The sequence below is a fragment of the Tinamus guttatus genome, unplaced genomic scaffold, assembly GCF_059628265.1.
Source record: "Tinamus guttatus ecotype Peru unplaced genomic scaffold, ASM5962826v1 Tinamus_guttatus_pri_ptg000347l, whole genome shotgun sequence".
NCBI lineage: Eukaryota > Metazoa > Chordata > Aves > Tinamiformes > Tinamidae > Tinamus > Tinamus guttatus.
The window spans coordinates 2,285,960-2,358,048 of NW_028288881.1; the positions used below are offsets into that span (position 1 = coordinate 2,285,960).

General features: G+C 39.6%; 1 protein-coding gene across 1 annotated transcript; it reads right to left on the reverse strand.

Moving 5' to 3' along the window:
- Positions 1–13,315: 13,315 nt before the first annotated feature.
- Positions 13,316–53,120, reverse strand: ADAMTS5 (ADAM metallopeptidase with thrombospondin type 1 motif 5). Its single transcript, XM_010215509.2, has 8 exons — positions 52,146–53,120; positions 41,327–41,459; positions 26,756–26,923; positions 21,110–21,393; positions 19,817–20,000; positions 19,186–19,361; positions 18,035–18,210; positions 13,316–15,015 (listed from the first exon to the last, which is right to left on the reverse strand). The coding sequence occupies exons 1-8, from the start codon at positions 53,097–53,099 to the stop codon at positions 14,445–14,447; spliced, it is 2,646 nt and encodes an 881-aa protein (XP_010213811.2). The 5' UTR covers positions 53,100–53,120; the 3' UTR covers positions 13,316–14,444.
- Between the last annotated feature and the right edge of the window lie 18,969 nt (positions 53,121–72,089).

Below are 72,089 nucleotides of genomic sequence, written 5' to 3' on the forward strand. Positions count from 1 at the left end.
CAGGAGGTAAACTTCAGCATTGTAGACATATGCATTGCCTTTTCTTCACATTCCTTTTAACTCACCTGTCATACATTGTTGAAATGCATACTGGCTCAAGTATGTGAATTAGAGACAAAAGCAGTGAGCAGACATCACTGCTGGTATACATTTTCATAGTTTTTGGAACTACTCCAGAGAGGGGCCTTGTGTAACTCCACCATTAGGCATCTGTCCTCCTGGGAATTACAGCTCATGTGCTAAGAACATTAATGATGTGGCCCCTTGATGATTCCTATCCATTAAACTAACCGGTATAAAGAGATTTTTAAATTCTTGGAAGTTCTACTGCAATAGCTCAGAAGGTTTATTGTATAAAAGAAGCTAAACTACCTATATAATAGCTCACTTTAGTACTACTTTTACTCTCTCTGTTAGAGTCAAAAATCTCAGTAAGATGGATAACCCAAAAAGTGGAGAAAAACGGTCCTAATTAGTGAAAACTACATTATTACAGAATAGGAGGAAATGCATTTCAGTTGCTGAATTTGGAAGCAAAACCTTAGTAACACCAGCATCGCAATTTCACATTAGGCACTTGCCTGCAGTTACTTTTCCTTGCTCTCCATTTTTAATTATTTCAGTCCTGAGTACTAGTTAAACACTATTCTATGTGCTTTTGCATGTTTACACTGCAATTTATTTACACAATATCTTGCAAACTGAAGCTTCTGTGACTGAAGTTACTAATAGAATGTAATGCCTAGTTGGTGTCAGACATAAACATCTTGTTCCTTACACTCAGATTAAAAAAAAAAAAAAAGGATTCTTGTAATGTCACTTACTGCGTATTGGTTATGCTGCACTTTAATAAAACTTACAGATTCAGTCTATAGCAAAATTTCCGCAATGTAAATGGCTATTCATCTCGTTGTCCCTATTATTGGTTTATTTCTTAATTTGACATTCTTATATACTTGGATTCATTTACTATACGTGAGTTTGTATGATTGGTACATTAGAGTATTTGCTGACATAATCTGTTACAATGTTTTCTCATAATAAGACAGCATGAAATCATCCAACTATCTGTTAAAAATGTGCTAATTATTTTCTTTCTGAGGGAAAAGGATGTGTGCAATGGAGGAATGGAAGGGCAAGCAATCTACAGTCTGGTAAAATGAAGGATACAGAGGGAAAATTATAATTCTAGCCAATAAAAATAATTTCAAAGCTTTTCTACATTGTTAAACAGAAAAATTAAGAATATTTCATTGTCAAGATCAGAAAGTCCAGCTCACAGAAGCAGAGTTTCTGTACTAGCAAAGAATAGGAACATTTTATTTTCAAATTGATAAAGCAAATTTTGATCATTAAGCATGAAATACACCAGACAAAGAGTCTTGCCACTGACCCGTATGGTAGAATAAAACTAAGATAGAATGGGAAATCCCCCACTATTTTAAAAATTATTATTATGCCAAAACTTTTTTTTTTTCTTCCAATCCCACATATGTACTTTAGGAAAGGAAAACATTTTCTCTCACTGGACAGCCTTGGAGGATGGGATACTTTTTTTTTTTCTTCCCCTGAGAAGGTTTCTTGTATGCACGTGTAAATATACAAAGTAAGTCATTTGTTAAAAGTTCACTTAATTCCTCACTTAGCTCACGTTTGTTACAGATTTTGTTTGGCTTCCAGTTTGCCAGAAGAGAATGGAAGAGCATGCTCCAGCCAGGGATTGCTGCTGTCCCTTGAAATATGTATTTGGATGGAGAAGCTCTTTTTCATGGATGGATTGTGGCTTTTGGCAGGAGAGATCGGAGGAAGCAGTTGCCATAACTACTATACAGTTAAAAAAGAAGAAAAAAAAGTCTTTAAGTAAGGCAACATTTTTGAAATTATACTTTTACAGTCCTGGTAGAATTAATCAGTTCAATATGATGGGTGACAGCATACTGAATGTGGTCCCTTGGGTGTAAGGATATTCTTTTAAGGCTATATTGAAGCACTAGCTTGGATGGTACATTGGGGAGGAAAATTTGTAGACAGCCAGAGAACTAAACATAAGCTGCCTTGCATGGGATTTCAGGGCTTGGCTGGAACACAATTGACACAATAAAGATGGGATTTACAAATTCTCTGAAATAATTTAGAAGCACAAGTTACCTTTTAAGTTAACCCTAAAGACTCTGCCTTAAGTATAGACATAATTATTTATCTATAATTAAGTGACAGGTAAGACACAGGGATATAGTTGATTAATACTTATATTATTATTACTGTAGACTAGAGGATTTTCTACAAGGGTGTTTTGGGTGAAACCTAGAAGAGATTTTTTTTTTCACCCTCACACTTATACCACATATTATTGTCACTTGACAAACCGCTTTGGTGCTTTTATTTTATTTTTGCTGGTGGAATCAGAAGTTATATCACAGTGCTAAAATAATCTCTTATCTATTGCCACAGGCATACAAATGCCATTTTTGTGGTCCTCTGGCTGCTTTCATACAGTGCTTCAAGACTTTTCTTGAACAACCAGGCTATTTATTTATTTATGGAACCTCTACAGAACTCGTCAGGTGAACTGGACACCCACACCTGCTGAAACACTTGTTCCCCAACAGGCTTTATCCTTTTGCTTACAAAAGATTTCTGGGTCAACCCCTATAGGAGTGTCACTCTGTGAGCCTTGGCTACGCTCAGCTCAAATGTTACTCAAGCCCCAAGAAGAGGCGCTTCAGTGGTGGTGGTTCCATTTTGTTCAGGTAGATGTTTTGTCTCCTAGAAGGACAGGAAGAGTACAAGACCATTTGTTGGCAAGCTTGTCTATACCTCCTATCTGTGATTGATAGGCTATGACCTTACAGCCTATCTGCTAACAGTTTTCATTAAAAGTGCATCTACTTTAGGATGAATTTATTCATTCTCATCCCTTGGTGAGTTGCAGTATAAATTTACAATTACATTTGCGTCAATCCAAGAGTAGGAACCTCCTGGTATATCTGATTAAATACATCAACTATGATTCTAAACTAACTAACGATTAAAAACTTTAAAAAGACTTAAACCTATTAACACACCTGGGTTGTCATCTTCAGACTTTTAGTCACAATAGCCTCATTACATATGAGTGTGGGCATCTGAAGTCTTCACCTCACATTTCCCCTCCTCTATAGCTACTCCATTCCCTTATTTTTCATTGTTTCATGCATTTTATGGTTTTATCCCATATAGGAAATTCCAGGAAATTCATTTAACTCCCCCAATTTTCCAAAGTTTTCTGGTTATGGCCTTCATCCAGATTCAAATAATTTATCAAAGGTATTGTTCTTTCTAGCAGCTTTCTTTCTCTTTCATAGTTGAAAATAAGGAACAACAACTTCTCGTTTTCTTGCCAATATCTTTTCTTTATAATTTCTGATCTAGTTGGTCTTTATGTTTACTCTTAGATGTTGCTAGAAATCTTAATAGGACTAAAAAAACAAACCAGGTGGTGATTTAAATAAGTATAGTGGATGCAGCCAAAGGAAACTGCTCTTGGGGCAGAACAGGCGAGCTCTGGGAAAAGGAGCCTCAGACTGGAGATGTATTGGGAAGGCCCAGAGCAAGCCGTAGCAGGCAGAAAACTTTTGGAGGAGAAGTTGTTCCACAGAAACCTCAGAACTTGTCTTTGGTTCTGGCTCTGGCTCTCCCTTGCCTTAAGAAATTATTTTCGAGAAAAAAACAAGCCAAAAATACATAATGAACTCATCCCAAAATAATAATTATTTTGATGGAGAGAGAAGTAAAACATCCTTTGATTCTTTCTGCTCTCCTCCATAGGAAAAGTTCTTCATATATAATACTTAGTTTACTGCTTCCTTTTAACCCGATTAATGGCTAGCATTTTGATGATTTCCTGCATACATTAAGAGACTGAGGTTTACACAGAAAAGTTCTGCAATTTCCCTTCACCCTTTGAAGTGAAGCTGAAGAGCATTACAGCTTGCCTGTACAGCCAAGATTCAACTGTGTATTTTGGCATTTACATACCAGACTGGTTGGTAATTTCCCCTTAAATCCTTTCATAGCTCAAATTCCTACCAAAAGAACCTACATCCATAACCACTGATTTACTGTGCAAAGTCTATCTTGCCTATCTGCGGCCACTCTGCCGTTTGGTTTACCTCTGAGGAGCATGCCACTTCACATACTTCTTTTTTTTTTTTTTTTTTTTCCTACGGACTTTTACACAGCATGTACTTAAACCAAAACATTGGCTAAAACCCCTCTGGATGGCTGTTAGATCTTAGCATGCCACATAAATATTAGCGTGAAAGCATTCCTCCCAGCCCACACAGAATGCATGTAACCCTGTTTTTTCTGGACAAAAACACTTGCTAGTACAGCAAGCCCTTCAGCAAGGACCACTTCCAGTGGGCAGGGCCCTCTGTTAAATCAACCACTTGAAAGCACTCTTGAAGTTTCCAGTGTAATTTTCATTACTCTTTAGTTATAGACCACCTTTACTAGGTAACAGAGGTTGTTTGCCAATCCCTTGGGTAGCTGCCATTTAAGCAATTGCCTTGGTGGCCTTTTGCCAGTTTTCAACTGTTTCAAGACATGAGTTACCTGGTGCTGTCAGAGAAAGGCACTGAAGCAATGGTCCCTTCCCATGCACCTTTCCACTTACTGAGCAGATGCCCTTGGCTACTTAAGGGCTATATGGGGTAGATTTCCCAATGGGCCTCTGTTGGATTACCAACTGAGGACAATTTGCACATTTTTTGCAAGTACGGGCACTTTAACAATTCCAACACATGTGCATGCCCTTAAGAAGTTATCTGCATAGCTAGAGCAGAATTTACATCTGCGAAACTCGTTAAGGCATAATGGCCTTTGGTTATTATAGCAAATCACCAAAATTATCCTTTGGACTCATGCTGAACACTTGCTACCAGAGCAATCACTTTACTCTCTGATATTGATTTTCTGCTCGAAACAGGAAAGTTTCACTTTCACGTGACCAATAGGCAAGCCTGGGGGACGGAGCTACTTCAATATCATGTTGGCAAATGAGAAGATCTGGGTAGAAAATCTTAAAAAGGAGTAAATGTTTCAGTTTCTCCAGAGCAAAACTGTACAATACGTTTTGACTGAGCCCCCTCAAATGTTAATGGGAGGGAACTAAGTAGTAAAGCTTCAGCTATAAAAAGAATTAATTTATGATGCACACCTGTGTGATGCATTCAGATAAGCTAGAGACAGGCATGCCCTTGCACATGAGCTGGTTTTGAAAGTTCAGCCTGTTTCATCCAGGCAGTATTACAGGTCATGCCAGCAGGCTCTTGTGCAGTGTTGTTGAGCTATCCTCATATTTTTCTGGCAGTCACAAGACCTTTAGTAGCCATCCAGCAGTATTCAAGAATTACTTGGAAGTTCTGCTGCTCGTATGAGCCTGTTTAGCAAAATTTAGGCCTTTGCAATCAAAGATGTGCAGGAGGTTTTTTATTTTTATTTTTTTTTTCCTACAGCTGCAGGTCTTTTATGTAAACTCTTACTAAGAAGAAGGAATAGCAAGATGAAAGACAGCAAAGAAACAGCAGTGAACCAAATTACAGGTAGACAAAGATATGCACTTATGAGCTTCCTGTGGCAAAATACATTGAAGCTCAAAATTACAAAATACAGCGCTTCTTCTCCTTTAGACCGTCTGAGGCTGGCTTCCTCCTCTCATACCTTAATACATATGAATTCTCTAGCACTTATACAGCTATTCTGTCTTGCTGCATTTGTTTAGCAAAACTTGGAGTAGTCAGATTATGGTGGCAATGGCCACAGGGTCATTTTAACAAGATGATCCTTACTTTGCACATAACCACTCCAACAAAGCTTCATTGAGCAGCTGCTTCAGTCCATGCGTTTTCACTTACACATACTTTGCCCAGGATAATCAGCGGAAAGCAAAGAGCTTGCCGCCCTGTTCCTGGAAGCATGGAAAATAATTCTTTTTCCTTGGCTTTTGTCGATTTTTTAATTTTTTTTTCTCCACACATTCTCTTCATCCCTATCCTTGGATCAGTTTAGGCTGCTGAGTGGTCTAAGTATGATGAATTTTTTGCTTTAAATTTCAGAGAGCATATACCAAGAAGAGCAAGATAACAGTGTAAGCAATATAGAAAGACTCAAACATTCTCTAGTTTAATTATTTGATATACTTTGAGGTTTCCAAAACATGCATATTTTTTTCAGAAAGGATCAGTTTGGCTATAACACTGAACCGGGATAAAATTCATCTTGCATCACAAACTAAAATGAGATTTGGTTCTACAAGTTCAGGCTCTTGAGAATGAAATTCTCCCTCATCATATGTAATTATGTATAGTTTCTACAGAGGTGAAATGTTGCATTATGAAGAGATGGAAAACACATTAAGAGAGAATGAGTTCATCTTCCTGATACAGAACAGTCCCTTCACAGTAATGGAATTATGAGAGAGTTGGACATTTCAGAAAGTCTGTGCTGCTGTCCTGGCTGTATTTGATTTGTATATGAATGGATTTCTGTTTCCAGTAATAGCTTTCTCCGAGCTACTGCAAACTATAAAATGGAAATAAAAATGGAATTTTGGGAACACACGATCTGCTTCTGTGATGCTGTAGTTTGTTACATAGACAAAAAAATGAAGAGGTATTGAAGTATCACCGAAGTGCTAAAGCCTCTGGAATTTCTTTAATGGATGAAAATACGAGTAGATGGAAGACCAAGCTGCAGCATGATCAGTCTGACTACCATTTCTACCTGCACCAGGGCAGGAGGAGACAGAGTGCGCGTGGAGGTTTAGCTCTGCCCAAGAGACTGCCTGAGGAAAGATGCAGAAAGCAAGCTGACAATAATCTGTAACCAAGGAGAGCGTATAATGAATTTTTCAAGTCTCCAAACCTTTTAAGCAAGTTAAATGGTAAAACTGTATTCTAGCACAGGTATTTCCCTGTACTCTTTACTGATTTTGAAAACATAGTTCCTATTCTTTCCTATGTGCAATGACCTGCCTTATAAATATCTAGTGTATAAGCATGACATTCTGAAACAATTTTATGTATGTAGAGAATATATAAAAATATGTAATATTGCCTGTATATCTGCATATTGATAGACAGACAGAGAGACAGATAGATTACCAATTCCTGGCAGGCTAGTTCTCTTGTAATGTTGCTCAAATAGATTTATATGGATTTATATGTTGTGTAACAGATTATTAACCACATTTTTCTAAAGACCTTGGGCTAGTCTATATAGGTAGTGGCAGCTCCATAAAGCTTCACTGCCATTGTGCAAAGAAGCTGGGAAGAAAAATTATTCCTGAACATAAATAAATAATTCCTGTAAATAAGAACCAGGTTCACTTAGATCTGTAAAACAAAATAAAATAAAAAAGCTAAATAAACCTTGCTATAAATTTGACAAAACCCAAAATGCATAAAAATGTCATCAGTCAATAGATTAAACACACACATGAGATAAAATATGTAAACTGACAGAGATCCTTTCACTTTTAGTAAAAGTATACCATTTTGGGGACAATTAAGAATTTCAACTTAGTGTCACTGAATGAGAAGGCATAAGTTAGAAAAGGGCATGAAAATTGAACTTTAACAAATTACAATACTGTTGTATTAAAAAGTAAGTCTTGGCAATAATGCGTTGTAAGGGCCACCTTTCATTTAGAGCATGTAATTCTATCTCTCCAGCACAACGCTCCAATTAGTGTTTTAATTTCCTAAGCTACATATGCAATACTGCCACTTCTACACTCATCACACAGTTCTATCACCCATTCTGGCATTTTTTTTTTTCCTACTCTTAGATTGGTTTATATTGCTCATTATGAACACTGTTTGCAACTCTCAGGACAATGCTTTTAGACATGGCTTTCATTCATGGAGGCTTTGCCCAGGCTCAAGAGACATGCAGTACACCATGTTTCTGGACTGCAGCAAATGGGAGCTTTGCCTAAGACTCCAAAAGCCACTGAAGTTTGTTTTCTGCTTACTTTTCTGCTACACTTCATAATTAAAACAAAAACAAAAGCCAAACACTTGCATTTTGACAGAACTCCATCCTACCATAACAAAAGTGAAGTATACCTTAATATATATCATACCAAAAGTGAAGTTTGCCTTAATTTAGGGATCACCTCAGTCTCTTGCAGCTCCTGCATCTTTAGTGGGACACAAATGGTAAATGGCAGTCCACAAATATACCATATGAAACAAGCATTTGGACCTATGATACAGGTTATATTTATTACTTTTACTGAAATCACAGAATCATTTCTTTTATGATTACAACTGGTAAATTATACATATGTAATAGTTTACAAAACAAAATATTGGCCTTCAATGTTTCATAGTACAGTGTAGACCTTGTACAGTTCAGTTCAAATGAATTTATTTTTAGCATAACATATTTATGATGTAAACTGTCTGACATAGTAGTGCTCTAAAAATGTTAATTCTCTTTGATTAGATAGTTATCAAAACAAAAATAAGTTTTGTGAGGCATCTTAGTTTTTCAAAGGTTATTGGTACTTCAGCCAAGTTATCTCTAATGCACAAAAAGTGACACTTTCCAGAATATGCTGATACCAACAGAGTGTATAAAGAGGCACGTGAAATAAACTAAGTAAAACCAAATGTTGTGCTTTCCCTTTAGTCTTCCCTACAATACCTCTCTTGTTTTTATCCTACCTGATGGTAGGCAGATGAGTTGGCAATAGAAATTAAATGGATTTATTGCCATACAGGGGTACATGCTGTCTCCATCTCACTTGAATTCAGTACATGATTTCCTGTATCTGATGTAGCAATAGATATACACTTTACTGTTAACAAATGTGTGTCATACGATAAACTGTTTCACTGAAAATTTCACAGTTTGTGTGATAAATCATGTAAACCTGTTCTTATAAACTAAAGAACAAACTATGCCGTCACTTAGAGTGGTATAAGTCTGAAGCAGCTCCTACAAAGTCAAATGATGAAATGAAGTTACTCTGAATTTACACAGGTGTAACTAAAACCAGTGTGACTACTTTGCCCTGTGGGTAAGAGTAACAGAGTCCCTGTCTTCATGTCTATGTATAAAATAGCCACAGTTAAGTTCTTCATGTCTACGTATACACTTCAATATTGACTCTGCAAGATTTTAGATGATGTATGCAGAAAGGACCTTAGGGTCCTCACAGCTACCATGAGGCTCTGTTCATGGCTTGGAGAGCAATCGACCTTGCGAGTTTTATTTTTGACCTGTAGCTCTGATGTGCAGAGAGCAGCTGGACAGTATCTAGATGTTTGGTGCTGCCTATCTGAAGGTAAGTTCTCATATCATTCCCTTGAAAGACTACAAATCTGTTCGGAGTTTTTTAAACCGAACACTTGCACTACTATTAAAATGGTTTAAACCACAGAGGTACATTTTGTGATGCCAGCTGGGAACTTGACAATTTCTCTCATGCTGTGAGTCATTATATAGGTGGACATACTAAAATGTGCATTTACAATGTTATCTGAAACAAGAACGTAGAACTGGTTTTAATCTGCAAGCTAATATGCAATGTATACATAGTTAAAAAAAAAAATCCCTTTGAAAACAAATTAGCAACTCTGTATTTTTTTCCTGAAAGGTGCAATCTATGCTAAGAGGATGTGATTTTGGCTAGTGCCGATTGCTCCCTCTTCTTCAGTGACACAGAACAGCACAGCATTCGTTAACATGAGGAGAAACACATACCTAAATATATTGCTGAAAGACCGTAATAATTAATGTTACATCCTCACAAATCCTATTTAGAGCCTGCCCTAAGGCTCACCAGAGTCAAGGCTCACAGCAATTTCCTCGATTCTGGCATGGGTCTCGCATCCTAAGTGAGAAAGCATTAGCCACCAGATGCTCTAATTTCATCTCAAGCCTCATGGCTGGATTGGGGGCTCAGGGAGCCTAGCGAGCAGCAAACACAGGAGTATCCAACTGATAGGACTGTGGCCACCTTTCACTAGTAAGAAATAGGTTGTTTGCTCTCAGGAATACTGCCCTTCAGGTGGAACGGTCAGAGGAATAATCACTATGGTTAAATACACTGACTAGAAATACTGCTGTAGGTTTGTCTCTTTGGCATTTTTCTTCCCTCTCATGGAGCCTAAGATGAGCTCCTTTGCGTTCAACAGAAGTCAGACTGGGTGAGAAGGAGAAACAACTAGATACTGTGATTTTTTTAGGAGACTCTGGGAGCACACACTTGAATGGCTTTTGTTGTTGTTTAGCTTGCCTGACAGGGTGCAAAGAGCTAGAACTGAGCAAAGTAGAACACTAAAAAACCTTCCAAATGAGGCTTTTGATTTATATGTATAACAGATGGAAAGACTGAAAAAAAAACCCTTAAAAAAAAACCCCTTTAATAAGGGTTCAGTCATCATGAATTAAATCAGGTAACATTTCAGGTATATTTTCAAAGAAACACACAAAAAGAGTTTCTTTATCACGTTTCACTTAAATATAAAGCTGCATGAGAGAGTATTCAGCACCCTGACAACTCAGAGAAACTTCATTCACATATAGAGGTCTCACTACAAGCCTGAACTTGCTCCCATTGAAGCAAATGAAAGGACTCCTATTGACTTCGATGTAAGAACAGCAAGGCACGTAGTATGAACTGTATGCACCTATGTGAAAAGAGTTTGTTGTTTGATTTCCTTAGGAGCTAGTATGTTAGTCCACAGACCTCTGTGATTTGCTGGTTGAGAGACTTTAGAAGGAAAGTGTAACATGGAGCTTTGAGCATGAGGTTTCACAAAGTTAAAAAAATCCACAACTTCTCTCAAAAAAGGTGGTAGCAGAAGAAAGAATATATATCTATACAGTGTGTACACATGTATACACATATACTCCTGTTCCATGCAAAAAGCTTTCTAAACAAAAACATATAAAAATAACCAGTGCCATACATTATGTAAACTCACAAGGCATACTTTCAACACAAGTTTGAAGCATAAATTAAAAGAGAGAGAGAGAAAGAGAGAAACAGATGATAGCAAAACATTTTAAATATAGAATTTGCACAATTGGTATTTTTGTTAAATAAGAATAAATAAATTCATTACATCCATTCACATACCAGTTGTAAAAACAATAAATTATTTTATTTTTTTCAGTGCTATGTTGCTTTTTTTTTTTTTAAACATTTGTGATTAATCCACAAGATTACTCCCTCTCCCCCTTGTGATAAAACTGTTTCCACAGGAGGACAGCTAAATTTGCTTGTCTACAGCCAAGCCGAAAAGGATAAGCTTTCTCCGAGCAAGAACATCTTATCCAAAAGGCAGATGCTCTGCAAAACACCAATGCTAGTGGGTCCAAATCCACCCAAGACATTGGAGATGTCACCCAGAGTCCAAGCAGTGCATTTAATGCCACAGAGGACTTACTTCCACGCAAAGCGCAATCCCGTGGGCTGCTTAAATAGTGTTTCTATCCTCTTGGAAGTGTTTTATGAATCCTGCCTGGCAGCCCGAAGTGCTAATGTAAACAGTTCCGTGAACAGTGTGAGTTAGGAGGAACCCAGCTCAGAGCACAAGCTGCAGGGACAAAGTCACATGCAGTGCACCAACTTCGTGTTCAGCAGTTACACGAAATGGCTCTGAACAGCCTGGGACTGGAGTCTTTGCACAAAGAACATCTGAAGAGCAAGTGTGAAAGAAGAGCACACTGACCTAATTTACCATCTACTTTCATGGCTGCTTTCTTTGCTCTGCCCCTTTTGCCCTCTGACCAAATAAACTTCTTTATGCTCATGTTAACATGCTTCATAACCACATGGGTGAAAAGAGAAAAATCACTGTAGTGATTTGGTTTCATATTTCTTTACTTCTTATAAATAAACTCTTTCTATGAAAAAAGATACTCTTCACCTAAGAAAGCTTTAAATTCATACCCGTTATGGCATTACTCTTCTGGAGCTCGAATAACATCCAAAATACTCATTCTTTTGAATATATAATAAATTATTACTATGATTCGAACACAAATACTCACATTTTGTCTCTATAATGCTAAAATGTAGGAAAAATAAATGCCACAATACAGCAGTATTGAGACAAACATTAAGTCCATGAGTAAACGTTGAGTCTCCTTATTTTTCCTCTCATGATACATCTTCTATGTACTCTGAAATTGAGAGGTTTGAAAACGTGTGGAATATAAGGAAAATAAGACTCTAAAAATGAAACACCTAGATTAATAGCTAGATAAGGGATGAATCCTAACTTTCTAAAACTCCACAAATATTCAGAGCCTTGATCTAAGTTGTGAGGGTGGGATCAGTGACTAACTGGGGAAATTCCCTCAAGATCCACAGTTTTGCATAGGACTATGCCTGACAAGAAGGCATACTGTTGTGAAAGCTTAAGATGACAAGTAACATTCCTTTGAAGCTCATTTTGACAAGCTAGGAGGACTTGTCCCTATTATTGTTTACTTAGAATACAGTACAAAAATAGATCCTTCTCCAGGTTTCACTCTTGAAGATGGAGAAATGCTCGGCTATTTTGAAATCATCACATGCTTTCTAGAGTTCATAAAAACACACCCCAGTTGCAAAAACATGTTTGCATCAGCCTGGAGTGAAATCTGCCCTTTTTGGCTACACAATCCAACAAGTTTTTTCCTGACTTCACAACTGGGATTTTTGAAAAGACCCAGAGGTGTTCAGTTGCAGCTGTGAGGATTATCTGAAAATCCTCCTATAGCCTCATATTCTGCGAGGTGGATAATCTGGGGAATCAAATACAGGTTTGCAGTTTCAGCAATGTGTTACACACATTTACTTTAAAAGCTGTTTTTCTAGGGCTTATTTCAAAACCTGCTGAAATGAAAGGAAGCAATTTTGGTAGGGGTCCTATCAGGCCTCCACCTGCTACCTGAGTATGGTGAGATGAACTTCCTCTGTCACAGATCTTCTGCCAGGCAATAATGGGATTCAGAAGCTGTCGCCCAAAAAAGAAAGAAAGAAAGAAAAAAACCACACCACAGCTATGCCTGTACTGTGGAAACAGTCTTATTGATATTGGGTAAGTAAGTCCTCCGCATCCTGCTGTGGCTTGACTTCTTAGTGTCTCCCGATCCTCCCTTATGTGGTACATAAACAAAACTTGAATGACTTCTAGAGCTTAGAACAAACAAACAAAACCCAGAAGACAAATAGTGACAAACAGTTGCTGGTAGGATCAATACCATGGTTAGACATGATGGATAAAACAGTGACAAAATATTAACTGCTTGCTGTGCTTTTTTGACCTTTATAGCCTCTTGAAAGGGTAGGTGCATTATACATTGTTAGATTCAAGGTGGAAGCCATAGAGAAAATAACAGAGAAAGCAGTTGAACACAGCCTCAGAATATCTGAGTTAGAAGACACTTGGTTATCTTACCTGTAATTTTTGGTTCTCTAACTTGTTTCTATAAAATACAGTACGCTTTTGTTTTATGGAAAGAAGGAGCTAGCAGCTATCATTCATTTGCAAGAAAGTCCCCAAGGCGTGACAAGCTCAGAAGGAATGAAATGTTTACACGAGCGAAGTGTACCCAAATTCCTCCTAAGCAGCCAAAAGCCTCCTCCTATACAAGTCTGACATACATACAGTCAGGAGTTGCTCATGGTACTGTTATGTGAGCAACGCACACTTGGGGACCCTTGTCCAAAAGCTGCTGCAATGCTCCTTTTGCAAATTTCTTGGTAGAAACACATTGTCATAGGGTTATGCTCTGCTGTCAGGAAATTCCTAGAATGTAAATGCACTTCCTGTTGTCAAAAAACAAAGAGAGTATTACTTTTTAAAAACAGCAGCAAGCTTTTCATTTTCCAGTAAAACATCTGCAGCCATTTCTGAAGAACGGACCAAGTCCAAAGGCTGCAGATATACTTTGGTCAATCATTTTGCTTATATAGTTTGCTTTTTGACTTTTTTAATAGAACCAGTGATATAAAGTGACATACCAAATGAAAGATATTTACAAAACAGTATAAAATAAGCTACTGTGGTATCATGGATACGTGTGACGCTTTCTAAGGACATACTGTATTAGAGGTAGGTGAAAAAGGGGAGATGATTCTGTAACCTTCAAATATCCAAGGATCCTCCATTCACCAGTTTTTCTTCTTTTTTTTTTCCTTTGTTTTATATTTTTGCAGACACAGAGGGCTTATAACTTTCCTGCTTAGTTTTTTGACGTATCATCAAGATCACTCTACTATTATTTAAAGCAGTGCACATCTTCATTTGGTCCAAATAGGCAGATTCTGCCCATAATTTGAGACTGTATGTAAGTACTTTGAAGCCTTGCTTCTCTCTGACTGGGCAGACCTAATACCAGTATGTCAATGATGGCTTAATCAAATCTCTTTTAAAGAAGATCACAACCACAGGTTAACACTTTTTTAGCAAGCACTGTTTAAATGCCGATGGTCGTTGTGAGAGGAGACATCCTTTAGCTAATTTTCCATGCCCATCTTTGCACTGGACAGTTCTGGTGTGCCATCCTGTGTCGCATGTTCGAGAACAAGAAAGCCATGGTCCCGTAACCCACCGTGGCTGCATGAGCTGCGGAGTTACTTTGTTGATGCTGCCATTGCTGGTGACAGAATTAGTCATTTGCCCTTGCTTCTTTGGCACAAAGAAACTATAACGGACATCCACTGGTTGAGTTGGGTCAGTTGCAAGTATCTGCACAATAAGAATCTCTTTCGTGGCAGAATGTCCCATTGCATGCAAGAAATCATCTCTGTGACTCCAGCCACTATAGTTCATGACAGTCCCGTTGATGTCAATGATAGTTTCCGAAGTGGAGATCATATATTTCCCATTTATCAGGTACTCACCATTTTTCTTTTTCAGGGCCAGGTATGCAGTGAACCTGCTCTGGTCCTTAATCTTGAACTGCCGAACTTTGATGTGAGTTGCCCCTTCTGGGATTTTCACTATGTCTGTGTAGCCCTTACTGAATGAGGAGGAAAAAAAAGTATTCAGTAGTTAGTGCGTGAAACAAACTTCAAAGTCTAATGAAGTTACTGGTAAGACACATCTTGCTCTGGTTTAGTTCAGTCCCTGAATCCATCTGTCTTGAGGCTCATCTAAGATTAATTTAACCAGGTTTCCTTATGTCTTTTGTTTTGTTCTTCATGTTCTTGAAGAACTTCCTACTGCACTTAGTTCAAATTGCTTAATCTTTAGTAATAATTTTATATGAGTCAGATACAAGAGGAATGAATAATAGCTGATAGTTTATATATTTCAGCAAAGGGTGGGAGATATGAAATATGATGCACGCTCTGCTTGCCAAAGACAGCAATAAGATATGCATTGGTCACAGCTGTTCTTTGCTGTCTTTGCTATAATGATGATGAAGGAAAGCATGAGCAGAGTAACAGCTGGAGAGAAACATCTTGGGAATATTTAAAAATGATCTTGATGACCAAGAAAAAAATTGTTTACTCCAGAATTCATAAAGCAAAAGATTAATTGCTAAGTGTCTAGTAAAAGGTGTAACCAAATGTTTAACCTATACCATTACAGAGCCTTCTCAGTTTCTTCTTACAAAGTACTTTAATTCAGATTCAGAAAAAGGTGCTTAACTTTCCCACTGAAAATGATAAACCTTAGAAAACCTGCAGGCATGCTAGAACTTTCACTGTCTCAAGAAAGTTATTGGATTTAACTTGACTATTTTTTCTTTAAATTTTCTGTAAAAACATTAAAAAGTTAAAGGAGATGCTAGAGAATTCAGGTGTTGTGCATAAAAAATAGTAATCACAGTTACCAATTGTAAAACACTATGTGCACAAAGAAGCAGCAATTGCCAACTTTTGACAATTTAACTTCACAGACTTTAAAAAAAAGTTCTTAGCAAACAGTTTTTGGGGAAGATTTTCTGATTGTTTTAAAAGAAAAAAAACCCAGCAAACAAATGGCATTCTCCCAATTGTCTGCAATAGAAAATACTAGTTAAATTTAACATACAGGTCAGTATAGTTCCCATTATAACAGTCAGCAATGCAGGGGTGATGCTATTTTATAGTGGACAAGAGATAATATTACTACGGCCATGGCTCTTTTGTAGGCAAAAATACTTAATGGACAATAAATAAAAAGATATTATTCTGGGAAAGAGTTTTATTTTAACATCAAACATTTGCCTAAATGAATTGATCTCAATCAATATTCTCAGTAAAAAACAAACATTTTCATTCCAAAATTTAATCTAAACCAAATCAAAACACATTTTTACTCACAGTTTGATTTATATGGGCCTTTTTGAAAGGGACAGCTTTTTAAATGGGACAGCGGTAAGGTCAAATCCAGTCACACAATAAAGAATATTTTACTCTCTGGCTAGTCTCATTTCAGTTAAAGCCATATTTTGAGGAAAAATGATGAGAATAATTATAACAGAATCTCACCATTTCCAGGTGCATCTCTGCTATAGATTAGCCCTCACAGAAGTCCACCAAGGTCTCTTAGCATATTTGCTGGAGCCTAGATTCCCCCACAAGGATCATTACTGAAGCACATGAGGTCTATCTCGCCTGTCTTCTTTATTTAGACATCTCAGGCATTTCAATATTTACACTTTGAAAAACATTTGGTTTATATAATTACTGAATTGGATAGAAAATCATTTCTTTTGGCAGAGGTGTTTTGGCATCCTTAGGTAAGTAATCACTGATTTTTCAGGAAGAAAATTAATTATGTTTATTTTTAGGGCAAATTTATTCTCAGTGCCAGTTTTGACTATAGTTAGTCAGTGTACCAAAATGCACAGAAATGCAAGGTCATTTCAAGAGTTAGATTTCAACTTCTGGTAAGTTTTCAATATGCTATAAGCTTTTGGAAAATATAAAACTAAATTAAGGTAAAGTACTTTTTTGAAGATGGTACACTAATTAGGCACAAGATACAGAGTAGAAATCATCAGCTGAAAGTTTCATCACAGATCATCACAGTTCTACAAGACCACTGATTCTACATAAATGATAATAAAGGAAATCCTTATTTATCTTTAAGCCTAAAGAAGTGAAGAGGGAGTGAAATAAGAATTCAGACAGCAGGTAGACTTACTTGACATTAGTAATCTAGCTATGAAGTTTACTTCTGCTATGGAATATGGACGGCATATATTGCAGGGTGGTATTAAGTTTTATTATGTTTAAAAACTGAACTTCTGACAGTAAAATATTCCTATGAAATATAAATATTTTAACTGAAAAAAGAGAAAAATCCACCTGGGGATTGATCTGATGACAGTAAGTACAAAGAGATACAGAAGAAAACACCATGTTTAAGCCTTTGCATATTTCCTCCATCCCATCTAGTCATCTAAGCTCCATGTGTATTAAGTAAGTAGCGTGAAAAGGTATTTTTAGGGTATTAATTCCTCTCACCTACTGTCAAAGAGTATAGCCATGCTCTAATGCTGCCTGCTTCTCTCCACTGTTTGCATAGGTAATCTGTGTCACTAAATGAGGTGACATATTCCTTTTCAAAGACAGATGATGAAAGATATTCTCAGTGGGTGATATACTAATACAGCACCATTTAGCAAATGCAGAGTTTCACATATTCCCAGATTATTCTGTACTCAATAACTTCCTGAATCATCCTTCTCTTCCCTTTCCTCTCTCCTCCAGAAACCATAAACGATGTGACACTGCAAGGTTAGTGAACAGCACAAGATGCTGTGACTTGTTCCAGACAGACTCATGTTATTGGGTGCTCACCTGTACCCTGTGTCAGAAATTAATTTGGTACAGCATTTTACCATGTGATTATTTTCCAGTGACAGGATGTTGTCAAGAGGCCAAATTTACATATCTGGAAAGTGCAGAGGCAAAGCAGTTTGTTTTGACTGCCTTTCTTGATTTAAAATAAAATGTAAAATAAATTGCATTTAGAAAGAAGTCACATGAGATGAGTTACGAACTGCTCAGCAACATACATGCACTAGTAGTCAAGATCAATACCTCTTTTTGGTAAAGGTTCCCATGACTTTTGTGCAGCTGGAGTTGTCTCCTCCGCAAATACCACACTTATCATACTGGAGCTTTGAACCAATGATGCCGTCACAACCAGTTCGGATGCATTTTCCCCGGACACAGACTGAGTTACTGTACGGCCTGCATTCAGTTCCATCAGCTACCTAGGGAGTCAGGTGGCCGTTAGTTAAAACTGCTATGGAAAAAAATTGCTTTTGTGAATCTGATTGATTAACAAATATTTATATAACCAATATCAAAGGCGGCAAGTCATTTAAAAAATATGCTATAGATGAACAAATACACAGAGCATTTCTAAAATGGTATTTCAGTCCATTGTAGGTAAGAATTCATTTAATGAATTTGTGCTTACTTGGTGTTTAGCCAGACGAATACCAGCACAGAGCTTGGCAGCCAAGATTATGTTGCTTTAACACTCCTAGCACCAAAGCAGCCCAAATTTAGTGGTAGGACTGAAAGTAATGACAGATAACTCTACCACTAAAATAAGTCTACTTTTAAAGATTATTTCATAACTTCTTAATAATAGTTATAACAGTAGACAGCCTTTCATTTGAACATTTCAGTTCACATACCAGTTACCACATCCTCATAACATTTAGAGGAAGAAAATTGCAAGAGCAAGTGTGGGAGCCATTTCAGTTTGAGTTGCATCTCATGTATCATAAGCTAACCACATAAATTGGCTTCACATGAGTTACTCTAGATTCCTATAACAGAAATCAGGGTAATATTGATTTTTAACTTATTCTCCCTCCTCTATAAAACCCTAGAGTCACAAATGATTCCCCAGGCAGAAATGCTTTCCCTTATTCACTACTGGAAAATTAGTGCAGGGTACACTAATAAGCACATATTATTATGAACCCACAAATTTAGATGTGGAAAAGCATACCTAATATAGAGACCAGTTCTGGTCCTAATTTATAACCAGTGGATCAAACCAGCACATCTGGTTTGATATCTGTATATATACAGTTAAGTCTTTGGATTATATGATTAAATTGTTTAGTATACAACTTAGTATACAGTTATGTGTAGTATATACCTGGAAAGCTTTCTAAGGCATAGGAGACTTGTAAATCGAGACCTGAAATCATAACTGAAGACCCCATTACCTTTTGAGAAAACACCACGTAATAGCCAGTTCCTTTGGCTCGGCAGGTGAGCTTGCAAACATCTCCAGGAAGTACTCCAGCATACTTGGGGACCCATTCAACAAATGTTTTCACACCCTTTGCATCAGATTGATAGCCATTCCTTGCTTCACACTGCTCTTGTCGGAAAGATTTAGCTGTAGAATTATTTGTATAATTAGTGATCATTTCAGAACATGCTGCAAACATCATTACGTCTACCTATTATTCCATTTTTTGATTTGCTTTACCATAACTTTTAAGTCATATTATTTCTCCACTTTGTTACCTAACAGGCCTTTGAATCATTTAACTATTTAAACTTGGAAATCTTCCCTAAACATAATAAGAATTCAATGATTGCAGTGTGCCTTGCCGTTCCTTTTTCAAGTGTGAAGTTTGTTTTCACTGGAATATCCATCCTTTTTGTTTGGGGTCTGAGTTGGAGTTGGGGAAGAATTATGGTATTGTATTAATGTTGAACATCTTGCCGTGGTAAGTAATTCTTATTATGTGTTGGAAAAACTATACCCAACTCAGTAGATGATCATATTTTTTGTCTAGACACACACAGGCTGGAGCACAGAGGTACTTTGGCAGCTATGCAACATACCATTTGCTGGGCAAGGTGTGACGTTGCAGGAGCGATAGATGGCCCTCTTGCCAGTGCAGTACCTGCCGTTGTTCCTGGGAGCTGGGTTGTTGCAGTGACGATAAGCAAACTGAACTCCTCCTCCACAGGTCCGGGAACACTGTCCCCATGGTCCCCAGGACCCCCAGTTACCATGGTTGGAAGCCTGAAGCAAACAGGACAGAGGGAAGTAAGAGCATCATCCAAATGTTAATGTGAATAAGAGCAAACAAATAAATTTCAAATACGTGTTTTCTTCAATGGGGGAAAATTCCCTTTATCAGAGACAAAAAGCAGCTCCATCTGAGGAGACTTTTCTGCGCATTCATGACATGTTACATGGCATCGTGCACACAAGGCTACGGCAATACTAGGCTTCTTTCTGCACAGCCAACTTCAGCATATTTCCCAAAAAGTACACACCTCGCTAGAAATACTAACTATATTCTCATATACACCTTATCATTTTTTGCTATCCCATCAAAAGGCCCACTTAAACTAGCTGATAGAAATTCCATGTTCTGTATTATGAGACCTAATCACAATCCAACCAATTTATGCGAGGATTTGTAACCATACCCCAATCCCCATTCTGAAGGAACAGAGTTCAATCTCTTATGTTAGTGAGTTTTGTTTCCAAAGGCCTACTTCACACACACACTACAAATATGAGCTGATATCCACAGTTTCACCAAGTCAATCATCTGCCCAAATTACATTAGCGGTCATCCAAGATTAGGTTATTGCATCTATTTTTCTCTTTTGTAAACACAAAGGATAGAATTTAGGAAATGAAGGCATAACACGAAGAGGTTTGGCAGGAAGAGTGAAGCTGCTGCTGAACCAAGAGGTTAACATTCCAGGAATACTGTCTAGAAATGGAGTCATCAGGTAGAGTTTGCAACTCTGTTAATTTGACTCCCTAAATAGAACAAGTGTTTTTTACAAGTGTTGCGTGAAAAAGAAGGTTATTTGTTAAAAATAAAGGTGCTACAAATTGATTTGAACTCTTCTCCTATTTTGTTGGAGATCCTGAATGGGTAAATCTTCCTCCCCCTTTGCCAGGAATGAAGGCTTTCATGCTTCAAGAAAAAGAAATCATCCTCAAATTCAGCAGTGTTTTCCCTATATCCCTCACTAATAAAGTGCCAACATGTTAAAAAATAAAGCAACTCTTAGGATCGACATTGTCAAAACCCTTTCACTCCCACGTAAATCGCTGCCTTTCAGGATTATGCCTTCTGAAATTCCCTAGGGTCACAGCAGGCGACTTACCGAGTAGTACTTCTTCTTGGTTTTGTCAACGCATTTTCCCTGGAGGCAGATCCTCCCTTTCCCACAGGGTGTCCCCTCCACGGCAGGCAGCTTCTTAGTCAGACAGACCATCTGGCCCTGGCGGACCACGGCACACCAGAGGCGAGAGCACACGTCCATACCGGGACACACCGTGTACTCGGCTCCGAAGGCCAGCTTGCACTGGCGAATGGCATCGTAAGTCTGTCCTGGGAGCTCCTCGGGGCCCAGGATCTGCTTTCTTGGTTGGTCCAGCAAGCAGTTGCCTGGAAGAGCCACACAACATGTTATCACTCAGTGCTCCGAGGTTTCTCTGCAGTGCTGCAAATTCGTCATTTGAGTTAGGCAGGCTGGTAATGGCTGTGAACCTCATTCAGAGGACACTAATGCTCACAGAAAGACTCCCTGAGGTATCATCAACTTCTGGATGAAGGCGCATGATTGCAACTTTGTTCTCTCAGCAGCGTCCCCAGTGTCAAGCTATTTATTTCCAGTCCAAGGCTGGAAAAGAATTTTACTCACATCCCTTCAGCCTTCCATTCTGTTTCCTTTACTCAGATCAACTCTGAGCACACTCCAGCCTCTTTATCAATTTGTCATTTAAGAAATGATCAGGACGCGTGGCAAAGTAAACAAAGCCATCGCTTGAATTTTGAGCCAGTGCTTTTGAAATGGTAAAGTTTCTGGGAAGCCAGAAAAAAATCACAGAGAAAAATAACCAAAAAAAAAAAAAAACCCACACACCACACCCTTGAATTGTATCCAATGAGACCCTTATAAAACAGGAAAAAAAATGGATCAAAGGAAAAATAAAAGCTGTATATCAAAGTTAATGTTTGTGGTAAATCTCTGCTGGGTTCCCTTGTAAGGAAAGATACTACTACTTTGGAGTTATTTTGAATAGTGCTACACATTGCATTAAAAACAGAAAAAAAAAAAGAATAAAGATCATATACATAAATCATAGAAGAAAATGTGTTGAAAAATAATGCAGAACTTATAGTTTGTCTGCTACACATTCTAAAAATGAGAATTCACATTCAGATTCTTTAAAAGAATCTACTGAAAAGTTTTTTTTTTCACGACTGAAAACCTTACTTGTTGACATACAGAATTATTTATTCAGCATAACCTCTTTTACACCCCAGGAAAGGGTTATGTAGTCTGGGAAAGCTTCACTTATCCTTATCCAAAATAATTTACTACAATTTATCACACTTTGCAACTCATGCCAGTATTCTTCAGATGGATCATGGGTAAAAAAGGCTCACTGTAAAAATCTTACCACAGCCAAGTAGAATAGAGGTACAAGCTATGGCAGTGCATTTAAACAACCAAACGCCCCATTACTCAAACAATGGTTTGTGTTTGCCCTTCAGAACACACATTTACTGTAACCTCATTTTTTTCCTCTAAAGATGAAGGCTGATTAGCTATATTTAGCCAAAAATCCTTTCTGAATCATCACTTACTACTAAAAACTCTCTACTTTGTTAAACTTGTTTCATCTGTCCTTTGTTGACCTTGATTTACCCTGCTTTTATCTTTAATCTGTATTATGCTGACTTTTTTAATGAATACAAGGTGTGCCAATGCTAACTGATGAGATGACTGCAATGAGATAAAGATAATTAAAAATACCCTACTGTTCAAAGCTCTACATAGTGTAAAATATTACAAAAACATGGTAAAAAGTGAGGAAGCACAGACGTTTTCTATAAAGTAGATTTCCTGGGTTTCTGAGAAGGAAATAATTGGCAACAGTTTCTGTCAAAAATACATCTATGAAAACAGAGACAGATTATGCTCTTCTACTTCATAAACTTTGTTTGAAGGAAGAGGCTGGAGTAATAGTGGGTTAATGACAAGATGACACTACCACGTCAACTTTTGGAGGTACACACTTCTAGTAAATAGTGCAGTGTTTATCAAATTCCCACAGTGCAACTACTATTCAGTATTTTGAAACACGACAGTAACACATAGAATAGAATCACAGAATCACAGAATGCTTAAGGTTGGAAGGGACCTCTAGAGATCATCTAGTCCAACCCCCCTGCACACGCAGGGTCACCTAGAGCACGTGGCACAGGACTGCGTCCAAGTGGGTTTGGAAGATCTCCAGAGAAGGAGACTCCACAACCTCTCTGGGCAGCCTGTTCTAGTGCTCTGTCACCCTCACTGTTAAAAAAATTTTCCTCAAGTTCCTGTGGAACTTTTGGTGCTTCAGTTTGTGGCCATGTAGTTTCTACAGACAAATGCTCTGCCACCCATCATTATGTTCTACCCTAATTGACATGATACAAACTCTGAATATAAAAAAAGAGGAAAAAAAATTGTATATACTTGAATTGTCAGGCATTAGTTAACACCCATATGGATATTTTTCATCCCTAAACAGTAAATATGTTTTAGAACCATATGTCACAAATACAGTATTTCCCTTGCCCCGGACAGAGGTGGAGTGAGTTTCAAGGTTCTCCTTAACTTATACTGCTCTTAACTGATACTGCTCTGAGAAAACACACACACTACAAAGCCATACATTCCAGTTCATCTCACGTGATAAATTCGAAACTGAAGATAGGAAAAGCCCCTAAGGCTTAGCCACTGAAAAAAAAACTCTTTGCATTTATAGATAGCAACAGTGGTAATTTCTGTTTAGACAAGTTCCAGTGAAGTGCAGGTGTTTCTACCACCAGCTGGTCTAACCTCCTTCTTTGCAATGGTCAGAGAACGTGGAGGTAAGAGCTGGAGGTTTGCCCTGGGTTCCCTACTTGAGAGGGCAGAAAGGGCTTCACTTCACTACAGTATGTAGAGCAGGTATATGCTGCTAATCCTATTATTGGTCCTGAGTCCCAAGGAACATCTGTGCACCCTGAAAAAGAGCAACGTTCTTGCCTAACGATGGTGCTAATGGTGCCACCTCATTATGCCTCCTCAGTGTTGTGCGCAATATGCCCTGGAAGAACAGGCAGCATAAAATCTGTGCAGGAAGCAGATAAGGAGGTTATATATTAATTAAAATAGGAATAGGCTTATTTTTCAGAATACACAGAGCACCAAGCACATTGATTAAACACAATAAATGGCAAGAAATCATATCGCAGGCTAGCGGCTGACATGATAATAAGGGCAATTAGTACCTTAGGGAAGAGCAGGCTAAAAGCAGATGAAAATAAATCTCACCTGCCTTCTGGACACTAACTGAATTTTTTCTTCCTAAATGTCAAACTGCTGAGTGAGGTCAACACACGACTGTAAATCTCATGGTGAAATCATCGTGATAATGATTATACTTTTCAGATCGGGTGACAGGATCCAGGGAATCAGTACCCTGATCTTCCCCAGAGCTGCATGAGACGTTTACATCGGGATCTGTTTATCTCACTTTAGCTGCATGTAATGCCAATGTCTGCGGTTCAGTCAGCTCTCAGAGTTTTCACTGGACAGTACAAGCACTGTATAGTGTAATTCAGCACCACTGATGCAACTCATAGGAACAAACATATAATTGATGCCATTGATTAGACAACTCCTCACTGTGATGAAAATTTAAACACCCAGTTGAGGTGTAGCTATCTACATAATAAATACCCATGTTTAATCAGATGAATCCCTTCTCTAACACCACTTTCCAGATTTATAAAATGGGAAACTACTTTTTAAAACAGTGACTTTCCTATTTGTTTGGTTTCATGGAGATTGTTTATGTTCTGTTAAGACCAATCTTTAACCTAAATAGGTACTGAAAAATGATAAACTTCACAGAAAAGCCAGAATTCTACTTTGAAAATAGGTCTCTGAAGGTCTGACCTATCAAGAAAACACATTCCCCAAACATTATCTTCCTGGTGTCACACCGATAGACTCAATAATAAAACTGATTCCCAGGTAAAACTGCAGGCTTATTTTTTCTATGATTTTTTTATTGTGTTAATAACTTTACTAGACTATATGCCTGAAGGATAACTACTCATCAGTATCAGAAATAGAAACGCACTCCCATCCATCTCTTAACAAACTCATAGATCCTAAGCTCCCTATGTGCAATATAAAAAAAAAGACTTCTTCAATATGAATAAACTCATACAGGAAGGCAACACTCATTCTCAACAAGAACACTATGCCGTGACTCCAAAAGATTTCAAGCTGTTGCCTACTTCTACTGGAAAAAGAAATCACAGAATTCCTATTTCTAGACGTCTGTAGGTCTAGACTGACTGCACACCCGTAGGTTTGACTGTTACAGCTCCTCCTTCTGGAGCGACAGGGACCAGCTCACGGGTAAAGGCCCAGGTTTCAAGTATGTCTCAGTACACACAATCCAAAGATGAGGCGGGTGGCAGAGATTTTGTCTTCACGTTCTTTGTCATTGGGAAAGTGGCTGGCTGGATGCACAGTACAGCCAAGAAGTCAGATCACATGAAAAGCGGAGGAAACAAAAACCTTTTGCACCTTCCCGCAGGAGAAGAACAAAGTAGGAACTGAGGCCCAGAGTTTCCTGCTCTAAGAGGTGATACAGGGATGGCCACTGAGGTGCCCTTCTCACCCGAGAGAGCATATGCTGTGAAACTCCCAGGTGAGACCAAAGGCAATGAATGTAACTGAGCTCAAAAGGGACAGATCTCTTACACATGTGGAAACCAACTTGCTAAAGTCAATGCCAGAGCAATATGGACCATAAAATAGGACAGCACAGATTAATGGGCCTAATAAAATTGAAAGAAAAAAAAATGAAGTAATTCTCCAGATACAAGAATATAGGAGAAAATATTTTGGAGATCACTGAAATTAGCCAGCAAAATATTTAAAAGCAAAAAAACCCTTTACATTCAGCTGGCATACCATACTTTTTATCCATAAGTATTTCAGTTACCATAACAACTTGGTCTATTCAGTCAATTATGTCATTTTTATCTCAGCATTTTGGAATTTGAATGGCTTGTTTAAGAACTGCAGTTGCTTTGGGAGCACAATGAAGACTTAAAAAATCATTTAGAAGTGCAGACTATGTTTTATTATTAACTTTTTGGAAAATGAAAGTTTTGCATTTATTCTCGAAAGAATAAAGGACATATTTTACAAATATTACTTTAAAGACCTAGGAGTTAGGCTTCTGGACAGAAGAAGTCTTTTGTCACAGAGGACACTAATTCTTGCTTATGGCCCCTCTAGTACTTATAAAAATAATAAATGTCATTAATGGTAGTAAGAATTACAGGCATACACTCTGCTCATATGTGTAGTTAACACTAAGGAGATCATAACACCCACTTTAACTTCAGTGAGGAACCAAAGCATTTCCCTGCGTCCTCTTTTTAAAGTACTTTCAGAATTTATTTCTGGGGCACTTGGAAACACTAAACTAATTTCAGGCTTTTAAAAAAGTTTGTTCCCAACCAAATTTTTGCCAATATGCACTATATTAACTCTTCTCTTTTCTTTTGTATGCAACCACACAAAGCCTTTGTCAGTCTTTGAGACCACTGACTTTTTCTGTAAGCACCTCCAAAATCATCCTGAAGATGGGCATGGAATGAAAAAGCTGGTATAAGACGTTAATATTCCCAAAATGGTTCACGCAAACACAGACATGTAGCTTATTCCAGGAGTGATAATACATACCATGACCGTCATCAAAAAATTCTGTTATAGTTGCTGAAGTGCATTTCGACCAGGGTTTGGAAGCATCAATGCTAGTGAGAATGGAGGACATCAAGCGCTTGTCTTCCATGGAGCCAAAGTTCTCCTCGCAGAATTTGGAGTCATCATGGGAAAGTCCAAGCAAGTGTCCTGCAGGAATGAAATAGGTAAATAAAATGATACTGCTATCCTGAATGGAATTTACCAGCTCGACTTATAGTCAAGGTATAATGAATTGTGCAACTCCTTCTAACAGAAATGCAAAGCAGGCCACTTGAAATGCGGTCTCTCTGATGGACGACAAAAGAGCTCTGCATATTTACACCACTACATGTAGCAGTGAAGTAATCCCATCGGGTGGCATTTCATGAAACTGTGCTGATTTAAACATGATGAAAACTAAAGTCAACTGTGTCCATTTTTGTTAATCTTTAAATTAGTTCTTATTGTTTTGCAAATCATCTGTAGCAAGAAAGACTAATATAAAAGCATTTGGTGACTGTGCAGAAAGGTGTGACAATATCTTTCTAAATGTATGTAAATGCTAACGTTTATGGAATAAGTACCTACATGACAAGTCAAACTGTATGAAGTTCTTATACTGTAAGCGTCCTGAAGGATGCAATATATCTCTGCAATATATCAGTGAGAATAAACTTGTCACGTAGTCTCTTCCATGTATGCCAGTTTGTCTTATTTTGCATTAGATTTTCTTTTTATTGTAATTTTGACTAAAGTTTTAGTCCTCTGGGATTTTACTTTTAAATATACACAGTATTAAATATTTTTATTACATAACACAAATGTGCACACAAAGTAGCAGATGATGAAATTCATGTGAACGCTTAGTACCTAGCAGGGTTTATTCTGGTGCCAGATCAGCTCCTATAAAGGTGACAACAGCATTTATGGTAGAGAAGTGGTCCCTACCTTCTCTAGTCTGTGGGCAACAACAATAGATTGCAGGCAACACACTTTGTTCACTTGGTTAACTTTAATTTCCACTCTCATATTGCATTATGTCACAGCCAACTTTATCCAAGGGGTAGAAGGGTATGAATGAGCTCCAAGCTGCAGAAGGGTCCAGCTGGACATTTTCATTCATCTCCTTCAGCCAAGGCCAGCAGATGATTAGCCAGACATGCAGGGTTAGAGCATAAACACTTTAGCGATAAGGACAGAGACCACCCATAAAAGACACTGCATAGAAATAAATCTTATGTCCCACACATGCCTGTGAGGCTGAAAACATGCAAACTGTTCTGCAATATCTGAAAGCCTTCCATGTACTATAGACTTCATGTTTAGCTGTAACTGCTGTAGACTAGCTGGAAGGTGACAAAAGCAAGAACACTGATGGTAGGATATAATACACTGATATTCCTAGTAATAGCCATGGCAACAGTAATAATAATAATAGTACCTACAATGAAGGCCAGAAAAGCAGAACATCAGTAAAGCCTATTTGTTTTATATATACTTTCTGTTATTTTGTTTTGACCCGTGTTGGGGGAGAAGTCAAGAAGAAAAAGATCAGGGTAGCATCTGTTGTCTAGCAATATCTGAGATTAGGAAATAGCCCAGCTCCCTGACCAAAAATTAGTGTTAAAACTGCAGCAGACCTTAGATGAGAGTTTCTGTCTTGAGAGAGTAGCCAAGCTACTCAAGTTACCATCTGCTGATGCTGGGTCATCCAGCTGCTGCAGGATGGAACTGCAGAAGACAAGAAGACCTTGATCAAGACAAGAAGACCATTCCTGCTTCTGCTAGCGATGACTATGCATGGGAACAGTCTTACTTCTGCAGCTACTAAATCCCCACCAGAGGAGAGGTGGGAAGGAGAATGAAGAAAGACTTCTTTTTTTACACTTGTCTCTGCACATGCACACTTTCAACAGTATAATTCAAATGCAGCTCCTCTTCGAAAAAGACCCTGCGGTGTAATAAATACTAATAAGATTTTATTAAAGCAGCCCAGTTTAATACTGATGAGAGTAAAACTAATTAAAACCTCTTTCTCTGTTACTGTCTGCTATTGTAATGCTGCATTGTTAAATTCATGAACACATTTGCTGCAAGAACATAATGAATCAAAATTTTATACTGATTGCATTCCTAATTACCAACATATTTTATATGCAAGGTTTTGGATTATTTTTGCCAATACTTTCTTTTGAAAATACTTATCATATATGGGCCAGATTCTGCTACCTTTATTATCTTCAGACTCAGCTGAATATCAGTGGGCACGCATCAAGTTTCAGTCTGAAAATTGATGTAAAAATTGATGTAAACAGTTGCTTGCTGAAGAGATTACAACCTCTGCTTTTCTTTATTTAAGCAAAATGTTGGTGTTGAACAAAATAATACCTTTGTATGATTATTATTTCAAAAAGCCACATTCCTCTGATAGAATCCCAATAATCAGTGCACCACTTCTAACCTACAGCACTTTGAAAGTGTCATCGGTCTAAGGGTTTCATGAATCAGTAGCTCCTTTTCCAAACGGGGGCTGCCTCTAACTTCACCAGTCTTACACATCAACAAAGACTGTCTTCAGGAAATACAAAGAATAATGTTATTTTTGGCTCTCTTTCTGTACAATGTTATCTCCATGTTTGTACTACTCATGTTAATGCAGTGAATGGCACCAGGTCACACCTCACATCTGAGAGAACTACAAGCGCAGCTGACATTTTAATGAACCTTGACGTATGCCTAGTATTAATACAACTACAACTTACTGCAGGCATTAAATAACTCCTTGTAACAAGTTTCACCAATGTTTCGCTAACTCAAGCAAGCATTTACTAGAGAACACCTTAGCCATATATACTTACTAGAGAGCTACTTACTAGAGAGCTTACTAGAGCACTTAGCTACCATGTACCAGCTCCTGTTCTCTTTTTGAATACTTGAATGTAAGGTACAGACCTATTTAAATGAGATCTGCACTGCTTTGCAGAGATGTTTAACAGTTTCAGATAGTTTCTTGTGATTTACTTAAATCTGTGCACCTAAATATGCATAAATTTCCAACCAATTAAACAGGAATATTCACACAAAATCAACCTAGTCTCACCAGAGCAGCACTCGCTGAGACAACCTGTATGCTTTTGCATCTATGCATTCGCGTCTAATGTCTCAAGACTGACCATAACATTGAAATAAATAACTTATTTGTGAAATAGGATAACAAAATCCTACTGCTGAAAAAGCGGTTTCACTTCTAGTTATTGGAATTGGCACTAAATAGTTCTGCTTTAATAATAAAAGCTGTGGGATTGCTCTTAGAAGTTGAACTCATTAACATTATATAGCATACAATGTATGTTCAGCATAGACTATGAATAATACTTAGGTGTCAATCAGTAGTTTGAGCAATTAACTTCGCAGAGTACTCAACATTTCATAGCACCATTCAGAACCTTACAAAAATGTGACGTGCAGGACGTGTGTTTGAATGCCCTCTGATACCATTCTGCAACACCTACCCACTTAAGATGCTATCTCACTCTCTGTAAGATTTCCGTTCTTGCCTAATTATACTTCACTTTTCACTATTTTCATCAGCGTATGGGATAGAGATCCCACATAAACATGATCATATAACAAGACTTAAGGCAATGCAGATCTGCACAGGTCTTGCTAGTGCTAACGCTTTCGAATGTGCAACTTCGACGTCTATAAGATTCCTTGCTACCTGTGACACTTGTAACATAGTTTTTGTAGGTGCAACCTCCTCCCTTCACTGACTTTATTAGTTCTAGCTTCATTAATGTCTCTGTCTTTTCTAAGTAAGTGCTTTCTGCTCCACTGATTTGCACCTCCAGCCTTGAGCTGTACAAAATGTCACTTCCGAACTGTGCCCTGAAACCGCACTTCTATTTTTCATCACTCCATACACACAGAAAAGGGGATGTGCCTCACATACAAGAAAGCCTGCAAGCAAATTAAAAGCTTTTCACTTAAAGCATAGACACTGAATATTTCCCAATAAGATGGTTGCAAATCAATCTCTCTCTCAGAAATAGCTGGAGAGTCTAGCTGGAGTTCAAAACAAGTAAGAATAAATAAATGCTTCTCAGGAAACTACCCAACACAGAACATTCTAGCCGAAGTACTCTGGAAAATCGCAGGAGACAAATGGGGTCTTCTTATGGAAAGCATTAAGATACCAGATTCACCTTTAATTAGAGCACAGTGTAACTTCTCCACTTCTTTATGATAATAAATGGGGTAAACCAAGGACATACCTCATTAACTGCCTGGACTTTTGTTATATTAAATTGGACCACTGTACCACTGCTTGATGACAACAAATCACTTTTCTGGCATATATTATCCTTTTAAGGAGAGGCCTCCCAAAGCATTTGTGAATCTCTCATTATCGAATTAATTAAAATTAAAATTAATTAATTTTATTAATCCTCTTAATTAGAATTATTAATTCCAATAAAGTATTTATTTTAATAAAATTCTAATAAATTATTTAATTTAATAAAAAGAATTAAAATTTCTTTGAACAATTAGCACAGGGAATCGAGGTTTGATGAAAAAATATATACAATTCTGATTGATAGCCAGTATTAAAGCTTCTAGATTAACCATCAGTGACACTAGTGAGTTCAGTATCTCTGCACATTGAATATTTGTATTCTAACTTCTCTTAACTTTTTATTTGTATTTACAAGCACTGAGAATGAAATTTTCAAAGCATTTTATAGAACCCAAAATTCTAATTCATATCATAGCCCTCTCTCTCCATCCTAATTCAAGCTTTTAAAACATTCTGACCTGACTAAAACAGATTAAAATATACAACAGACTTTGGACTCTACAAAATCTTTTTCATTTTTTATTAAAACAGACCAAAATTCAGAATATCACAGCTAACTAATCTCTAAATATTGCCAAACATGCTAATACTACCATACAGCGCTCAAGACAATAGAGGTATTATCGACAGTTGCTGGTAAAGATGCTTCCTTCTAAAAGAGTCAAACTGAAAAGATTAGAGGTAATTCTTCCAGGGAACCTATATGTAAGCATAATTTGAGTGCAAGCTATGGTTAAAAACTAAGACATAATGAACAGAAATCTTATAATGAAAGCTTTGAAAAATGGTGCCAATTTTAGCATCACATCATTTTGTATTACCACAAGCTTCAAACTTTTTCTTGAAGAAAGAAAGAAAGGCTCCCAACAGCTGTGTAAAATGATGACTGATCGAGAATGAGTTAGTAGATCATCTCATGGTTTCTTCTTAATGAAGCATCTTACTGGTGTTGACAGTTCCCACTGAGTGAAAATGACATAATTTTACCAGCAGGATGGTGTTTAGTTAAGTTATGCTGTAGGAATGCACAAAATGGTAAAAGAAACAGATGGAGAGGGGGCAGGGTTTGCCCTCACACAAACAAAACAGAGCTGCCCTTCTTGCAAATTGTTTTCTTCCCAAACAGCAAAAAGGCCAACCATCTAAATCGAGTGAGATCCTTTGTCAGCAACCTTCCTTCCCATCTTGAGGTAAGAGAAGGTGCGACTACATCAGTAATCTGTTAAAACCATATCAAAGCAACTTGCAAACTTTGGGCCTTAAAATATTTCAGAACATCACCTGCAAGGGACTTTTGGCGTGGCTCCAATTGTTTAGATTCAGAAACATGAAACGACAGGAGTCAAACATCAGTCACCAAACTCCGAATCCCAGTTCTATTGCACTGTCCATATTCCTGAAAGCAAACCTTGGATTACCCCAGCCTCTATACCCCCAGCACCTAGTGAAGACTAACATCTATTGCAGCTCAACAGAAAAGTCCACAGGATCAACAGGAATTCCTACACCTTGTGTGACCAGGGCATACATTGAAGTAAAGTGGAAATATTCTAAAGCATTTATTACAAGTCAGCTAAAACTTAAATCCTCTCTAAATATCAAAACACAAAGGGAAAATTATTTTGCACCAAGGAGCTCTGGGGGTATATATGGACCACATGAGAGTTATGTTGGATTGTGGCAAAGTATACTGAACTGCAGCTATTTTCTTCCCAGGGGCACTGGAAAGCAAAACAGAACTTTGAATATTTCTAAGTTTTCTTAAAATACGTTGCCAGGCAATTCTGTACAAGTTCTTTAAATCAACTTCCTTTTTGCATTTGAATCAATGCAAAAATGAGTCTGATTGATAACATTTATTTTCCACTCCTGTCTCAAGCATAGGAATGGAGTAAATGAAAAGCAACCCCATGTATAGCAAGCAGAACTCAGCTTTTGGTTATAAAAACAACAATAACAATAACAATAAAAGTCTTTTTATGGACATTTATAGATTTCTGCACTTGAACTGAACAACATGCCAAAGTACAGCTCTTGCACTGTATTTGACCACAGGACACATACAAAGTGACGCAACATGCTAAAATATGCTACAAGCATAGTAATTTGTTTTCTTAGAAAAGCTCAGCTCGGATGGAGCATCTGTTTTTCAGTGAGGTCATGCCTTTCACCTAATTTTCCAGTGGGAATGACTGAGGTACAAAAAGAAGTCAAATGATTTGCCCAAGGTTAGCCAGTGAGTCACTCACTCTCAGGAGATCAGGACTCAGGAACGTCTTTGCTTGACATTCTTTAGTCTAATCACCAGACCATATGTTCTGGATCATCCTCTCTCACTTTTTTTTTTCTTTTTTAATTATGTGGTTTAAAATAAAACCATTTCTTTCTCCATGCATTGTTTTTCTAACTTTTGCAAGCAATTGGTTCCTCATTAGCAGCCACATCCTGGTATCACTTGTAGGTGGAAAACCTTTTGAAGTCATGGGAATCATACATAAAAAATGACGGAGCTAAGCACTAATGATTTTATGAAGTTGTATTTTATAAAACAGAAGTGTTTTGAATTACGCAAGCTTGAAAAAACAAGTACAGAATCTAACATCGGCTATTCTCCCTGAACTTTCCTTCCAATTTTTCTCTTACTTGACTCTAGCCCTCACCTCAAAAAAAAAAAAAAGAAAATCACTCTCCCTTTTAAACCTCCAGCTCAAAGACAGATTTTTAGTATTTCTGTCTGAAAAAAAAAAAATCTTCAGGCTGAATTAAACAATAGTCTGAATTGCAGTTTCTTTTCAGAAGCAGACATTAAAAAAAAAAAACAAAAAAACATAATGAGACACTCATACACCAGCCCTGCAGATTTTCTATGAAACAAACTTCTACTAGAATGGCTTGTTATAACAGGTTTCTGAGGAGATCACAGACACATAAACCCTGTCCAAGAGCAGATTTGAAGACAAAGCTCTATCCAAGCAATGCAGACTAGGCAACTGGAGACCACCTTATCCACTGAGTCTCAAGTAGTCATTAAAAGATGTGATCTTGGAGGTCTGTGCTGCATCCGCTATCCTTTTCGATGGGGCATGTAGAAGAGAAGTATCAATTGCACAGAAAAAGTGGGATATGGTGATTTCCATTTCACATAACTACAGCTCACAAAGAAGAACATTTGCTAAGTGCACTTCTTATTGATAATGATGATAATTCTGAAACATGAGGCAAGACCCAGGTTCATTCTCAATCCCTTTAAGATTACAGAGGCACTGATACCTCACTCTGCATGTTTGGCTTTAAGTTACAATGTTTCAGGCTCGGATTTAATGTGTGCTTTCATGAAGTTACTCATACACAAAGATCAACACAACTCCAGAAAACTTCTGAGACAGCAAAACTCAAGCAATGACGCTGCTATGTCTGAGTCACTTCCTTAAGTCTCTGGGTTGAGAATTTTGCTTTCAATTCCCTCACTTCTCTGTCAGAAATGCTTTACAGCCTGTAAGAAGTCAAAGGTTCCTACCCTACTCGGACTTAAAAGTAAGTGGTAGATAAAGAAAAGCTCATGTATATTCAGAATCTAGGGATTTAATTTTCCTAAATCATATCAATTTTACTCTTCAGTCTCTCCATTTTTTGCATACAAGGACCATTACAAACTGTCTCAGCTTCACTAAGAAAAGATTAGGTTTAATACCACGTGTACAGCAGGTGGAACATTTATTTTATATTATATATAATATTACAAGTTAATAAAAATATTCTTGAGTAAGCCAAGAATTCTTAGACAAAATTTAAACTGTCATTAGCCAGCAACCATCTGTACAGCTCATGTTTGTGTTTTGAAACATTAGCTAAAGCTTCGGCCTTACTCTTCACTTCTCACAAAGACTTTATGCTGAGTGCTTATCTTCTCCTCTTAACCAAAGGGGATATGTTTATGAGGTCTTAATCCAGATGCTTTTACTAGCAGAATTTTAAACAGAACTTTGAAAAACCTTCTAAGAGAAGAATTGTTTTTCTTGATGTATGTCTTCAGAGAAGTTTTTGATGAGTACAGTTTCTCTCTCTCTTTTTTAAAGAAAGTAGTTCTGCCTAACCACAGTTACCTGGATGTTTCTCTAAACTTCATCAGTCATGAATGGAAAGTAGCATGAAAGCCAGATCACCATTTTTAACGTGGTCTTGGCAATGTGTGCCCCTTGCGACAGAGGACAATAGGACATTTGCTGTTGAGTCTGAAGCTTGCTCTTATCTGCTCTATCTTGACAGCCCAAAAATCAAAGAACTGCTTGTTCAGCAGTGGCAAACACAAAATGCCTGCGAATTTAATTACACCGACTGTATACAAAATAATCGCATGAGATACAACATGAAACCAGACAAAGAAAGTATTTTTTGACTCTTCTGTGTTTGTTTAAAGCAAAACTTCTACATAAATAGCAGTCACATTATTCTTGGTTTTAGTTTCCTGGTCAAAGCCATGTGGTTAGACAGAAAGATTGTATGAGGTTAGACATGATAGGCAAGGCCCTCCTTCTGCAGAGGGCTCAGAGTGCTATTTTGGGGTCAGGTTCTGAGTATTTTCAAGCCATTCAGAATTCGATATAATGGTATAGTTCAGTGAAGTGTCCAAGTAAGGACCCAGGAGTCCTCCCTAGGACCTCCCTAAGGACCTCCCTCCTCCAGTAATTCATACGTGTACAATTATGCCGTGTAATAAGGCACTAAACTTTGTGCACCGCACTCATGATATTTTTGCCTTCGGCAATAACAAATGCCACAGAATAATAATGGCATGTTGGAAAAATTTTAGTATTAAACACATTATTCTCTATTTTTGGCTTCTATATAGTTCCTGGCATTAAGCATGCACATATCTAATAGAGCTGGAGAGGAAGTTGTCACAAAACCACAGAAAACGAGGCTGTGAGTGTAGAAAAGCCAGTTATTCCCTCTGCCTTAAGGTAGGATCAAGTAAACCCAAGCCATGGGAGACACATGTTTACTAAGGCTGTTCCTGTAAGCCTGCAGGCACACATTCCCCAAGCAGTTTGCCCCCGTGCTTCATTGTCATCACCGTTAGATGATTTCGGCTAAATTTAAAGTGAATCTCCCTTGCTGCTCTTTAAGGCCATATTCCCTTCTGCTGCCCTAAGTGAACATGCAGAATGAATTATTACCTGCATTTTCACGACTGTTTTTACATATTTGAAGACACCTTTTGTCCCGCTTCACTCATTCTCTACACTAAAATCTCTACACTAGTAGAGTATCTCATTCTCTACTAGATTTTCTAGTAGAGAATCTCATTCTCTACGCTAAAGTCACATGAAATCTCATTCTTTACACTAAAATCACATGAAAGAAGACAAAGAAAATTAACAAACGGAAGTTTAATTAGCTCCAAGTAGCAAATTTTAAGTTACATTCTAAAAATAAAATACTGGAAAGAACATCAGTAAACCATATTACTCAGGAGGATACAAGCAGGAGGAGTATGCCAGTGTAATTACATAACAGAGAAATAGGAACTTTGCAAAAGGTCAGATGAACACTAAGACTCTGAGCAAAAAGGCAGATCTTTCTCTGTATCTCTTATTTCAAAAAAAATGAAATGTGTTCTGTGAGGCTGATGGAAAGAACAAAGATACATATAATTTAAGAACACCTTTGCAAGTCATTAGGCCTATGTAACTCACACTGAACTAAACCAGAGCTCTGCCTGCTTACAGGCTGCAGGAAGAATGCTTTTGTATTTAAGGACTGGATTGAAACTCAAGACACAAGTTTAATTCTTGGCTTTCCCTGAGACTTCCTGTGTGATTTTGGGCAGGTCGCTGAATCTCCATACCCCAATTACATATTGACGGAACAAGCAGTAGCTCTGCTTCCTTTCTCTTGGACTCTTCCTATTTTGTGTGTTTGTAGATGATAAGCCCTTTAGGATGTGGCCTGTCTGCACTGAAGCATGAGGGACTCCAGCACAGCAGGGGCTGAAGTCAGTAGAAGCTTCTGAACATTACTGCATCCCCAAAGGCAAAATCTGTCTATGAAATACGAAGCTGTAATGTATAAGGTATATCCTGTCGGAAGAGATGTTAAGCACCAACTTCAAATTGATTGCCTGTGTCTTTTGATGGCGTTAGATCACGCTTATCTTCAGGCAGCACACAGGCTGGGTTATACATCAACATCACAAAAGGATCAAAATCTCAACAAAAACAAGAAAAAAAGGAAAACTTGAGCACTGGAATAAGTATTAAACCTATCTAGTTTTATTTCCTGGCAGTTATTTTAATTGATGATATATAGAAGATCAAGATACAAGTATGATCACATAACAGAAGACTGACCTAGGAAAAAGGTTAAATAAATGCTAAAATTGAGGGCAGTCACGGGTTCTTCAATGTTTTTCTTCAGGCGTCTCTGTGAACTAGGGAGGTGTGTGAAGCAATGAAGCATCATTATTTTACAGATCATGGGCTGATGATCACAAAGATTCAGGCAATGTCTACATACCATGCACAAACTCATTCAGATATCCTTGTAAAGCTAAGGAGGCCTGGCCTGAGGTTGTTCTTAAACTCACAAAAGACACCAATATGGCACAAGATGGAGCTGAACTCAGGAGTTGAGGCAAGAATCCAGAAGACTCAACAGCATTAGGCATTAAGGTAGAAATGTTCAGGAAATGAACTCCAAACTGACAGAGCCAAAATAATACGGAAGCCTGAATACATAAAATCCTTTCCGCTTGCCTCTCCAATAGAAACTACTTTTAAAATAGTTTTCTTTACGGATGAAGAGTCTGCTATATAACTGTTCCCAGAATGGTTGCATTTTAATCAAGGTGTTTTAAAACTGCAACAAAAAAGTAAGTCCACTTCAAGTGTCACTTCCATCGAAGTATATGTTGTTAACCTATTGGCATACCGATAATTTATTGGTTTGGCCTTTCCCTGATCATTTCTGGAAAATGTGTGTTTGTCATCTTATTTCACTTTCTATCTGTACAGCATGCTAGTAAAAAAGCTACTTTTGTGATGGTAGAGCTACAACAGTGGCAACTATTTTTGTGACAGCAATACACACGGATAGCAGCATGTCCCCAGCAAGAAAATAACCATGGCTTCGGCATTAGTGGCAAAATGTTTTTATAGGCTGTGATTTAAAAAATAGCATTCATGCTATTTGTACTGATTCCTTTTACTCTGTGGAGAAACTGGATTATCACTTTAAAGATACAATACCTCCTTATAAGGTTTATCCATTTATTTATTTATTTATGGTATTATCCCCATTTATCCCCATTATCCCTGCACTTGACACAAATCATTCCAAATTTCCCTACACACAATTAGGACAAGATTCAGGTCTTTGTCCCTCTTTACAGATGAGTCGCTATATCTTATCAACTGTCAGCTAACCAGTGTTCAAAGAATTTGATTGTGTCTCTTTCTGTGCTTTTATATAGCTCTTTGGAAATTTTGACTGCTGCTGACGTTCATTCATACTCTTCCTTTCAAAAATCACTGATCAAAATTTATCTATTTATTTGAAGGAATAAAATAAAGATCTAAGGCATGTGGTAGAAACCCTGGCAGCAGAAGCAATGACCTTTATTCTGTAGTGGGCTGCTTTTGGGCTTCTTGCCCATGTACTCAACCTGAACCCTTGGGCTGTGCATCATCCCGTTAGGCTGAGTTGCAGTTCCATTTACTTTGGTTGTCCTCCAGAGAAATAATATGATCTTGAAAATGTTCCTGAATCCTTCAGTGAGGAAACGGGAGTGTTCAGATCCCCTTGAAGTCAAAGGGAGGACACACAACCATTCTTGGATCAAGTCCATGCTAATGATGCTTCATCTACTATAGGGCCACACAGGATAGGGCTATTTAAAAAGCTGTAGACAGTGACTCCAGTTTGCTTAGTGGCTCCCCTTACTCATCCTACAGATAGAAAGTGGCAGCTAGGTTTATAGCCCTTAGAGGCCCCTGTGCCTGCAGGGCATTTCCTGCTCTGCAAGGTGAATTTCAGTTGCTCTAAAATGAAAGCTGCACCCTACCCACAGGACAGCAGGGACTTTTAAGACTCCAGGATTGTAGGAAGAAATCTGGTCTCCAATCAAAATAAAGCAAGGCTTTCCCCAAAGTGCTTAACTAAAGGGTATCCATGCCACACTTATTTTTCATCCGTTTTTGACCTTTAATTTAATGTAAGTACTCAAAATAAGCAATTTTAGCTATGTTTTCTTCTCAACTTCTCTGACTTTGGGCCACACACACAAAGATCATTCTGTGACTTGACACCCCCTCTTTCTTAAAATCTTACGGTGAAGGAAAAAAAAAAGATGTTATTTTAAACAACCTCAAATTAGAGTTTTTTTGTCCATTAGGGTACTTATTTATCCAACTGTTTCAATTCTTGACTTTTTTTATAATGAAAATTATAGCTTTTATGGATTCCTGTAAACTTCTAGGTACGAAACTGGCTCTTCTTCAAAAATGTGCTTCGAGATCACTAAAAATAATTCGCTTGTATTTACATTTTCTTTGTGTGAAGCTTAAGATAATAATATGCCTACTTTCTGCTCATCCCTATCTTTATTGATCTTATTGGTGCCCTTTCATATTCAATATATTCAAAGAGGTATTTACAGCTGTTAAAACAGAAGTTGAGTTACATTAACAATCTCATCACACAACAGATACATCACCATCAGCATCATGAGAAGGTCCCTCATCCAACCTCACTGATGTCCACTAACCTTCAGCAATACATACCACTTCTGGAGATAAGAAGATACAAGCAGTCTGTCCAGTAGACTGGCCTTTGAATGACAGGCTAAGTTTGCCAGTCAATTTGCCCCAATTCAAGGGCAGGTTTGTGATGGGTCATTAGCTTCAGAGCGTTGATCCCACTAAGCTTATATTATGTTGTTATATTCAACTCATTGCTCCACTTAGCTCCAAACACTCTGAATTAGGGATTTCAGGTGGCTTTCTCTTATTACCAAAGTATCTTGCTTATTAAGAAACTTTCGGGTGACTCCTCCAGCAAATGACGCCTCCAATCACCAGATTCCTTTTCTTTGTAGCAATGTAAAAGAAGTAGAGTTCAGATCACTGAACACTAATGCTAGCTGCTTTTTCAGCTTTGGTGATCTCTGATTGCTGAGACAGGTATATAGACAGCACAGAACTCTGGGGCTCTACCTGTTAGCCACTTGAAAACTTAACTACTGCAATGATACTCCCAAAGCAAACTTTACTTTGGTTTGGCATGAGGTACAAGGCAATTCAAAAGTTGGCTCTCTCTGAAAGTGCCCCTTTCCTTGTTATTTCCTTCCAAGAATTTTATAAAAAAAAAGAGATGGTTTTCCACTTTTAAATTGCTATTCACTCACCAAACTGAATAGCTTTCATATATACTTCTTGTGAAGAAATGCTCCTGAAATACTAGTAAATTAAAAACAACTAAGATGGCGGCAGCCTCTCTGCAGAACTATATCATGGCAGAGGCAACATCCCAGAAAAAAAGCTTTCATCTATCACTAATTCTGTCTCAAATCCTTCCGCAGAGGACATGCAAGGCTTCTACAGAAAATTACTGTACACTAAGGCTGAACATGACACAACGTTAAATAGCTCTTCTGATAAAACCTTTATTACCTAAAAACTGTTTATTTGGCTCTGGAATTCACACTAGTGCCATGTTTTACTATAAAGTTAGAATTTCAGAGCATTTATGGAAAAGATCTGAATACTGCTTTCTCCACAAAACACTTCACTGCATGGAATATATCATCCCCATCCCAAGGAAACGTTTTGAAACAACAGACCATGCAAGTCATTCAAGAAGATGAGTTATTTTCCACTGTATATGAACTAAATGTATGTTCATTATAATGGACAGTCTATACGCTTTCCCAACAGGGAGACATATTGACATTTCTGGACAGTAGCAGCAGCCTTTGAATTTTCACTTCAACTACTGCTTAAAAATGACACTGTCAGAAAGGAAACACCTACTGTGCACCTTCACTTGCCTTCTGATCCCTTATTAGTTAACCCTGAAGTGCATATGTATACAGCCTTAATCCCCAAGTGAGTATCTGGACCAGGGGAAATCTGGAATTAATTGTGAAGTATTTTGGTTACTAATGCAGCTGTTACAAGTGTTTGATTTGGCAAGGGAACAGAAAAGGCACTGCATACCAATTTCGTGAGCCACTGTAAAAGCTGCATGGAGGCCGTCATCTTCAATCACTGCACAGCTGCGCTCAGGAGAGCATATGGTCCCAACGTCTGCCATTCCCAGAGTATCACATGAATGATGCCCACATAAATCCTGCCCAGGAAAGGAAAAAAAAATCATTAAAATAAATATTTAATACCCGCAGGTAACAACAAGTTAGTTACCAGCCCTTTGCAAACTGCAGAACGGGGGGGAAAAAAAAAAAACAAACCCAGCAATACTAGCTTCCATCTAAAGATCTCAGTGCAGTTTAAATGTATGATAACACAATCTCACCTCTGCTAGAGTCTGCAGGAGTCTTCTCATTTTCACTTTAATAGGATCTGGATAGAACTTGTAATTAATTATTATTTAGATTTGTATTTCTGCAGTGCACACACTGCACTGTGTATATTAAATATACATGCAGTAGAAACATTTCTTCATAGACGATAGAAGAGAGATTCTCTCTACTTACAGGAGAGGAAGCAAGGCACAGAGAGAAAGCTTCAGAGTCCTCTAACCAGAATATTACCTCTCTTTTGAAAGACTAATCTTACAATTGCTCCTAAAGAAGTGAGATTGTTACGTAGTAAAACTTCACGCCGCACCTGTAAAGCAGTGCAATGACTAATAGTGTATTGCCCAACCCAACAGGTACTTAAGCAATTTTCAAAGGTTGCTTCGGAGACAGAGATAAGGCAGAGCATGGGAAGGCCCTTGATTCCGAACATTACAACTGCAACGGACTACACACTCTCTATCAGTAGGCACGGAGCATCCCTGAAAACCACGCAGGTAACATCAGGGTTTTGATTTTTTTTTTTTCCATTCCAGGACACAAGCAATAAAGAAAGAAAAAATAAAAAAGAGCAGCGCTGGTCAGACAGACTGTGTTTTAATAACCAGTTTCTCCCAAAGAAGACAGAAGAATAGTAGTTACAACTGACAGTACACGCACATATATTTTTTTTTTGGTTGAGAGAGAAAAGAAGATATCATGCCTACCTAGAACATCCCTAAACATTTCACTGTAGTTGAATGAAAATGTCATTTCCAAGACAGACCAGTATTATCAAATGTCCTTATCAAAACGATCTCTCTGAGGATTGCCTTTTCCCCCTCAAAGATAACTTCAACGCATTGTTAAGGCTCCCTTCCCTTCAGATCTCCTATTAGGATTTCTTTCATGACAACTAATCCATCTCAATAACAGATAGCCTGAGTGAGTCTCCTGGTAAAAAATGTTCACTGACGCACTCATGGCAATTTTAAATTAAGACAAACCTGAAAATGTATGGATTCAAATTCCACTGAAGTTGAAAATAAACACACTGAGTTCACAGATGCAGAACATCTCTTTACACAACAGATAAAATTCTAAATGGATATTTTTTCAAGATGAAGCAAAAGGACATTTCGAGCCAAAATAAAGAAATAATATAGCAGTACTACATAAAAAGAACAAGAATTTCAGGATCAGTGCTTCTGCCTTCCAGGTGTAGAGGTGTCTGGGAACTTTGTTCTGTAAGTTTAGTTAATGCCAAGATTTAAATCCTGGAATACCAGTGGACAAAAGATGAGACTAAAAAATATTTCAATTCCCATGTTTTACAGGTATAATTCTTGGGTTAAACAAACAAAATATAAAAACAACAACAACAACAAAAACAAACAAAAAAGCTTCCACCCTGGAAATACACATAATATGAAGGGAATTTTATTGCAGAGCCCTCTCCAACCCTTTTAGTTCCCATTCTTGATATCCTAATAGGATATCAAGACTTTGCTCCAGGATTTGTCACTGTCTCTCTTTGGGTTATCAAAAGGTACATGGTATGGAAGCTCCTTTTCATTTTTTTTAAGGGACATAATTTATTTCAAGTTTTGTATAGGAAAATATAATTATTATCATTTCTAACATCTCTGGACCAATGTTGGAATAGGCGCTAAGCAAGGTTATGGTACTATAGTGTCTATTCATCTGGGCATACTCTACAAGGAGGAGGCAATACATAAATTCCTGTTACATTTGCTTAGGTTCATATCCAAATAGCCCTTAAAGCATCACTTCTGAATCAGGCCATTTGAAACTAAGAGTACATTTTACGTAAAGTAATTTTAAGTAGTTTACCTATAGCAGAATAGTCAAGTAATAACACAAAAAAACCCACAGGATCATAATACCAATATAAATATTTCTTATGGTGGTACAATTCATCTTCTAAAGAAGTAAACTACATGGGAAGTTGACCAGTGTAACTTTAACTGGATCCTCACTAGCTGTTAAACTGCAATTCTTACAGTAGTACCAAAAAGCACATAAATCAGAAAGAAAGCAGGTTATTGGGGGAGGTCCAAATTGCTGTCATGCAGATAGAGGCAAGCATGATATAAAATACATTAATTCGGGCCTTTTCTCTGCATGCAGATTCTGAGCCATTTGGGCTACTTTCATATCTCAGGTGTCATTTTTACTTACACATTCGCATCAGTACTACTCCCAGGATGGGCACAATTATCTCAAAACATGCTAGCCTTAGACCAGTGCACGGCTTAATTCCATCTACATAGAAGAACCCATGGCAGTATCAGAACCAGCATTTACACAAACACAGCTGGGTCTCATTACAATTGCCTTGATTTGATGACACGAGAATAATAAAAATTGTATCATCTTTCTAAGCAAGCAACTGCATAAACTTCTGTTAGAGTCAATTCTGCTTGCAATTGTGAGTCTGCAAATTTTGACAGGGATGGTAATAGTAATCAGCCGTTCATGGATCTTGGCTTGTTATTAATGCTGCTCTCAAAATTCTAAAAGCTATGCACAGAGACAGGATTACACCACTTGCATCAGACATGAAAAGACAGCTATTCATACAAGTCTGTATAGCTGTCTGTATAATGTATATAGCCAAGAAATAAAGGATATAGGAATGTTTTGTTACTTTTCATTTTATATGTTACAGATACTACATCACCCTACATGCCCTGTTTTATTCAGAATTTCAGTTACTTCATCAAATCATTTCGTTGTTATCATAATTTCCTGAAATATGACATATCTCTAAACAGTTCAGTATCTTACTATAAGCTTTCCAGGTAGCAACTCTTACTTGCCTAACAGTTGATTTGAGATAGAACAAAGATTTACTCCGTTTTTTTAAGCCGTTCTTTAGGCATAACTGAACTTCAGGTCAGATTAAATGAATTTCTGAAGGGGAAATATTACTTACTGGTCTCTACAACAAAATCCCAAAGCTGGAGTGTTTTTGAAAACTGCTTATCTGCAAAGTTCCCCAGTTCCTCCGACACCCCTGGGCAGGTAGACTATAGTTGTACTCGGATGGCGAGAAGAAGGTGGGACTCATGCAAGGGGCAGGAGAGGAAAAAATCACATGTTCACCAAGAGCAGTGGGCAGTGCCTTTCCTTCAGGCTGGCTCTACTCCTCCAGCGATGGAGAGGGCAAATGGTAACAGGCAACAGGCTGGCTAAGTTTTGAAAAGAGAGTGTGCACAGAGCCGCCTGGTTTTCTCTGCAGACTTCAGTGTTCTGTGATGGCACGAGGATGCATCTTTTAAGTGAACGTTGGCATTATCAATACTCACTTAGGCAGATCGTTACAGACTCTGCTCCATTACGTTCTCAGCTCATAGTCTCATTTACTCTCTTTTTTTCTCTCATCCCTCTACATAATTTGAGCTCAATATATTTCTATTTATAGGATCACTTTTTATTTATAGGATCATTATAGGATAATTTAAGCATATCAAGTGACATCTCTGAGACAAATATTGGAAATGTTGCTTCCAGGCATTTTCCTTCTTAACTGACTATTCCCTGGTTATATGGTCTTTCCCAGCAGTGTGATTTTGAACAATGCTACCAAAAACCAAATCTGTTTTCACTTTCACTGGCTAAAATCTTTGGGCTAAAATTCCAGTATAAGTTTTGACTTATACTTCCTGCAGCCTTACGGGCCATAGGCAGTTTGCTATCAGCATCAATAACCTGAGTAGTCTTGGAAAGCAATCTCAGACTCCTGTGAAGCAAAGTTTCTGGGAGTACATTAAAAGTTTTTATTGTCCTTGAAAATCACTTCTTGCTTAATAACAGGTCCTGGTGTAGTGTTGCCATCTAATAAATCCATGTGGATCTCTTCTATTTTTTAAAACTCCAGCAGATGCACTAAGAAAGCAGGGGCTCACACGACAGTTAAAATTGGTTTCCAACAAATATTTCACCATGGGGTATAGCTTCCATTTAAAGAGTTAATCATTTTTTCAGATCTCATTTAATTGTCTCCAAATAGCAGTAGAAGCATCTAAGAATAAGCGTTTCTCAATATTTCCAAAGTAGGAATGCAGAGTCTGGCCTTTGATCTAGATTACAGTAGTTTCAAAATAGAAGAATGAAAAGGAAATGTGTTTGCTACACAGGAGACAATAGATGCCTTAAGCTTTGGCAAAGGAGTGACTTAGGGAAAACGAGCCGTACATCATAAGACTGGTAGTTAATTAGACAGCTTATTCAAGTCCAAGTTTTCTTGGCATTCTTAAGTACATCAAGAACAGCTGGCCACTTGCCATATATACGTGGCACTGTAGCAAATGAAGATAACTGTCGTGGTTCCCTACTGAAGTGGTTAATTTATTTTACCTGAAATTCTTTGAATTTGTGCAGTCGGCTTAGAAACAAGAATAAACTGCTCAGTGAAACCTGATATTAGACCAGAGCCTGTGCCCTGCATTCAAAACAGGATTTGAGCACCAGCAGGGACAGTTAGGGTGGAATGGAAGCAGTAAGCAATTGGCTCACATGTGCTCTAATCTCTGAGTTACGTATCCTTCACAGGGCTTGAAGTGTTTGACCTTACGGGGACCAAAGGGCCACTGCTTTACATTGCTGAGCACTTAGCTTATACTAAAGCCTCATGAGGGTCCCAATATATGAGACTTCCTCAGCCTCTGGGCCACAAGGGATGGCAAACCAAAGGGTATTCTCAGATCACATCTAAAAGAAACTTAGGAGAGCGGACATGGTTGTACACGGCCTCCTCTCAAAGCACAGCTAACACCTGTTTCATCTCCGTGTGCTTGTTTGCTTCTGGTTTCTTCACAAGGGTCCAGCAGCTAAAGCCTTTGCCCAGCAAGACAGCGAAACAGCTTCAAGTTCATGTAGTGGATGAGGGCACTTGGAAGCATGATCTGTACAAGAGCATCCTAACTACCAGGTTAGATCCATGGAAAAGGTCTGAAGGGTCTTGAGGCTCCTGCTGCTGCCTGCATGCCAAGGTTTCCATGAACCAGACTGCAGCTACTGCTTGCGACGCTTGGTGAGGAGACTTCATTTTTGGTTCCCATTCCTCCAGCTGCTTCTGTATTTCACACTGAACAGTCCTTTGGAAAATTACAGTAACAGACTTCTTCCTATGCTCGGGGAGCACAGGCCTTCTTGCTTTAAGCGGGGTACTCCAATAGCAGTTTCAGGCCATGATTTCTCTCTTTCTCACCAAATGAATCTTGAATTACTTGCTAAATAGTGACACAGCTTCAGTCGGAGCAGTGGAAAGTTTCCTTAACACCTGGAACAGCTTCCAGCCTCCTGGTTAAGGACCTCTCTGGGGAGGTGAGCGATACGGATTTGAAATCCTTCAAGCTGAGGAAGGAATTAATACGACTTTCCGACTTCCTGCGCAAGTGTTTCAACCGCAGATATATAAAATGAGGGTGCAGTCACGTAGTATTTGGGATCTACAAATCCAGCATCCTGTGCACAACTGCAGAAAGTAGGTGAAAGTATATTCACTTTTCAGAAACACTAAATGGTGCATTTTGAGAAAAGTGTTCATAAAAAGAAGACAGCAGGACCACAGTTCATCTGAAAAGAAAGGATTACTGGTATTGCACCGAGTGCCTTCTGTATGGAAGGCAAAAAGAATACAAAACTGCAATAAACATCCAAAAAAAAGGTAGATAGGGCTAATTGTACAAAGTAATTAGGGAATGAACTGTTTTATCCTTCAACTGAGAGCATGAAACTTAAAGAGTGACCATAAGATCCCACCTGGTGGAACAGTGCCCTGGAAGGAGCCTGCTATGCTTCTGAAATGCTGGTGGGTTTGCTCATAGGGATGTCCAGATCAGGGCACCAGGGAGAGGGCCTGACCATCATTGTAAAGCGAAGAAGGATTCCAGACAGGCCGACTGAGACAACAGACAACGAAAAACATGTAACTTGCCTAACCTGTAATTCTTTTCTGGAGAAACTCCACACCATCTCCCTAGGTTCTTATGGACCATGCTAGTTCTCCCACACAAATAAAGTGCCACTTTTTTTTTCCCCCATCCCCAAGGGGATCCCCAAGGAACATCTTCTAAAGGTTTTAGAGTTGCAATAAGATTAATGAAAAAGCTACAAAAGTAGAAGGGACATCACATTATAACTTTATCAGAGTAATAATATTACTGAAAAAAATGTTCTACTGGCAGTTGGGACACTGACCTATTTTACTAATATAGGATAATAATTGGCATGATATGATAATATTAGGAAGGAAAACAAAGAAAAGGAAATGAAGGAACCAGAGCCAAAGAAGGCATGTGCTCTCTTCAATGAAATTATCATCTATTGAGCTGAGATAATCCAAAGGTTGCTGTTCAATTTCAACAGCAGTGTCATATGGACAGCTAAACTAAATTACATACACAAGATCCATATAATTACTGTAGAAACAGGCAGGACAGTGGCCTTTGGCTCTAATGTGAACTTTTTGGTTAGATCCAGGCATGATGCTACTATTGCTAATAATCACAAGTACTAACAAGCACTTAGGAAAGCATTTTTTCTTGTTTTTGCTGCCTGTATCTGCTGGCAGAAATAACCATTTTAAATTTCATATACTCCAAAAATGGAGAGAAAAGATAGGGAGAGAACTGGGTTTTGTCCAAATGCTTTTAGAGACATTGAAATTTAACTAAGGGTCGCTAATGAAAGAGATTGGGTGAATTCTACAGGATAATTACAGGGAAGGTTAGACCTCAGAAAAGAACAGCTTGAGTTCAAGCACAGTTTGCAATTTATATATAACGGATGTTTTCACTGTGGCAGTTAATCCGTCATACATTTTTTTGCATCAGTAAAAAATCTTAGGGCAGAAAATAGCTTGTTTCCAGCTTCAGAGAACTGTTCACAATCAAAAACCTTGAAATGGACCACACTGTAAATTTTCTGTTGACTTTACCAACATTGAGAACAAAGAGAGTTAGTCTCCAAGGGAAAGGTGGTCCTCAAGCTCTTCTTATTCCTTCCCGTCACACACAGCAAGGAGGACTCACTTGGCCGCCAGATTACCTAACTCTTTGCTTGACCATGTTCAGGTCTGTGTTAGACATACTGAGGATGCACATGGCCTAACAGTTTATAACTATTGCCAAGTACAATACAAAAACTGAAACAAGAACTGCAGAGGATTCCTGTATGCTCTGAGGCCATTAAGACAAACCCACCTATATGGGAGCTCTTACAGGATTTATTAAAACAAAACACTTTCAGTGATATTTTGGTAGTGACAATCCAGTCCTCTGTCAAACTTGTTACTGATCATAGTGGGTAAAAATAACAGCTCAGGATCACTGTGAAAATATATTTCTCCTCATCAGATATTGAGAATTTAAAATACTCATCATGTAACCCAACTGAGTTTCTGCAATATTTGGGGACATAGAACTTCTGTGCCTTTTGCAGGTTTTATGCAAGTAATAATGCTGACAAGTTACTGCATTTTTCCTTGTAGTTGCAGAATACATTACAGTTCACTACAAATAATGAATGAATACAGTTACACGGACCTTGTCATCACTGATAGCAATACGTAGTGGGAATCCATGTTGAAATAGTTTAAAAACACTTCATCTGCATCATCCCAAACCAAACACGTCTTTATTTATTCATTATTTACTTTTTGTTCTGCAGCATGATGGCTTTAAAGTCCTTATCAAATGACATACAGACCAAAAAAAATCTTTTTGCATGGGAAATATTTGTAATATGATGGACGATGGTGACATTTTGAACTGCTGGTTCTAATTTTATAGCAAAAGAGAGCTGTCAGTGTATTCAGTCTATCAGTGCTTATTCATTTATCTTTCAGTGTCAAAAATAAGATCCAAGTAAATGTTGCTCCAGAATGAAGATAATTATTATATTAGAGACCTGTATGTCAACAGGCATGCATAATTTAGATTCTAACTACACATAAACAGTTACATGCAGCTGAACACGTGTTCGGCTGAGAAACGATTTGCAAATATTATTCTGTTGACGCAGAGACGCAGAGTTCAAGGTGGCCTCAGTTAGTAAACAAAGATGGAAAATGTACCTCACATTTTAACTCCATGCCTGAAAAACAAGCCATTTAGAAAAAGACATCTGGATGTACAAAAATTAGCTTGACGGTATTCAGAGCCCATCAAAACACGGAGGGAGCCATGGCTTAGCGTCTAGTAGCTAAGCAACGAACTTCATACATTCAAAACACAGTTGTAAAAGTTGGATTCTCCTGCCAGTCGCTGCTACTCTCATTGAAAAGCTAAACTGGAAAAAATCTCTCTGTAGCTCAAAATGGGACTGTTTTCTACGTGAAGCACCTCTGATCCTTTTTCATTCTTTGACCACTTTAATATTTATATTCTGATATGTGGCAATAGACTCATTTTGACATTTTGAGGGTAAGCATATAGAAAGATGTGGATTCACACATACTCCCTAGGAAGAACAGCCGTGAATGCAGTAAGAAACTACAAAGTCTTGTGCTTACTGAGTCAAACATCTCTCTCAGGCCGCCCCAATGAGTTAGAAATACAAGGCCAAATAGCATGCTTCTCCACACAACATACAACATTGAGGTAGATTAAGTTATACTAAATCATGCTGTCTGATGACTGAATATAAGAGTTAAGCATTTTAAGATATTAACCAAACAAAATGAAACCTATGCTTGCAAAATATAAGCATTTATGTTGTTAAGTGACTATACTAACAACATTGGTATCTTAAGAGTGAAATGAGACCACAGTAACAGTGACACTTTGTTAATTTTGCTCACGCACAAGCAAAGTAAGTCTACACACATATGAAGCAGTACTTGGGAATCTCTGAAAGCAGATTGCTGATTATTGTACTTACTCTGGTGCAAGGGCATCCATGCAAAGAATTAAAGCAAGTCTGCTTCAAAATCGCATTGTATCTTAGCCAAAGCTAACTTTCAAGTGTTGTTACATAGCTATGCATTACACTTGTTCTTAATAATTAATGTTAAGATTCACAGTCTGCCACCCCCTAAGAGTCTCTGAATCATAATGAACCCCATGGAAATAAATGGGAATACTGGCAGAAATACACACTCTTTAATGAAAGTGATGGATTCTGGCTGAAGCTTAACTAATAACCCATTAAAAGGACTGTTTATAGCAAAAAGGAAGAGCGTTCTGACCCAGCCTAGGTAGCCCGCTTTCATCTAGCTTACAATGATAAAAAAATGGAAGCTTGCAATTTTGACCAATGGGTTTTAAACTGCTAAAAAAAGACTCCTCTGCTGCACAAGTGATGCCTGACTGACACAGAACCTAATGTTTCAACTATTTACAGCCATAAAAGCAGGCCAGGAGCTCCCCCCCTTCTGGAGCAACTCCTTCCACAAACCATCCAAAGCATCCTTTTTGGCAGCCTCCTACGATGTAGAAAAGCAGGAGAGCTCAAACTAACGGAAAGTCATGCAGTTATTTTTTTCGTACTTGGGGGAAGAAAAAAAAATAAAAAAAAACACCAGACCCAAACCGCCGAAAGGATATTCTTACAGAAGAACCTCATTGCATAAACTCTGCCACATGTCTGCTACGGCAATGTCCCTTAACGACCTTTGGCAAGGCAAATAATTAACAGCAGGGTAGGCAGGGACGCGCAGCTCTGCATGGGCAGGACTGGCAGGGTCAGGTCTGCAGCTGCTCAGGATGCCCATTTTTCACTCGAGGAACAAGAGAGAGGCTGCGTCCCCTTCCCAGCGCCTGACGCACCAGACTTGCACGGCTCTGTTTACCTGCGGTTTACATTTGCGTCCTAGCCCCGAACCACAAGCGCTGCCGGCTTCCAGTGTAGCGAAGCTATTCTTTTGTGCTGGGAAGAGCATGTCAACAGACTTGGCAGGAAAGTCGCACGCTCTCTTAAAGTGTCTTTGCTCGCAGCACGTATGGGGGATTAACTCAGCCCTATCAGCTCTTGGTGCGGACCCCATCCCCAGGGGGAAACGGGCTGCCTGTGAAGCAGCTCCCTGGGAAAGGAAACAACATCATCTCTCGGATGGAGATAAGAGAGGCGGTCTCGGCCCAGTCCCTCGTGGCGATGTGTCTACATCAGACAAATTAACACCACCACGCGGTGCTGGCAGAGAGCCCAGCACGGCAGCCGTTGGGAAGACCGTGGGCCCATGCTGGGGGTCACCTTGTGGAGACACCAGTGAGGAAAGGCAGGAATGACACAGCTTACGAGGCGCTCAACCCACATCTGTCCCCAGCAAGGGCACGGGAAGGGGTTCATCCAACAGATGCACAGCAACCCAACGGAGGGAGGGTCAAGGGGGTAAAAGCAAAGGCACCACTGGGCTCACTGAGTCCCCTGCTGGCGCAGGCACTTGCGGGACTCAGCAAGCCAGAGCGCTGCCGGGACAGCCGCGACACGGCTTTGGGCACAACCCCGATCCAGGGGTCTCTTGGTGGTGAGGGGCGCCAACCTGGACCTACCTCACGGGTGAAGAGGATGGCGGCATCGTAGTGTTCGTCATGGTCGTCATCGAGGCGGTTGTGCTGGTGCTGCCACTTGCAGAAGCTCTTGAGGGTGGCTGCGGCGTTGCGGGTGACCTCGAGGCCCTTGTCCTTGTCGCTGAGCACTACCACCTTCACGACAGCAAGCCGCACGTGGTTCTCGAGGCTCGCGTGGGCGTAGAGGCGGGAGGCGATGGTGGCCAGCGTGAGCAGGTAGTGCTGCAGCCCCTTGCCGTACTGCCGCGCCATGGAGGCGTCGGCCACCAGCAGCAGCTCCACCTGCCGGGCCCGCGACACCGAGCGCGGCCGCCGCCGCCGCGCGGGCGGCGCGTCCCGCAGCGCCGCGGCGGCCGTCGGGGCGCGCGGCGGGTCGCGGGTGCCGCAGCTGGGCCGCGCGGGCAGCGTCTCGAAGCTGAAGCGCTGCCGGCGGAAGAGGTGCGGGCCGCGGGCCGGGCCCTGGCCGTAGATGCGCGGCGGGCCCGGGGCGGCGCGGCCGGGCCGCGCCGGGCGCACCGTGTAGCGGGCGCGGCGCACGGCGAAGTAGCCGTCGAGGCCGCCGCACAGGTTGAAGAGGGCCAGCGAGCGGGCGCTGCCGTCCACCGTGCCGCGGTAGTAGCAGCCCGCCGGGGCGCCCGCCCCGTCCATGCCCGCCGCCGCCGCCGCGTCGCGCTCCAGGTCGAGGAGGAAGCGCTGCCCGCCGGCGTAGAGCACGTAGCCCGCCCTGCCGCCCCCCGCGTAGGTCGGGTCGAGGCGCCGCACGACGCCGCTGTCCCCGGGGGGGCGGCGGGGCGGCCCGGGGGCAGGGCCGGACCGCGGCGCGCCGGGGGGCGGCGGAGCTTCGTCGTGGGCAGGTGCCGTCGGAGCGGGCGGCTGGGCCAGGGCGAGGTGCAGCTCGGCGGCCAGCAGCAGCAGCGAGAGCAGCGCGAGGAGCATGACTGCCCTGCCGTGAGGGGCAGGTCGCGGTGGGGAGGGCGATGATGCTGGTGGTGGTGATGGGGGGGGGGTGGAGATAGCCGGTGCAGCAGGGGAAGGGGAGAGGGGGGGAGGGAGGGAAAGAGGGAAAAAAAAAAAAAGAAAAAAAAAGGAGAAAAAAGGAAAAAAGGAAAAAAAAGTTCTGCCTCCCGAGGTTGAGTCAAGTGTGAGTGGGAGAGACAAAAATGTCAACAAAAGCAGCTCGCGTGTGAACTTTGTGTTTCTCTGCAGGGAAGAGCCGGGCGTACATGGAAGGAGAGAGAGAGGAGCGGAATTCCCAAATCACTGCTGCCGGGGAGGCAAAGGTGAGCGGGGGGGGAGAGGCAAAGGAGGAGAGGCGGCTCGGAGCCGGCAGACAGAGAAGTTTGAGGGCTTCCCGCTCCTCGTCCACTTCTCTGCAGTAGTCACTGGGTCATCCCCGTCAGCAGCAGGGGCAGGGGTAGCTCTGCCGCGACTCGGCACTTTCTCGGGCTCCGGTGGCTCCCTTTCCTTCCTTAGCCCCCTTTAGTTTTGAAGAGAAGGAGGAGAAGGAGAGAGAAGAAATTCAAAAAAAAAAAAAAAAAGCGCCTCACTCTTCTCCGGTGAGATTAAAAAAAAAAAAAAGAAAAAAAAAGAAAAAAAAAAGAAAAAACGAAGCGGAAAACGTCCCGGATTTTTGTAAAAGTCCCCTCCCGTTATCTTTTCTGTTGTTGTTGTTGTTGTTATCCCCAGTCCGTCGATGTGAACAAGAGGAGAAGGGAGAGAAATGTGAAGATGAGAGGAGGTGGAACAATGAATTTATAGCGGAATGCCATCCTGCAATGGCAATTTCAACAATTCGTCACTGCAGGCTGCCTCTTAAAGGGAGAGCTTCAAAACCACCACTCCCACACTTCCTTCTCATTTAATCAGACAGAGAGAGAAACTTGAAGGGAGGGGGAAAGAGAGGGAGGGGGGGCTGAGGGGGGTGGAGAAACGGAGAGAGGGAGCGAGGCAGAGGGAGGCAAGAGGGAGAAAGAGAGGGAGGAAGGAGGGGAGAGAGACCGGCAGAAAGTGTTTGTGCATGAGAAACACAAGATTTCCTTTGAATCGCTTAAAGCCGCAGTGTCACCCGGTGCGCGCCGGGTCACCGGCGGCCGGGGACGGCCGAGCCGCGCTTACCTCAGCCCTGCCAAGCGCCCGCTCTCTCCTGCCCGCCGCCGCCGCTGCTCCTTTTGCAGTTTTCGGCGGGAGAGGCGGCTTTTGTGCCCTCGCTGCCGCAGCGAGGAAGCGGCCGGGGCTTCCCCCCGCGCCGGAGCAGCACCGTGCCCTGCGGCGGTCACCCCGTCGGGACGGGCTGCACTTTTCTTCCCTTCCTCCCCCAGATGCCCATGAGGAGGGAGGGCGGGGAAGAGTTAACGCTTGCTTCGACCCCCCCTCCTCTCCCTCCTCCTCCCGAGCGGCTTCACATGCGGAGACCTTCCCCCCCCTCGCCGCGTCCTGACCCGTGCTGCGTCCCCTCGTCCTCTGCGGGCTCAGCAAGGGCACCACGAAGGGCTGATCCACCACCCGCCCCATGTCCCTGCCCGCGGTGCGCAGAGGGGATCTGCCGCTCCGGGCCCGGGGGCACCACGGCACCCCAGGGAGTCCCCTCCCAGGGGGACCCAACGTTGGTGCAGCCCAGGTGCCTCTTCTCACACTGAGCCAAACTCTGGAGCTCGGAAGCAAAAAGTGCTGCTGCATTCCGTGTGTTTTCCAGGCGCCCTTCAGTTCCCCTCGGGCAGGTGCTTTTTGCTTGGGAAAGGACGTGCAGTGCAGTCTTCACCCCAGCCTGGGAACAGCATCACGGCCCCACTGGGCTCTCCGAGGGATTTACACGCACACCTGCGATGTGACTGTTGGTCCGGCCGTTACACCGCGCTACGCAAAGGTGACCTGTTACCGCTCAACTTCCAGAGGCAGCCTCGAGAGCCCAACAGTTCTGTAATGAACAGGTTAACTAATGCCACGCTCTTTTCCAAAAATTAATATTGCCAGGTAAATGATTATGTTAGCATCTGCCCACTCTTAAATTAGATCAGCCTGAGGTTATAGTGTGGAAGATTTAATGCACCAAACTTTCACAGGTGTTCTTTTTTTTTTTTTTTTTTCCATTTTTCCGGAAACTGTGATACCTGCAAATGAAAGTTCAGTTCTCAAAGTCCCAATACTTCTTTTTTCTACTTTTCAGTATTTTACTATCACCAAAAGTTATTGACTGAAGACAGTAAATTTCAAAATTAAGAGTCCTATATCAGAAAAGGCACCCTAAAACCTTGGTACTGTGTTCCAGGACTACTCAACATTTTTCAAATGTGCACATTTTCCCCGTTATTTTTAACTACTTATATAAAAAAAAGAAGAAAGTGAGAGAAGAATAAGGCATATTTTCATGAAAGAAAGATTTTTTTCCCCCACTTTTTCTAGAACAGCTTTTACTTCTCAGCTGAGCCAAGTGGACATCTATTCATCACCAAAAAGCTCTTTATTGACTTCAATGAGGCCTGACCAGGCCCATAGATTCACATGCATGTCTGGGTCTAAACTCTCAGATACCTCTGGGAGATGTGCTAAAGATGAGATCTGGGAAAAGGAATGCAGCTTGGATAACAAGCTCAGAAACTCCCATAAAAAAAAAAAAAAAAAAAGTTGTTAGTTTGTCCTTGAAGAGGAATATGGCACACAAGAGGCCAGTGTAATGTTCTCCCCATGCTATAGCATCATTCCAACCATCCAGCACGGGAAAAAGAAAAATATGAAAAGCGATTGCAGTTATTAAATGATGGTTCTCACTGCTTGTCTAATTTGTTGTCTTTGGTTTCCCAGCAGGAAAAGTTGGATAAGCTTCCACAATGCCCTGTTTCACCACACAAGGATCTAGGTTTTCCAGGAAGGTACAAATTGTCCTGCATAGACTTCCCTATAGATTGTGAAGTCTTTCCTATTTATGTTTCAAAGCTACAATAACTTGGTAGTGTAATAATGGAAAGATAGGTCAGTTATGTTTCTATTCTGAGAATCTTGAAGCTGAAAGATAAACCACTTTTAAGTCATTTTCTTTTTTCCTCCCACTTTTGCCCTCTTAGCCCCTTTTTACAGTTACAGCATTCCCTTTAAACAGGAAAGCCTGTTAGCATGTCCCAAGTTGTGGATGGCACTAAATCCTTGTCAAACAGTTCTGACCTGGAAATCACAGAGCTGACCTTTCCCGACTGAAAGATGCAGAGCCACAAATCCTCGATTACCTTTAAGGCACAACATAGGTTTTGTACACTTTATGCCAAATTCAATCCTGATGTAAAAAGACCCAGGCCTCTTGAGTCTAATGGAGCTGCAAGCTGCTTTCATTAAGGCTATATTTCTCCCTTTGTATTTATCCATGAAAAGATTTAGGATCCTCCAAGTAACAGCCTTGATAGCCAGTGATTCCCGAAAAGATAGTGTTTTAGCCACGTGAGATATTTTTTCTGAGGAGCATTGTAAACCCACTTGTGAACAAGAGGGCAGTGAAATAGTGACCTGTTAATCATTTTGTTAACAGTTAAAGCTGTTAATCATTTTGACCTTATCTCCCTCAAATTGCCTTAGGGAAGGGTCCTGTCTGATGTTGCCCCTTTTTTGATTCTCAGTCATATCACTAGGAATGGAGAACCGTGAATTTAAGGTATCAACAGGTGCTGTATTTGTCTACATCCTGATAGTTAATCCATGCCTAATACGGAATTCCTATGCAACACATTCAGTCTTTCACCATGTGCTTAACTCTTCTGTCTTGAAGATTACTTTCTGTTTAGGCTTTGCTATTCTAGTTTTTAAGAATGTCTGACATTTCCATGTAATTGCACAGGGGAGATATGGATTATTAGGGGAGATATTAGTTTATTATCTATTATTTATTTATTATTATTATTATTTATATTATTATTTATTTAAAACTGTAGGGCCAAGAAGATGAAATCAAACCCAAGAAGATAGCCTGTTTGGTATATTTATGTAGCTATACTGAAGTAATATCAAATACACAACATTTGATAAGACTATGATCAACGAAGGCCTTTTTTTCTGGGAATGGGACCCAGGTTTTGATAAGTCCCAATCTGAGCATCTACCTGTAGCAACATACTTCATAATATGGGACAGCTTTGTCTCTGTTGAGAATCAGGCTAACATTATGGGACATTTTTAATGAGCATATCAGCAGAAGCAAGCTCATTTGTCACAGGAGGGTTTTGAAATCTTTATCAGATACACAGTGATGTTTTTTCAGCTTTTAAAATTCACTGTGGGTTCAATTCATTGATCTTGTCAGCAGTTTTAATGGTCCAAACATTATGATTATAATGTTTGAGTCTACCAGTTTTAAAGGCTTCCTATGGTGATGAATTAAAACCACTGAAGACATTTATTTCTAAAGTGCTCGTTATTAAATAAAATACTCATCATAAGACATTTTGCAGATAACTTTTAAAGATGAATGCTTTTGCTCAGTGTTTTGGAAAGGACTTAGACACATTGGCATTTGGAATAAACTGTATAGCCTCTGATCCCTACCCGAGGACAGCGACTTACTTTGTCAACAGTAGTGTCTCATTAGGACAGTGTCTCTAAGTGGCTTAAATGCTCTTGAAAACAAATTCAGATAGAGATGAGCCTGATAATAGTTCTGAGTGACTCTAACTCTTGCTTACTGATACTGAAATAGGTTTGTAGTTGATAAACAAGCCAACATCACCGTTGTGCACGTACGCTTCCCGCCACTCTTACAGATACTCCGGGAACTGACTGCTTCTGGAGCCCGGGCTGGATGCCCCATCCTCTTTGTGGTGCTTGTGGGGAAGGCAGTAGCGGGAAGCCTGCTGTGGCTGCACACGCTCATTTCTGGACCATATAGGGCTGGCATTTCTAATGATTCAAGTCCAAGATTATCGCAGGCCCTAAATTATTTATATAAGGGTCAATCAGTGCCTACTTTAGAAAACTCAAACAATTAAAAGACATTTTTCCAGTGAAAAGACACAGACCGGTGTTCCTCAGTGTGTAAGCTCCTGAATAGCATAAGGGAGGCTGTACCTTGTGCCGCTGAGAAGCCACTGTCATATATGGCCACTAGCTGCAGTTGACGTAATTGGCTAGTTTTAGAGTACAAGTGCCTTCAGTTATAATAAAATCATGAGCTTAAAATAGTTGTGTCTTAGTAAGAAATGTCTATTTGGTGTAAAGCACTGCAGCTTTAAGGCCAAATGTTTTACTTGCTTCTTTATGGTCAATGACATCTTCTTCAACTACAGCCATGTGGGGAGCGAAGGAGACGCCTTTGGCTTGGGGTTTGTGTTTTTATAAGTGGCATGTGTAAGTAATGTATCAAGCATATAACAGTTCTAGCAGACTGAAAATTTGATGTTTGACATCAACTTCATTTTTCTATAAGGAAGCTAAGGAAGCTGCCTTAAGGGGTATTGCTTTAAAGTTGGGTTGGGCACAGTTTAAATAACACAAGAAAAATGTGAAATTTTGGTTACTGTATCAAATTAAAATAGGAAACTTCCTGCGGCCGGGCTAGAAATCAAATTGTTAGGGTATCTGCTTATGGGGAAAGGGAAAAAACATGAGATTTCCGTAAGATTAATCATACATAAAAATATATCACATAATAGAAAAGCATCACTTGCCTTCATAGCAGGATCCAGAAGAGGGGTTTGTTCACAGTTAGAAAGAAGCTATGATATTGTCCTGTCAGGAGAAAACAAAGACATGAATGATAAATTGTATTTCCTAGGTGTTGACCTAGAGAATGGAAAAGAAGGGGATCTATCTCTTTCCTACAACTGATGCAAGAAATGAACTCACATAAACCATAACACACATGAATAATTGTGACCACTGAACCTACTATGAATTCTGTTTAAAACACATGTTGGGTGGAGGCCGTGTTCTGCAGGAAGTATCAGGTGTTGTTATAGTAAGTATCAAACCGTCATCTCTTTTTTTTTTCTTTTTTTTTTTCCTGAACAGCAGCAAGATAATCAGAGGAAGGGCAAAATGTTAAACTTTCCTTTAAAAAAAATGACACTTGTTATAAAAATACATTTTAGGAGTAAAAGATATGCACATGATGTATTCTGCAGCTGTTCTTCCAGAAGACTAGAAGGTCTGAAAAACTCTGGAGTCTAGTTTGTATGAGGAGCAGCAGACATTTAATTAATCTCAGCCGTAGGATTTTACAGCCAGTATGTGGTCTCTGAACATCTCTGCTCTAGTTAGCAGAACATCTGTAGCAGGAAAGCAGAACTTATGTAAATCCAAGTGTGCTTGTACCCCTCCAAAGTTTACCCCTTTTTATCATTATTTCTTTAAATATTTTCTCAAAGATTTGTATATTCAGCTTCTCCCTGTCCTCCCTGCTCTGTTTAGGAAGCTACTTGTTCATTCTGTGATGTGGCTTAAAATTTCTGTTGAGCCATGTCTAAGCAAAAGCTAGTTCAATACTGATTTAGTAACCAAATATCCAAATCTTGTTGGTTCTTTTCTGCACAAAGGCTGGATATATATTCTTCCATATATTCTGAAAGAGCTGGAACTGAAATACTGGGGCTTTCTAATACTTTCTAATAAAAGAATTGCCTCAAATCTTTTTTTTTTTTTTAAACCATGAGTCAAAGTCTCAGTTGATGTAAATTGGGATAGTTCCATGAAGGCAAACTGTTGGAGGCATAGCTTTATGAATTTATACATCTATAAATGATATTCCAGTACTGTAGGTGGAATATCTTTTTCCATGTCATCTGAGGCACAAACCAGAAAATGTACTTCCCTGTGCTTCAAAGGTAAGACTGAAAGAGTGATTAAAGAGAAATTTAAAACAAACATTCAACCGCCAGATTTCACCTGGCATTAATACACATGCCTCACCACTTAAGATATCAAGTTCTGGTTGCCATGTGCACAGATTTTTCCATCTGAATCCTGGTTGCCCTGAAAGCTTGGAGAGAAAGGAACTTACAGGTCCTCTGAGGCAGGATGCAGGAGGAGAGGTTGGTTGCAGGTGGTACCACTGCCTGGCACATACCTTGGTGGTGCTTTTCCCCATTCACAACAAAAATCTCTGCCGTGAACGTGTGGAGGTTGCTATGTGCTCTCCCTGAGGACACTTCTGTACCAGTAACCTACATGGAGGAGTATTTTGTGAGGACTGCTTTGTCTTCTTGCACCTTGTCACAGATGGACATGGGCTGCATCTATCACCAGTGGGCTTTTGAAGTGACCCTCCCAGTCATATCCACTTACAGTGCTTTGCTTTACACCACATAGGTGTCTACTAGTACACCTGGACAGACCTGGACTAGAGCTAGCCTGAGTAGATCCACCAAAAGGCATACAGAGTGGATATCACATCCTTACTGCCAGCTGTCCGGCTGCCTAGATCTGCTCCTACTGAAACGCACTATTTGCTGATGCTGTTGAGGAGCATGGGAAAGGCACGAGCAGCTGCCGTGCCAGCTGAGCGCAGCACAGTTTGCCTTTTCAGGTGCAAATGTTTTAGACAATTCTGCTCACTAGGGATGCTGTACGAAATGAATGATAAAGGAACATATACGTAAGACAGTGAGGTCATTTTCTGAATGTATTTTACTGTCCTTAATGTTGAAAAGCATACAATTTAATGATTAACATGTAGCCTTTAATGCATGCACTCCTGTCAAAGGCTCAGAAGGTCCACATAATATTTAAATGGCATGTTAGCCTTATTTTGAATGCTAAAATGGCTCTCAAGTGGTGCACAGGACTTATGCTGGCCTTGTCCGTAAGGCCACAGTTCACCCTGCAAGAATAGACCAAATAAGTCTCATCACAGCTGCAATATCCATTTCTGGAACGCTCCCAGCAGGTCTTATCCAAGCCACTACAGAGAGGCAGTTTGAGTTTTTCCAGTTCCTAATGATTACACAGTATCCTGGAGTCAGTTGGCCAATTTCCACTGAGAGTGAAACTCTTTGTATTTAATATCCCCCTAAAATAAAAGTGGTATAAGAGAAGGGCCTCAGTCTTTTCCTTCTTTTATTGCTTCTGTGTTGAAAAGGTTTAGCCCACAGGGGTTGGAGCTCTGGGCAACACTACAAAATATGCAGTACATCCTGTTATACCGAAGTGAGCAGATCCTCTCCAGTCACAATCAGACTGGTACAATGGAAGACTTTGTCTAGCCTTCCTGCCTATACGGTGCTATAGCGTGCATGGTATTTCATTATGGTCTCCATTTCAGGAAGTAAAATGGTGGAAATCCTTAAGTATTCACAAGTCCATTTGCACCATTGTTCCAGGGGAGTTAAAAGAGCTGTTCTTGAAGCTGTATGACATGCTACTATCCTGTACCACAGGAAATTATTTCTTGTCCTGCTAGACACCCGGAATATGATCATATATGCAGCTTGACAGTCTTTGGCCGTGTTGCTAGGAAATTTGCAAAGAAATAAGCCGTGGAGCACACAGCAGGTAGAGCATCTAGCAGAGCAAAGAGCAGCTTGGCCTTGAGATGGTCTGAGCAACTACAGGTCATATCAAAATCCGTAAATATGTGGGCTTCAGTGAGAGAAAACTCAAAGGTGATCTACTGGACAACTACACTATCTCGACTACACATCTCACTAAAAAAAAATCACTGCTACCTCTTCTTACCTGAGCATTATATAAAACACGCACATCTGTGGAGGCAGCCTACCTTTGAATATCCTGTAAAAATCAATGCGTTAGGAGAATAGAGCAAGAGACCTCTAAATTAACCCAAACCTTTACTCTCCTATTTATTCTGAGTTACAAACATTTCATCATAATTTCAAGGCTGTTTCACAAATTGCCTTCCCTCTCTCAGATCCCATCCATTTCTCTGTTCCCTCATCTGTAATATTTTCAGACTTTTTTCTTCCCAAGAGAGCAATTTGAAATGTGTATGTCATGGTCCAGATCACAACCACAACAGGCCACCTCCTTCCCTCCCTGATGTTTAATAGGTTTTATATTCTCCAGTATGAACTGAAAAATGTGTGTACTTGAGTCCCGCCAACAAACAGCATGACTTTCCATGGTTCATAAAAACTCACCCATCCCCTTTGTAAGAAAACCATTCTCCTTTAAACAGAGCAATAGTTCACTACTTCAAAACACAGAAACCATGTGATTACATGTTTTAAAAGAAAACATAACAAAGCAAAACAAGAAACAAAGCAAGTCTTCTCCCACCCATGACCCTTCCCAACAAAAACGCACCCTTCTAATCCTGGAAAACTAACCACTGCAGTCACCTGGTTCATCACAAAGATCCAGCTGCAGTTGCATAATAAAGCTTAAGTATCAGCCCTGTGCTTGTGCCCGGCAGCTCTAAGTCAGCAGCCTTTTTACTGCCTCCTTTGGACAGGGTCTTATGCTCCCTCATGCAAAGAGAGAGGGCAGAAGGAATATTGAATATCAGGGGGTAGCTTGTGCTTAAGCCTCTTGGCCTGATGTGTCTGGGAGTCTGCCGGCTGAGCCTACAGGCATATGTGCCCATGCATGCATGGTTTGGAGTTGATGTACATGTAGTGCACTTGAGAGGGGCTATGTCTTTACACTCAAAATGCAATTATGCAGCACGTGTGTTTACTTAGTTTGACCCACTGTTATTGGACTTCTCCATTCCTTTGTTTGTTTGTTTATTTGTTTTCCTATCTATCTGGAACATATCACTTCTAAGAATGATTTTCAATTCTTAAAATCAATTCTGATTTTAATATTTCTAGGGAAAACATGACAGTCTTTGGGCAAGCTGTTGCAACCCTTATTAATGTGTACTGTTAAAAAGTTACATCCAATTTCTGGTCTGAATTCATTTAGTCTCAGCATTCAGGAATCACACTTTGTTAATCTTTTGCCTGTTAGTCTGAATAATTTTTCGTGTGTGTGTTTCCTAGCTTGTAAAATTATAGATAATGGTCATGTCACTCTGACCTTTTTGAGAGATTAAAATACAAGAAGAACATTGAGGCTATGCAAAAATGTATTTTTTTGTATTCTTATGGTCCTTCTCTTAGCCTCTTCCAACTCATCAAAATCTTTTTTAGAGTTTATGCTGTTTATGGCAGCATAAATACATGTATAACTTGCCCTTAACTCTGTTGGGCAGAGCATCATAACAGGAACTCATGTGAACTGATTACCCACCACAATCTTTTTCTGATTACAGTCTTTTTCAGAGTCACTGCTTCTCTAGAAAGGATATTCCTATTTTAAAACCAAGACTTGCATTCTTTGTTTCCAGATATATTGCTATGTTCAATATTTACTCTTCAGGATCCCATATTCTTCATGCCAGCGATCGACCCATTTTAAAACTTAAACCCCCTTCCAAAATTATTCTATGATTTTATTTCCAATTTTAGGTTCCAAATAAAAATAATTAATTCTGTTGTGCCAGGAAGAATTTTCTTTGGTATGCAGATGAAAAGTCTTGTTGGGGAATGACCTCTTCTTTACAATCACATGTAAAATCAGATGTTGAGGTTTATCCATTTTCATTACAGTCAACATTTGTTTCATATTTTTTCTGCTTAGGCAAATCCACATAGACTGTACTGAACAACTATACTGTGATAAGACTGTCTACTAGAGTGATGGTGACTCAAGTACAGGGCTGCCACCTAGAACATAATTGCTGGAGTCCCACAGAATGAAGACACACTTTCTGAGAGACCCTGTCAAAATGTGACCTCAAGCCAACACTATTTTGTCAGCTCATGCATGTTTCTACTTACAAGGCTCAAATAGCACCTTCCTCCTGTATCTCTCTGAGTTTTTTTTTTTTTTTAAACCTTTCATGTTTGCTGCTTCTACTTAGAATATCTATACCTCAGTGTGAACTTGATCTCATCACTCCAATCTTTCCTTCAGACCATTTTTTTTTTTTTTTTTTTACTGAAGAGCAAGGTAGGAGTCTCACTCATCATTGCATTTTGAGAATTAAGAAGAAAAAGCATTTGATAGGATATGGAAAATCTCCATATACATGAGAAAAAGCCTTAATGAATATTGCTGTGGATACACTGCAATCTGCATTTCTGTATTTCTCTGGGAAGTCAAGAGTGAGGGCCTATATTCTAATTTTATTCTCCTAAGAAATTCTTTACAGTTATTATAAATAGCCAGGGAATTATGATGCTGCAGTGTTTTCCTTTCAGTTTGCACACAAGGAACTAAATAATGGCATGAAATGCAAAGTGGTGCTATCTCAGGCTGCCCGTTCTCTGCAGTACACCATTGTGGGGCTTTATCCTCTCTAGTTTGCCGAAGCCAGTTGTAACAAGAGTCTAGAAAAACTCAGCTCAGGTGTTCCTGCTGTTCCTGCCTTGGAAACTCAGAGTCACTCTTTTACCTTCTTCTCTTGAAGAAGTGAGTTGCATGGAGCAGAGAAAAAATTTCAAAACAAAGTAAGCAGGCAATACTGGTCTATAAAAGACACATTAAATTAGAGCTCTGGTGGCTTTCGTTAGGTTGTGGTGTGAACACGCTCTGTTCACATGACCTGATGAATTCTTGTATACTCTACCACTGTTTTGAGTTTCAGACTCTTTCTGGGTACAAAGATACCATGTGTGTATGTTTGGTTGCACATTTCAGAGATTCTATTTTATATTCTTTAATGACTGAAAACAGATTCTCTCATTCTCTAGTCTCTGTACTTACACTTTGTTCAACTACCAGGAAAAAAATAGAAGAGCTATTGACCGATAGCTCTTAGAATAAAAGCTCGCAATATTCCCCAGTAGTAAATGTGTGGGAAAGACATGAATTCCTTTTAAGTTATGAACTAGAATCCTCTTGTCCTTCAACCCATTGCTCAGATCTGGGGAATTCCACAAAAAGGGGGTTTTATACTACAGCCATCTATATTAATGGAACTGTCAAACTACTGTTTTTACAGTGTGTGATTCAGTGAACTCAGCCACCCACACGCTAAGTGTAACCACAAGAGGCAACACTTCAGAGCATCCTATCTGAGAATTCATCTATATGGACATTGCAGACAGACCTGAGGCTCCTTTGCTTATGCTTCCAACTGCCTGGACACAAGCCAACTCTAATTTAGAAGTCCTGCAGACATGTTAGCTCAGTTTTGCATTTGAGCTAATATCAAAGCCCTTGCAATCATCTGGGTTGAGAGGATGCCTTGTAGGTAAACCTCAGTCCTCAGGTGATGCAGACTTAGGATGCCTCCATGGATGTCAGAGGAATTTTGCCTCAGGAAAAAAAAAAAAAAAAAAAAAGCATGTAGGACAGGACACGTTTTTATTCTTCCTGTTAAGTACATGGCACAACCCTTCCTTTTGCCAGTAGATTTTTCTACAGAACTGGTGTCCAGTCTACAGCCAGTTTCAGAGAGCCCCTTCACACGGGGCAACCTCCACAGTGAATATGAAGCAGTTCATTAACATCCCCTGCCCTGAGTCCTTCTGTTCTTTCTTTGTACCCACTCAGGCCTGGCCAAAATCCAGCCCTTAACTGAAGCTTTCAGGACTCCTTTTCTAGTATACACAGTTTACAGACAAGAAAAAAAAGCCTTGCATTGGAAAAACAACACAAACAAACAAAAAACCTTTGCCCAAAATCACATGTCACCCACAGAAGCAGTATCAAGGACTTTTGGTCCTCAGTCTACACAGACAGCAAGTTTGCACCTGAATACTTTGGAAGCAAAATCTTTCTAGGAAAAAGGCATCCGGTCTAAAGTATAGTATCAGTTCTTCTATTTAGTTTAGCCGAATCGCTTAGTTTTCATTTTTCATGCCTCAGTCTTCTCTACAGGAGAAACAAATCCGTGGTAATTTGAACACATGTATGCTCTTCACTAACTCCCAACACTAGTAACTTGTTACATATTCTCAGTACCATTTGCATTAAATAGTTCTGCAACATTCCCTCCTCACTCCCAATACCTAGAAACAGATGGGTCAGATGGGTAAACAGAATGGCTATGTTTCACTGCACTTTTTTTTTTTTTTTTAATCTACGCAACTAACTGGAACTAACTAGGTAATTTTAAAATAAGGGAAATTCCTGTAAAACTTTTTTAACTTCTTCAAACAAAATCAAACATGGAAGCATTCTGGATTACAGCATGTAAACTGATGTGGAGATAAGATACCCTTTGTTTTGTTTGAGGCTCAGAGAGATACTATAGGTATTTTAAAGTTCCTTGTTGTTGGCAGTCTGTTTATCTTACTGAAAAGGAATTCAAGCTTATCATTTCCCAGTTTATTTCAGAATATTTTTACAGAAGTAGGAAAGTAGTCCTGGGAAGTGTTTTTCATCTGAGACTTGGAGAATGATTATGAAAAAATTTTGTTTCACTTAACAGAAGAAAATAACTTTTTTTTTTTTTCAAGAAAGGACAGGCCCATGGATGGCTATGCTGTTTGCATTACGTTGATGCTGTCTGTGCCTTTGCAAAACTGACTCAAAGATGAATACAAAAGTAATGAAACCTATCTTCTTCTGCAAAGAAGGATTTGCTCCAAAAGGATGTTAGGTATTCTTATCTGAGTCAACCGGTATTTTACTAACTGCCTCAGATGATAGTACCTAGTGATTAATGATTATTAACAATATCTAGTGACTGTAAATGTTCAACCTATATTTGTTTTCCCTTCTCATTTGCCTCTGATTGTCTGTGCTCAAGGAGGAAAGGAAATGCACTGAAAGACTGGGAGATCTCAGTGACCTTCTGATATATTTGTTACACTCTGCTCTTTGCCAATACCTTACATTTGGCTGGCAACTGTTTTATCAAAATGTCAGAAAAAAAGAGCTGCCTACAGAAGTATTGATGCCTCCCTTATCCCTCTGAGGTGCCCAGATCCCTGCACACAGGCCGCATGGCTCACCATGGCCTTGCAAGCAGGACCCCCGCTCCAGGCAGACCCTCTGCCTTCAAGCCCTGGCCAGCCCCAGAGCAGTGGGCAAGCAGAGACGGGGCAGGATGCACTCTGTTAGAAAGCAAGAGCTGAAATGAAGTGAGAATGGATTGCAATGAATGAGCCTTTTACAATTGGAGAGAGAGCGAGAGCTGGGATCTCTTCTTTTCATTTAAAATGGCATCAGTAAAAGTTATCTTAGTCTTGATTAAAAATAAATCGAGATTTGCAACCTAGAAAGGATAATTTCTACCTCTGAAGTTTTAAAATAAAATGCTGCAGTGAGCTGCAGTGTTCTGGAAAGCTGGAAAATTCTCTGAGCTGAAGGCCCACAATACAACAGTTTTGAGATATTTACTGCCTCCTGTCTATATAAAGATTTTTAGACATTCAAGTTTCAGGTTTGCACTTGGCAACAACCATTTTCAGAAGCTGGCTTTTAATATGCAGCTGCTGCTTGTTTAGTGATAATTTCCCCACTCCCCCTTTTTTTTTTTTTCTTCCTCATTAAATATTCATAGCAGGAACTACATAGACTCAGAAGATAAACAGAAAATCAGGTTAACAAAAGGTTAAATTCTTCATAAAGGGACTTAAACCAGGCAAGATGCATGAACAGCAACAATTTATCCAAGTCCCTGTCACCACAGAATCTGAGGCACTCTCAGTCATGTGCAGTGTTCTCACAACAGCACTGCAACATGGGGAAATTCATATTATTCTTTTGATGCAGGGCAACTATGAAAAGTTGGAAATTCAAAATCAAGTGATAGGCTACTATAACAATAAAAGGCTGATGGAGAGATAAAATACAAATTCTTGTCTTCATCCCTTCATCTTCATCCATGACCTTGCCTTTTTTTTTTTTTTTTCCCCAGCATTTAGCCTTTTGGCAGGCAGATTCTTGGGTGATCAGAGTAAGGGACAAAGCAGGTTGCTGTGACTTCAGATGGATTTTTGGTTAAGTCACAATACCCTGAGGAGCCTCTAAATTGGGAGAAATGTGGAATTTTTAGCAGGAATGTTTTAAAATTCACTTCTTCCTTTCTTTTGCTCTAGCTCACCTGTGACCTGAACTTCTCCAGCACTTATTCACAATGTCTCAGATATGAGACCACCTTCTCCAAACTCCACAGGTATCCAAGCTTATAGTGAGCTGGAGCTGAATCACCCAGAAACTGTGTATATAAAAGCTTTTGGGAAATTGGGAAATTACAACAGATAATGCTCCTCAGATCCTCAAACTCATGTTCCAGGCAAGTTATCTTAAAAGTCACTGAGATATGCCTATGGAGTTTTTCGAAAACATCCAGATAATTTAGGAATGCCTGCAGTATTCACTTGAAGTGGAAAATCTCATAAAATGTGGCTTTATCATTCCAAATCAGAGATGATTTTGAAAAACCTGTAGAAAGGCTAGTCTTTTTAGCTCTCCTGGAAGAACTCAGGTAACATAATTTATCTTCTGCACATCTTTTCCTCACTTTGCTTTCAAGTCTTGGAAAAAGGGGGCTCTCTAGCACACAACCAATTTAAAGCACTGCTTTCTTACATATGTAATTAAATGCCTAAAAGCATGTACCTCTTGATGCTGTTAATATTGTTGCTATGACATTAAAACAAGGTTCCATTTAATGCATTTGATATTAGAATTATGCAAACAGATATAAGGATTTGCCTAAAAACAGTCATTGAGAAAGCAAGATTTTGCAAAGCATTAATTTTACATGACACAACTTTATTTTTATCTTTCTGTTTGCCTAAACAAAAGCAAACTTGCCCTGCACAATTTTTCCTTTAGTGATGTTAGTCGTACAAATATTTACTGACTCACCTAAGCTAGGTTTTCAACTAAAACAGCTTTTATCCAGCTAAATAAGGTAATGTAGATGGTCATATACCATTAAAAATGAAGCTTCACATACTTCAAAATATAAGTTTTATTCCTGGTGAAAGGAAGGGTAATAATTTATTGCATTCCACCTTGAACTATGTGTTATTTTTTAATACAGTAAATAAACGCACTCAACTCAAACCCAATTTAAATGACAGTGGTGAATGGTCAGCCTGATCAGAACCTCATTCTACTGGTTTGGTTCAGGTGGATCTCTGAAGGGTGTTTTATCTGGGCTGGCACTGCAGAACCAGCATCACTTCTCTTTTTCCTGGAGGTGTGGAATCAGATCCCAGCTCCCACGTATTGTGAATAAACAGTCTCATCACTGAAAACATGCACAGTATGCAGGACTCTGTGCTTTAACTACAAGCAATCTGGCAAACTGGAGGGGATCTGTCCTACAGGAGGATGGGCTAAGGGGCACACCCATTGTGCAGGTTGGCTGAGAGGCCGTGTGTCTAATGTAAATCTATTTGCAGGGATCTTTTTCTCCTGTTTCATCATTTTAGCTTTGGTTTTAAAAAGAAAATAAAGGGGCATAATAGCATTAGTCACAGCTTTGCTAGGAGGAAGCAAGCACTAAATCTTTCTTCCTTGGAGGCCTTGCTTTATATTTTAGTGATGTGACAAATGGAATCTCAGTGCAAATGGGCCCATTGATTATTTTATTTCTCCTTTGCTTTTGTTTTCCTCTACATTTTTAGTTTAAAGGTGTCACCCATTTTCTGTTTGAAAGGCCACAATTAATGAGAGCAAAACTGGGAATGTCTCCACAGCACTGTCCAAGTCCGTGCTAGATACAATATTCCCTGAATTCCACAGGAGTCACACAATTGAGTTCAGTGTTTTTGAGCTCCGAGTGAAACGTGCAGAAGAAGAAGGACCTAGACCAAAATCCCCCTTAGTGTCTACTTTACTGAGAAAGGAACTGGTTGGGGCGCTTTTCCCCTCAGGTCTCAGAACTGAACAATTTCATCATCCAAGAAAGGGAGGAGAGTTATGAAGAGTCTCCAAGTGCTGTTTTGCAAAAGAAATTACTTTCTAATGCCTTTGCATTACAAGCATCTGTTCTTATTTATTAAGTTTCCATATACAGGGGCATATCACACATTTTAATTCTGGAGAGCTTACTCCTCATTAAAAATAATCACAATAATAATAAAACAAAACATAGAAATGTCTCCAAAGCAAGTGAGACCCAGGTGCCTGGTGCTTTGGTGAGATAGTGTCACCCGTGCTGGCTGCTGTTCAGTAAAGCACTCAAGCACATCCATAAGTCCAGATCACTTCAGTGGACCATTAAGCCTGAGCTTAAGCTGGGTTTTCTGTAACAGCTGCCCTGAACAAACTCATAGTACTGCCTCCCACGCAATGATGCAAGCAGAAATCTGATTAAAGCTGATGTAAGAATCTACTAGGCAAAGCCAAGTGCTCTGTGCAACAACAAGTTTTATTGATCTCATAAAACTGAGGAACTCTTCTGTTAGCCAGCCACCTATTTTGACTGCCATACACGGACAGCTAATCTGCTATTTACATATCCAGAGGCACAGAGCACTCTCACAAGTAATTCACAGAATTTAAAGAACACCGTAAACGAAAGAGCAGTATTTTCCCTATTTGTTCAGCTCCATAAACTTGATTGCTCATTTGGATACATCAAAGGCCAGTTGGGCTGCCAAAGGTTACTCCGGCTGCTGAGTGCCTGGCATGGGCTCGCTGAGGAGTTGGGGTGGTGGGATTGGGATTCGGATCTCTGCAGGAAGTCATAGCTCTCCATGCCACCATGAACGCCAGGAGAAACTCTCTTCTTTCTGTGGTCCCTGACCACTCTTATGCAGTTCCCTAGTATTTGAGCAGGTAATGAACTTCATCAGTCTTTAAAGTTGCGCTGCTTCATGGAGAGTAATCAGGCATGTGAGATGTCCAGAGAAAGCTCTATAGGAGGCAGTGGCCTAGGATGATAGAGATGAGGCACTCAGGGACATGGTTTAGCAGGCATAGCATTGAAGGGTTTATGATTGGACTTGATGATCTTGAAGGTCTTTTCCAACCATTATGAATCTATGACACAGAGAGGCCCATATATCACTGGCTGAAGTCACCACTATTTTCTGTATAGTTAGCTTTATTTACAGGGCAACTCAAATCTGTTTCTTTGCTCTCAGCCTGGTTGTACAAAGGGCTAGCTAGTTTCTTGTGCTGACAAGTCTTAACTTCAGTTGAAATCAGATACTAGAGGAAATGGGTTGGATTTATGCATGTGTAGAAAGGTTGCTAAGGCAGGATGTATGTTTATTAAAGAGCTATCCGGCAGTTCTCATAGGCTGTCTTTATAACAAACCTTTAATACAAAAGGAGATTCAAAATAAAGTCAAGGATACAACAGAGTTTACAGGTTCATGCAGTTATCCATCTGCAATCCAGTAATCTATCATTTTGTGGTGGCTTTATTCCCTGACCAGATTTAAAGCTCTATTGATATGGAAATATATACATTTATATGAATAACTCTGCTTAAAATAAATGCCATTTTTTTACATCGGTCATGCATTTCAGAATCAGGCCTTCTAAGAAACAGTATTGTTTGGTGACATGGGACAATATGTATGAATTTCTTCCATACGCAGAAGACAGTGCAAATGTAATATTCTAAGATGAGAGGAGAATACATAACAAAAATTGTTCACCTGAATTCAGGGTCACAAAAACAAGCCTGAAAGAGGTGTGAGGTGGTCATCTAGTCCATATTCCTGTTGAGGTCTGGGCTGAAATAAAAGGAATGAAAGATCAACATAAAATAGGCTTTTATAAGTTGGTCTTTAGATCTTACATTCTTAGAAAAAAAATGTTATATACTGCCAATAAGGGATGCCGTTGGCAAAAGATTTCTGTTTGAAAATTGTTTTGCTCCGTTCAAGGTATGCTATGAGTTCCCATTTTGGAACTAAAGACAGCTTTGGTAACCAGGTGCCTCAGCAGGTAAGACTTATGGTGGGCAGACAATTATATTTTCGTTTAATTGCTGCTACTTATTCTATTCAAAAAGATATTCTCAGAAGAGGTTAGACTCTCCCATCCAGCAATGCTATCAGTTATTCAGGGCACATAGTTTACAAG

Bases quoted from the DNA above. Each gene is read 5' to 3' on its own strand.
- ADAMTS5 (XM_010215509.2), bottom strand. From the start codon at position 53,099: ATGCTCCTCGCGCTGCTCTCGCTGCTGCTGCTGGCCGCCGAGCTGCAC. The intron at 26,924-41,326 runs GTATGCAGTGCC...TCATTCCTGCAG, and splicing joins TACAGTGGCTCACGAAATTG to GACACTTGCTTGGACTTTCC. The intron at 19,362-19,816 runs GTATGTTGCATA...ATAATTCTACAG, and splicing joins CACACCTTGCCCAGCAAATG to CTAAATCTTTCCGACAAGAG.